This window comes from Hyperolius riggenbachi, chromosome 6, assembly GCF_040937935.1.
Source record: "Hyperolius riggenbachi isolate aHypRig1 chromosome 6, aHypRig1.pri, whole genome shotgun sequence".
Lineage (NCBI taxonomy): Eukaryota > Metazoa > Chordata > Amphibia > Anura > Hyperoliidae > Hyperolius > Hyperolius riggenbachi.
This window is the reverse complement of record NC_090651.1, coordinates 31,907,462-31,979,550: the sequence shown is the minus strand read 5'-3', so window position 1 is coordinate 31,979,550 and position 72,089 is coordinate 31,907,462. Positions and strand designations below refer to the sequence as shown.

At 44.7% G+C, this 72,089-nt stretch overlaps 2 protein-coding genes across 2 annotated transcripts in view; both read left to right on the top strand.

The window, feature by feature from the left end:
• Positions 1–15,876: 15,876 nt before the first annotated feature.
• Positions 15,877–49,019, top strand: TXNDC12 (thioredoxin domain containing 12). The gene is made up of 7 exons (XM_068239075.1): positions 15,877–16,010; positions 20,088–20,148; positions 22,525–22,577; positions 26,077–26,150; positions 31,088–31,157; positions 35,160–35,243; positions 36,796–49,019. Exons 1-7 carry the CDS (start codon positions 15,920–15,922, stop codon positions 36,870–36,872), a joined length of 510 nt encoding a protein of 169 aa, XP_068095176.1. The 5' UTR covers positions 15,877–15,919; the 3' UTR covers positions 36,873–49,019.
• An 18,197-nt stretch (positions 49,020–67,216) lies between these two features.
• RAB3B (RAB3B, member RAS oncogene family) overlaps positions 67,217–72,089 on the top strand; it is a 180,522-nt gene continuing 175,649 nt past the window's right edge. The window contains exon 1 of the mRNA XM_068239074.1: positions 67,217–67,421. The gene's annotated coding sequence lies outside the window, so the exon portion shown is untranslated. The remainder of the gene's footprint in view (positions 67,422–72,089) is intronic.

The following is a 72,089-nucleotide window of genomic DNA, read 5'->3' as shown; positions in this document are numbered from 1 at the left end:
TCGAAATTGCCTTGGCCGCGATTTCGATCGCGAAAATAGCAAAAACTAAAAGGCTTAGGGCGGTGGTTTATATATCGTTGGAAAGAGGAGAAAGAGAGCTTTAAAATGATATGCATCTTTCCATAGTTACTGCACTGCTCAGAGTCCCTTTAACCATTATACCATCCAGCCACCGCTGACAGGATGGCGAGGGCTGGTTTATGTGCTGATGGGGCCCCTTTGACTCTGAATGGGGCCCCAAGTGACTGCTTTTGTTGCCTGGTCGGTAATCCGGCCCTGTCTAGGCGGCATTGTTCTACACTTGTTCTACACTCACAAAAATACCGTCTCGTCGCCCTTAGAGAAAGTGCAGGAGATCAAGCAGAGGGTGACTTGGTTTCTTTATCAGACAACAGTGTGCATCTGATCAGAGGAAAAGCAGTTTGCCTGCGAATGGACAACCGCACAGCAGTGGCGTACATCCAGAAGCAGGGGGGACCAGAAATGTATCGCTAATGAAGGAGTTGTCTCCTATCATGAACTGGGCAGAGGCGAATCTCTTGGAGATAAAAGCAGTTTACATTCCGGGAACTCAGAATGCACAGGCAGATTTTCTGTCAAGGACTCTGGTGTTGAACAACGAATGGAAACTGAAAGAAGAGATCTTTCATTCATTGGTGCAGATCTGGGGCTTCCCACAGTTACATTTGTTTGCGTCAGACCAGAACCATCAACTTCCCAGATTCTTTTCCAGGTTCCCATCAAGGAAATTGGAAGGAATTAAATTAAAAACAATAGTGCACACGCCAGCCTGGGGCCCCGGGAACTCTCACTGCCTGGGGCCCCAGAACCAGCATGTAACACCATATGTGAGCGCAGTCAAGCCCTGGAGCTGCCACCACCAGGAGTTTGTCCCCAACTGCTCTGAAACTTACCAAACACACAAAGGGAAATACTCACTCCCAAACAGTTCTCTGCTGCTTATATAAAGCCTGCAGGCTGCTTGTAAGCCAATAAGAAGTGCACACACACGTTATACCTAGTCTGCAGTAATCAATTAAGCAGAGGCTGAGCAATTCAGCCAGTCGTTGGAGAGGGCTTCAGTTGCATATAGACCAGTCTTTCTCAACCAGGGTTCCCTGGAACCCCAGGGTTCCTTGAGGACTCTGCAGGAGTTCCTTGGCATTTTACCCCATGGCGAAAGAAGTATAATAGAGCACATTATACTAGGGGGTACTGTAAAAAGAAGCACTAAATTGGGGTTAGAATAATAATGAGCACAGTAGAATGAGTGGCAATGTAATAGGAGGTCGTGAAATTAACAGCCTCACATACTTTTAAAGACCATGCCTCCGGAAAAATAAATGCAGGGGTTCCTCAAGATCAAACAATTGTTTGCAGGGGTTCCTTGAGATCCAAATGTTGTTTGCAGGGTTTTTCCAGGGTAAAAAGGTTGAGAAAGGCTGATATAGACAATGGCTATATGGCCAGCAGGGGTCACCAGCGTGCAGGATATTCCCTCTCATCTGCCCCCCCTCCTAACTAAACTGCATGGGAATCTACAATAAAATAAAAAAAAAATAGTGCACACGCCAGCCTGGGGCCCCGGGAACTCTCACTGCCCGGGGCCCCAGAACCTGCATGTAACACTATGGGCCTGATTCACAAAGCGGTGCAAAGTGTTTGCACGCCTGTGAAAAGCCCTTTATCACGCCTAAACTCAGTTTAGGCGTGATAAAATGAAACTCGCGCGAAATTCCCGCGCGCAAGGTTTTGCGCGCGCAATCGCGCGGCGCGCGGTGCAGTGCGCCCATTAAACCCTATGGGCGCTGCGCGCGTAATTACGCGATTGCGCACATAAAACTTTGCGCGCGGGACTTTGCGCGCGATAAAGAGCACAAGTCGGTGCTAACTCAGTGGTGCAAAGGTTATCACGCCTAAAGTCTTTTAGGCGTGATAACTGAGTTATCACCGCTTTGTGAATCAGGCCCTATATGTGAGCGCAGTCAAGCCCTGGAGCTGCCCAGGAGCCTGTCCCCAACTGCTCTGAAACTTACCAAACACACAAAGGGAAATACTCACTCCCAAACAGTTCTCTGCTGCTTATAAAAAGCCTGCAGGCTGCTTATAAGCCAATAAGAAGTGCACACACACGTTACACCTAGTCTGCAGTAATCAATTAAGCAGAGGCTGAGCAATTCAGCCAGTCGTTGGAGAGGGCTTCAGTTGCATATTTTTAATTTTATTGTAGATTCCAATGCAGTTTAGTTAGGAAGGGGGCAGATGAGAGGGAATATCCTGCACGCTGGTGCCCCCTGCTGGCCATATAGCCATTGTCCATATGCAACTGAAGCCCTCTCCAACGACTGGCTGAATTGCTCAGCCTCTGCTTAATTGATTACTGCAGACTAGGTGTAACGTGTGTGTGCACTTCTTATTGGCTTACAAGCAGCCTGCAGGCTGTAACGATCGGTGTCAGCACACAGAGAGAATCTGATTATATATCACCAAGATCACCAAGAATACAGATATATACCTGATTATTGATGATCTGCAGAATCACCAATAATACAAGTATAACTAACCTCTGGACACCCGATAAAGTGTAAGTGTTTGGTGCAACAGTATATGAGCCTGGACCACTTGAGGAGCAGGTGACCCTAGACCGTATAACAAGTATCTCCTAGACAGGATTGGAGATAACCAGAGAGCCAATGATTCCCTTAACTGCTGGGAGTCAGACTCTACTGCAGTCAAAAGGACTCCTATGAGATAGAGTCCCTGACTGGAATGCAGAAGGGTCCCTCTGAGGGACAGGGAGTCCCTGCAGCTACTGGACACCCCACCGGGGGGGGGGGGGGGGGGGTGACACAGGTAGAAGGGTCGGCCAGGCCAGGTCGGCAACACACGAGCAGATAAGGTACAGAGACAGAAGGCTGATTGGGTAACCAGGGACAGGCAGGGTTGGCAACAGGTAATCAGATATGCGTAGGTACCAAATCAGAGAGCAGGAGAAGAGTCAAGAGAGCAATAGGTCATAACAGATATCAAACAGAAGCCTAGTCTAGAGTGTGAGGTCCGTGGTCTCAACACCCAGGAACTGGTCTAAAGAATAACACAGCAATGACACAGTATCCCTAATCTTGGGTGTGAGGTCCGTGGTCTCAACACCCTGGAACTGGTCTAAAGTATAACACAATAATAACACAATAATAACACAGTATCCCTAAGCTTGGGTGTGAGGTCCGTGGTCTCAACACCCTGGAACTGGTCTAAAGTATAACACAGTAATAACACAGTATCCCTAAGCTTGGGTGTGAGGTCCGTGGTCTCAACACCCTGGAACTGGTCTAAAGTATAACACAGTAATCTGGCTAAGTGTGAATTCCCAGGTCCACCTGGTTCTAACACACTATGGGATCTGACTATGGTCTGAGTGCTAACACATAAACTTTCGCAACGGCAGACAACCAGCAACTGACAGGCACTATGTATATATAGCAGAGCGCTCCTCCGCACCGCCCAGTCCCATTCATCCAACCACCTACTGTGCTGGGATCAGCTGATCGTCCTGATCAGCTGATCCCTCTCCTATTGGCATAAAGGGCCTGCCTGTTAGTGCGCGCGTAGCTCTCCATCTGTGTGCACTACTAGGCTCAGACAAACCAGACGCATGCTGCTGCGGAGAAACCGCCGGTCTGAACGCGGAACCAGCCGCCTCGCTGTCAGACCGCGCAGCGGTGTCTCCACAATCCATTACAGTACCCCCCCAAGGAGTGGACTCTGGACACTTCCCACCAGTCTTCCCAGGATGTAAGTAATGAAACTCCTTTTATAATCCCTCCGCATGCATGCGACAATCTGGCACCCAAGATCTTTCCTCTATGCCATATCCTTTCCAGTGGACCAGATACTGCACGGAATTCTGCACTAAGCGGGAGTCCAGGATCTTTTCAATTTCATACTCTGGTTTGTCATCCACCAACACAGGGGGGGGGGGGGGGGGGGGGCGGGGGAGAGGAATACACGTGTACTACTGGCTTCAAAAGAGACACATGGAATGATCTCACACCTCTCATACTGGCTGGGAGATCAATTGTGTAAGTGACATTATTGATTTTCTTGGACACTGGAAATGGTCCTATAAATCTAGGGCCCAGTTTGGGTGACAGTTGCTTCAAGGCCAAATGTCGAGTGGACACCCACACCAAATCTCCTGGAGAAAACTTCCACTCTACAGACCGTCTTTTATCTGCCTGTCTTTTCTGGATTTGGAAAGCCTTCCCCAGATTCCTCTTAACCATTCCCCAAATCTCCTTTAGAGCCCTCTGCCAGTCTTCCAGAGCTGGGAATGGTGTCGATGCGACCGGCAAAGGAGCAAACTTAGGTGATCTTCCTGACACTACTTGGAATGGGGAAAACCCAGAAGAGGAGCTTTTCAGGTTGTTGTGCGCAAACTCCGCAAACAGCAAAAACTTTACCCAATCGGATTGCGCATCTGCAACATAACACCTGAGGAACTGTTCCAGGGATTGGTTAACTCTCTCGGTCTGACCGTTGGTCTGTGGGTGGTAGCCTGATGAAAATGCAAGATCCATGTCTAACTGATGGCAAAAGGCTCTCCAAAACTTTGAAACAAATTGGACTCCCCGATCTGACACTACATTCTCCGAATGCCATGCAGCCGGAAAATGTGCTGGATGAAGAGATCAGCTAATTCCTGGGCCGAGGGGAGTTCTTTCAAAGGAACAAAATGAGCCATCTTACTGAATCTGTCCACTACCACCCAAATGACCGTCTTGCCCTCAGACCGAGGGAGCTCACCCACAAAATCCATGGAGATATGGGTCCATGGTTCACTTGGAACTGGTAAGGGCTGTAAGGTGTCAACAGGGGCCTGACGAGAGGGTTTACTCCTTGCACACACTGCACACTCTCTTACAAACTCCTTACAATCTGTTGCCAATGTAGGCCATCATGCACATCTGGCCAGTAAATCCTGAGTTCTGGTGGCCCCGGGATGACCAGCATTCTTGTGGGAATGAAACAGTTGCAAGAGTTGTAAACGGAAAGGCAGTGGTACAAACATGACCCCATCAGGCTTCCCCTCTGGAACATCCTGTTGGTAAAGACTCAGAGTGACTGTCCAATCCTTCCAGGTCACAGTGGCTGCCAGAACTACCTTCTGAGGTAGAATGGTCTCAGGGGCTGAGGGCTGTACCGTCTCAGGTTCAAAACACCTGGATAAGGCATCGGCTTTGATGTTTTTACTACCAGGGGTATACGTAATTACAAATCTGAATCTTGCAAAGAACAGGGACCACCAGGCCTGGCGGGGACTAAGTCTCTTAGCACCCTATATGTACTCCAGATTCTTATGATCTATATAAACTGTGATAGTGTGTTCTGCACCTTCTAGCCAGTGTCACCATTCCTCAAAAGCTAACTTGATGGCCAAAAGCTCCCGGTTGCCTATGTCGTAGTTTTTCTCTGTGGGTGAAAATCGACAAGAAAAGTAGGCACATGGGTGGAGTTTGCCCTGTAAGCCTGACCTCTGAGACAATACAGCTCCCACCCCCACCTCTGAAGCATCAACCTCCACAATAAAGGGAAAGGTGACATCGACATGTCTCAATATAGGTGCGGAACAGAACAGTTTCTTTAGTGTGGAAAAAGCCGTATGAGCCTCAGTTGACCAGTGATGAGTATCAGCCCCTTTTTTGGTGAGACTGGTGAGGAGCGAGATGATGGTAGAGTACCCCTTTATGAACCTTCTGTAGTAGTTGGCAAAGCCCAGAAATCTCTGGAGCGCCTTCAGTCCAACAGGCTGAGGCCACTCCAGGACAGCGGAAACCTTCCCTGGATCCATTGAGAGGCCAGAGGTGGAGATAATGTACCCCAAGAAGGCAACCGAGGTTACTTCGAAGAGGCATTTCTCCAGTTTGGCATAAAGCAAATTCTGTCTTAACTTTTCTAGCACAAACTTAACATGCCTGCGGTGTTCAGAAAGATTGGACGAAAAGATCAGTATATCGTCCAGATAGACTAGGATGAACTTCCCCAACACCTCCCTGAATACCTCGTTAATTAACTCCTGGAAGACAGCCGGAGCGTTACACAACCCGAAGGGCATCACTAGGTACTCGTAATGTCCGTCGGGCATGTTAAAGGCTGTCTTCCATTCGTCACCATCTCTAATACGCACCAGATTGTATGCACCTCTCAGATCTAGCTTTGAGAAAATCTTGGCGTTGGTCACCTGAGTGAACAAATCGTCAATTAAAGGTAAAGGGTAGCGATTTTTCACCGTGATCTCAATTAGGCCTCTATAATCAATGCAAGGACGAAGGCCTCCATCTTTTTTCTTAACAAAAAAGAATCCTGCCCCCTCTGGTGAACGAGAGGGACGGATGAACCCTTTAGCCAAGTTTTTTCTGATGTATTCCTGCATAGCTAGTTTCTCAGGCCCAGACAGATTATAGAGGTGACCCCTGGGAGGCATACAACCAGATCTCAAATCAATGGGACAATCGAAGGTACGGTGGGGGGGGAAGTTTATCTGCCGACTTGGGACAGAAGACGTCAGCAAATTCTTCGTATTGTTTTGGCACACCTTCAACCTGAATGCTGGTATTACCCATGGTTACTTTCGCTAAACAATGATGATAACAATGGGTCGACCAGCTCGTTAGCTGACCTGAAACCCAGTCTATCTGAGGGGAGTGAAGCTTGTTACCAGGGCATGCCAAGAATGACGGTGGAGGTTGCCATACGCAAGACCAGAAATTGCAGATTCTCCTCATGCAGTACCCCAACACTGAACCTTAAATTCGGAATACGGGACAGAGGATGTCTACTTTGCAGGGGAGAGTCATCTACAGCAGTGACCAAAATCGGTTGGTCCAATGGGAGTATAGGAATTCCCAATTTTTTTGCAAACTCGTAATCTATAAAGTTAGCCGCTGAACCAGAGCCAACGAACGCTTCAGTGGTAACAGTCTGACCCTTCCATGTGACAGAACAGGGAAGGAGCAAACGATTGTTGTCTAGAGGTAAAGACTGTGCGCCTAGGGTATTACCTCTGACTACACCTAGGCGGCAGCGTTTCCCGACTTCTTGGGGCAATTCTGCACTCTATGGCCCTCCTCTGCACAGTACAAACACAGCTGTTCTGTTTTCCTGCAATTCCTCTCCATCCGTGTCAACTTGGACTGACCAATTTGCATTGGTTCTGGCGGAGGTGAGACGGGTGGAGGAGAGGCGTAAGAGACATATCTGACCATGTTCTTACCACGGGTTTGCTTCTGATACCGTAAACGGCGATCAACCCGTACTGCTAAAGAGATTGCCTCATCAATAGTTTTTGGTTCAGGGTGTCACAACATCAACTCTGAAACTGCGTCTGACAACCCTGATAAAAAACAATCTAACAGTGCAAAAGGTCCCCACCTAGCTGACACAGACCACTTTCTGAATTCAGCTGCATAGACTTCTACTGGATCCTTGCCTTGACGCAAGGTCTTAAGCTTCCGTTTAGCAGTAGAGGCAATGTCCGGATCGTCATAAATTATGGCCATGGACTTAAAAAATTCCTCTACTGATGTCAACGCCTCGTGCCCTGTCTGTAGGCTATATGCCCAAGTTTGAGCATCTCCTGACAGCAGGGTCTTAATAAATGTAATTCTCTGTGTCTCTGTTCCTGACAGGTTAGGTCTCAGTTCAAAATACGACATTATACGATTCTTAAAATTCTGAAAGTCAGATCTATGACCAGAAAACCTTTCGGGTACAGACATACGTAAGTCTGTAACTGGAGGAGATCGCACTGAATCTACAGCCGTCTGAAGGACCTGTAAGGACCCAGATAAAGCAGAGATCTGGGCCTGCTGACCGTCCAGCACTCTGATGAAATTTTCCACCGAGGTGGTGAGTGTATCAAGACGGCTGTTAAGTGCGTCCATTTTGTTTTTCAGGTCTGCCGTTCTGTAATGATCGGTGTCAGCACACAGAGAGAATCTGATTATTGGTGATCTGCAGTATCACCAAGAATACAGATATATACCTGATTATTGATGATCTGCAGAATCACCAATAATACAAGTATAACTAACCTCTGGACACCTAATAAAGTGTAAGTGTTTGGTGCAACAGTATATGAGCCTGGACCACCTGAGGAGCAGGTGACCCTAGACCGTATAACAAGTATCTCCTAGACAGGATTGGAGATAACCAAAGAGCCAATGATTCCCTGAACTGCTGGGAGTCAGACTCTACTGCAGTCAAAAGGACTCCTATGAGATAGAGTCCCTGACTGGAATGCAGAAGGGTCCCTCTGAGGGACAGGGAGTCCCTGCAGCTACTGGACACCCCACCGGGGGGGGGGGGGGGGGGTGACACAGGTAGAAGGGTCGGCCAGGCCGGGTCGGCAACACACGAGCAGATAAGGTACAGAGACAGAAGGCTGATTTGGTAACCAGGGACAGGCAGGGTTGGCAACAGGTAATCAGATATGCGTAAGTACCGAATCAGAGAGCAGGAGAAGAGTCAAGAGAGCAATAGGTCATAACAGATATCAAACAGAAGCCTAGTCTAGAGTGTGAGGTCCGTGGTCTCAACACCCAGGAACTGGTCTAAAGAATAACACAGCAATGACACAGTATCCCTAATCTTGGGTGTGAGGTCCGTGGTCTCAACACCCTGGAACTTGTCTAAAGTATAACACAATAATAACACAATATCCCTAAGCTTGGGTGTGAGGTCCGTGGTCTCAACGCCCTGGAACTGGTCTAAAGTATAACACAGTAATAACACAGTATCCCTAAGCTTGGGTGTGAGGTCCGTGGTCTCAACACCCTGGAACTGGTTTAAAGTATAACACAGTAATCTGGCTAAGTGTGAATTCCCAGGTCCACCTGGTTCTAACACACTAGGGGATCTGACTACGGTCTGAGTGCTAACACATAAGCATTCGCAACGGCAGACAACCAGCAACTGACAGGCAAGATGTATATATAGCAGAGCGCTCCTCCGCACCGCCCAGTCCCATTCATCCAATCACCTACTGCGCTGGGATCAGCTGATCGTCCTGATCAGCTGATCCCTCTCCTATTGGCATAAAGGCCCTGCCTGTTAGCGCGCGCGCGCGTAGCTCTCCATCTGTGTGCACTACTAGGCTAAGACAAACCAGACGCATGCTGCTGCGGAGAAACCGCCGGTCTGAACGCAGAACCAGCCGCCTCGCTGTCAGACCGCGTGGCGGTGTCTCCGCAATCCATTACACAGGCTTTATATAAGCAGCAGAGAACTGTTTGGGAGTGAGTATTTCCCTTTGTGTGTTTGGTAAGTAAATTAGAAGGTACGGATGCCTTATCCTTGCCATGGAAGGCATCTCTGGTATATGCCTTTCCTCCAACTCCCTTAATACTGAGGTTTTTAAACAGACTTCAATCGGAGAGTGTGGGGGCAATTGTAATAACACCATATTGGCCAAAGAGGCCATGGTTTTCAATATTTCTCAAACTGGCGGTGTGCCCACCTCTGAAATTACCAATCACACCGGACATTCTATCGCAGGGCAACCTGTTGCACCAGCAGCCGCAGAGACTTTCGTGAACGGCTTGGAGTTTGAGAGGAAATGTCTATAGATTAGTGGCTTTTCAGAAATGGTGGTGGAAACACTATTAAAGGCAAGAAAACCGTCTACTAATAGGACTTATCACAGAATATGGAAAAAGTTTATAGACTTTTCTTTACAAAAAGTGATTGACTATCTAAATCCCTCAATTCCTCATGTGTTATGCTGGGCATACACGGCGTCGAGGGGCTTGACAATATCCGACGTGTCCGATCACCGCGGGTATTGATTCCGCACTCGATCCCCGCAGGTGGACAATAGCGGCGAATCGAGCGGGTGATAAGAAGCGCTGGCAGGGACGAGCGCGCACGCGTGGACGAGCGGGGGTCGATCCGGCGGCTAATCGGTCGCCGGATTGACCTGTGTATGCCCAGCATTAGAGTTTATCCAGACAGGATTAGATCTGGGATTGGCTGTCAGCACTTTGAGGGTCCAGATCTCGGCCATTTCTGCCCTAATTGGATCACAACTGGCCTCTCAGAGATTGGTTCAACAGTATTTTCAAGCAATCATGAAGTTGAGACCTCCAATAAGGAAGATCTTTCTTTCTTGGGACTTACCTTTAGTATTTGAGCCTCTGGGAGATTGTTCAATCTGGAATCTAACGTTGAAAACTGCCTTTCTGCTTGCTGTATCATCCAGAAGGAGGGTCTCGGAAATACAGGCACTAGGCTGTCTTGATCCTTTTCTAACATTTTTTCTGGACAGAGTCGTACTAAGGACAATGTTACACTTTGCTCCTAAAGTGGTCATAGTAAAACACTTGAACCAGGAGTGGACTCTTCCTGCATTTCCTGCGGATGAAACCTTTCCTGATGGTCATCCTTTGGATGTCAGCAGAGTGTTAAAACAATACCGGCAAGCAACAAGTCCTTTCAGATCATCAAAACATCTCTTCATTAATCCATCAGGACCTAGGAAGGGGAAGGAAGTCTCATCCAGAACCATTGCGGCTTGGATATTATGCCTGATCCGAACAACATACAGAGCCAGAGGGCCTGAAGAACCTTCTATAACCTCAGCTCACTCTACAAGAAGTGTGTCGTGTTCGTGGGCAGCATGTTCGGGGGAATTTTTGGTGACCATCTCCAGAGCAGCAAATTGGTCTTCACCCAATACCTTTATTAACCACTACAGGGTGGATCCAGCTCTTTTGACTACTGTTAATTTCGGAAAAAAAGTTTTGAATTCAGCTCATAAATAATGTCGGCATATGACCCGCCCTGGTCCAATGTGTCTGAGTTTCTAGTTACGAGAATGCGTTGGCAGGGTCATGACCTCTCTTATATAATCTTTTAATTGGTCTTATAGGGGTTAGAGGGGCGGAGCTAACCCATAGAGTATGCCAACATGGAGATGCACCAGGAAAGGAAAATTACTGAGGTAAGTATCAATTTTCCTGTTTCTCCATGTCCAAATGGGATCCACCATCTTCCTCAGGAGAGGCGCAACTGTGCTGCATTTTGAAGTTTCTGGGAAAGTTGCACACCCATGGCAAAGCATACCAGGAGATGTAGTCTGAGGATGTGAGTTCATCTCCATACTCGCGTTCACTGACTTCAAGTCCCGACACACATTGGCTATCATTCATAAAAGTGCTGTCGGTAAGGAGAATCAGTGCGGGAAAACACCGCTGTCAGGATTTTAGACTTCTGGGTGGTCATTCATAAAAATGTTGCCAGTTGTGAAAGAAGTGCAGAGATTTCCTGAAAAAGGCTGTCGGTAGCCTGGCGGTAGGCTTGCAGAAACAGAAGCTGGCAGAGTCCCTCCTTACGCTGCTCTGTCTGCTGCTGCTTGGGAGGTCTGTCCCATTTAGTTACATGTATTCCGCATGGTTATCGTTACTGCCGAGGGAGCGGTCATCCCTGTCTGCATACCGCTGTGCTATAATCTATGAATGGACATTTTGTTACTCTTTCTAGATAAATCTAGAAAATCACAGCACAACGCGGAAATGTATCACTCTGCACGGTAATGTCAGCTTTTCATGCGGAAAGAGCCATGGCGATTTTGCTTAGTGGTCGGTAAAGTCAGCGGTTTTCAGCATTTCCGCATGCGGAAATGCTTTATGAATGATACCCAATGTGGTGGTCCTGAGTCTTCACTGGGAACTTCAAAATGCAGCCCAGGTGCGGTTTGCAGTTGGGGCAAAAGAAAAGCAGCCCCCCATAGCTAAGTACCGTAATAATGATACCCTTAACCCTCACGCACCTAAAGGCAGACTCTATTATGAACCTCCCCCACACTATAATGGGGTGATAAAAACCTGCGATACAATACAGGAGGCACTGGGAGGATGGATTACAATACACAGGACCTTAGAGAGGCTGAGACACAATGTAGGGGCCACACTGGGAGGCTGGGATACAATACATGGGGCCACTAAGAGACAGGAATATAATACATTGGCCACTGGGAGGCTAATATAATACAGAGATACAATACAGGGGGCAGATATACAAGACAGGGGCCACTAGGGGCAGAGATACAATACAGAGGCCACTAGGGGGCAGAGATACAATACAGAGGCCACTAGGGGGCAGGTATACAATACAGGGGCCACTAGGAGGCTGGCATACAATACAGGGGCAACTAGGTGGCTGGCATACAATACAGAGGCCACTAGGGGGCAGATCTACAAGACAGCCACTAGGGGGCAGAGATACAATCCGGGGCCACTAGGGGGCAGAGATACAATACAGAGGCCACTAGAAGGCTGGCATACAATACAGGGGCCACTAGGTGGCTGGGATATCATATGGTAGAGATGGGAAGTCCAGATCTTTTCAATGATTCGGATGATTCAAATCGGATCATTAAAAAGATTCGGATCTTTGATCCAAATCTCAAATCATTTTACTAGGGAAACATTCTGGGAGTAAAATGACTAGCAGGACAGGATTTTCCCTGCAGTGGACAGAGAAAGGGAGGGGGTGGACAGACAGAGAAGGGGGGATGGTGGACAGAGAAGGGCCGGGAGTGGACAGAGAAGGGAGGAGGTGGACGAAGAGGGGTGAGCAGAGAGCAAAAATGTTTTTTTTTGCACACATTACAATCATATGCTTTAAAAATATTTCACCTATATGTTCATCTGTATACGTTGAGTGCAAACGTCTCACAGTGAAAGAAAGCATTCCCCAATGTGTCCTTTTCTCACTCCAACACCCATCATAAATTTAGGGAGAAGTTAAGTGCAGCTGTTTAGAGCAGTGCAGGAGGATCATATTGCACTGCAATCACAGTGCCTGCCCTGTCATTCTAGCCCAGCACGCTGTCTGCAAAGTTACTGAGCTGTGCTTCTGAGCCAAAACTTTCCCATTTGTTCACTATGCACAACTACGGAACAGACAGCCTAAAATGAGCAGCACATTGCAGCCAGTAGTGTGCTCTACACATATCTGGCAGTCAAGGCCGGATTTATACTTTTTCTGCCCCTAGACCAACTTTTGTTGCAGCTCCCCTTCCATGTGCAGCACCCCCTCCTATTCCTTTTTCAGCCCCCTCTTCCATGCCTTAACATTCATGTACAGCAGCCTCTTTCAGTTCTAGTGGCAGTGGCAGCCATGTCCCCTCACTCATCTACCTGTCCCTGGAAGGCTGGCTCCCCTCCAACTGAGCGATCCATCTCTGCTAGTGGTGTCCGGATCATGAACGATTAGGATCTATAACCAGTTCGGCCTATCTGGACGAGCTTCCTCGTCCAGATAGGCACTGGTGCTGCCGCCGGCTCGTGCGCGCGATCGGGCGCGCCCCCGCGCGCGCTCCCGCTGCCCGCCGCTAGCCCCCCGATCAGTGAATGGGAATATAATTCCCATTCACCGATCTAACTTCCCCGCAGAAATACCGACGCTTTCTCTCCAGAGAGCGCGGTATTTCTGCCCCCAGGAAACAACTTCTCAGCATTTTAGTTCCTAGATGCGAGCTGGTTCGCATCTAGGAATTTTTTCACTGTGGCCATCTTGTGGCCAAATAGTAAACTGCACCCACATACATTTTTGATAAAAAAAAAACATTATTTTACATTTAAAATTAGCAGTTTCCCTCCCACACCAAAAATTACCCACATACACTTTTTTTATTTAAAAAAAAAAAAAACAACAATTAAAAAAAAAAAAAAAACAACATAAATAGTTACCCAAGGGTCTGAACTTTTTAAATATGCATGTCAAGAGAATATGTTATTATATTATTTAAAATTATAAGCTTATAAATAGTGATGGACGCAAATTGAAAAAATGCACCTTTATTTCTAAATGAAATATCGGCACCATAAATTGTGATAGGGACATCGTTTAAATGGTATAATAAGCGGGACAGATGGGCAAATAAAATACATGCGTTTTAATTACGGTAGCGTATATTAATTTCAAACTATAATGGCCAAAAACTGAGAAATAATGAATTTCTTCCGTTTTTTTCTTATTCTTCCTGTTAAAATGCATTTACAGTAAAGTGGCTCTTAGCAAAATGTATCACCCACAGAAAGCCTAATTGGTGGCGGAAAAAACGAGCTATAGATCAATTCATTGTGATAAGTAGCAATAAAGTTATAGGCGAATGAATGGGAGGTGAACGTTGCTCGGATGCATGAGATTTTCGGACCGCGGCGCTGAACCGGTTAATCCAAATCTCTTTTGTGAGTCAGACAAAAGGGGTGGAGCCAGGAGCGGCGCGCTCCCCTCTCAGCGGGCAGCGGGGACCTGGAAGCAGAGCAGAGATGGATCGCTCTGTTGGAGGGGAGCCAGCCTTGCAGGGACAGGTAGATGAGAGAGAGGGGACATGGGTGCCACTGCCAGATATGTGTAGAGCACACATACTGGCTGAAATGTGCTGCTCATTATAGGCTGTCTGTTCCATAGTTGAGCATAGTGAACAAATGAGAAACTTTTGTCTCAGAAGCACAGCTCAGTAACTTTGCAGGCACTGTGATTGCTGTGCAATATGATCCTCCTGCACTCTGCTCTAAACAGCTGCACTTATCTTCTCCCTAAATTTATGATGAGTGTTGGAGGTGAGAAAAGGGGAATGCTTTCTTTCACTTTCTTTCTGTTTTAAGAAAGCAAACTTTTGTCTTTCTTTCACTGTGAGACGTTTGCATTCAGAGTATACAGATGAACATATAGGTGAAATACATGTAAAGCATATGATTGCAACATGTGGGTATTGTGTGCAAACAAACATTTCTGCTCTCTGCTCGTCCCTCCTCCCTTCTCTGTCCACTCCCTGCCCGTCCCTGTCCACCATCTCCCCTTCTCTGTGTGTCCACCCCCCTCCCCTTCTCTGTCCCCTGCAGGGACAGTCCTGTCCTGCTAGTCATTTCACCCCCAATGCTTCCCTAGTAAAATGATTCGAGAGTCGGATCAAAGATCCAGATCTTTTCAATGATCCGATGCAAATCATCCGAATCATTGAAAAGATCCGGAGTTCCCATCTCTAAGGGCTCTTTCACACTACAGGCAGCAGTAAAAGGCTAAAACGCTGCGTTTTGGCTGCTGGCGCTTTTAAGGCGTTTTCAGGGTGTTTTAACGCCAATACATTAGTATCAATTGTAATGAGAAACGCCGCGGTCAGCCCTAAAAAAGCTCCTGGGAGCTTCAAAACGTAATGCTCAAAACGCAGCGTTAAGTGTGAAAGGTAAAATGAAAGTCTATGGACTTCATTTTACCTAGGAAAACGCCGGCTGCGGCGTTAAAACAACGAAAAATCCCTCTGGTGTGAAAGGGCCCTAATCTCTAAAAGGGGGGGGCGGGTTTGTATGGGGGCGTGCCATTCCTGGCCCCACCCCCTTTGTGAACCGAATCGTTCATTTTGATGATCCGGATGATTCGACTCACAAAAGTGATTTGGATCAAAGATCCGAATCGTTCATGATCCGGACACCACTAGCAGAGATGGATCGCTCAGTTGGAGGGGAGCCAGCCTTGCAGGGACAGGTAGATGAGAGAGGGGACATGGGTGCCACTGCCAGATATGTGTAGAGCACAGGCACTGGCTGCAATGTGCTGCTCATTTTAGGCTGAATCGTGAATGATCATGAATCGTTCATGATCCGGACAACACTATCATATGGTAGAGACAACCTAGAACGCCTCAGCTGAGCTCAGATTATCCTGTGTGTATTCCTCTCCTCCTCCTGCATATTGGGATACGGGAAATAAACAGATCAGAAGAACCTGCTACAGACAAACTCATTTCCCAAGTCCTACAAACTGTAACTTAAGACTCCGCCCCCGTACACTCCCCGCCCGCATCCGGGCTCGTCACTTCCCTCCTGACTCCCGGATCAGAGAACTGTGTGCTGCCAGAATGGAGCGATTGGATGCTCGTCTGCTGGTCTCCGGAGTCCTGCTGCTGCTGTGCGCCGGGGCTGCGCTGGCTGATACTGCACTGGGCCGGGGTAATGATCATAGTGTATAGAGATCTGCACAGAAAGGGGAGGGGGGCATTTCACACTGAATGGGGTCAGTACATTCAGAGGAGGGAGGGCATTGCACACAGAGGGCGGGACGGTGCCCACAGAGGAAAGAGGGCATTGCCCACAGAGGGGGAGACAGTGCCCACTAAGGGAGGACATTGCACAGAGGGGGGACAGTGCCCACAGAGGAAAGAGGGCATTGCCCACAGAGGGGGGACAGTGCCCACAGAGGAGGGGGGACAGTGCCCACAGAGGAGGGAGGGCATTGCACACAGAGAGGGGACAGTGCCCACAGAGTAGGGAGGGCATTGCACACAGAGGGGGGGACAGTGCCCACAGAGGAGGGAGGGCATTGCCCACAGAGGGGGGAGAGTGCCCACAGAGGAGGGAGGGCATTGCACACAGAGAGGGGGACAGTGCTCACAGAGGAGGGAGGGCATTGCACACAGAGGGGGGACAGTGCCCACAGAGGAGGGAGGGCATTGCACACAGAGGGGGGACAGTGCCCACAGAGGAGGGAGGGCATTGCACACAGAGGGAGGGCATTGCACACAGAGGGGGACAGTGCCCACAGAGGAGGGAGGGCATTGCACACAGAGGGGGGACAGTGCCCTCAGAGGAGGGAGGGCATTGCACACAGAGGGGGGACAGTGCCCTCAGAGGAGGGAGGGCATTGCACACAGAGGGGGGACAGTGCCCTCAGAGGAGGGAGGGCATTGCACACAGAGGGGGGACAGTGCCCTCAGAGGAGGGAGGGCATTGCACACGGGGGGGGGGGGGGGGGCAGTGCCCACAGAAGAGGGAGGGCATTGCACACGGGGGGGGGGGGCAGTGCTGACTGAGGAGGGAGGGCATTGCACACAGAGGGGGGACAGTGCCCACAGAGGAGGGAGGGCATTGCACACAGAGGAGGAGGGGGGTGTCTACCGGTGAAATGGCCTACCCGTTGAAATCTGCCTACATGCATTGACAAATGCATAGGGAGGGGATAGTAAAGTCAATGGGATGTAGGTTACGGTAGTTAAGAGATGTAAGCTATGTCGTTGGGGCAGTGTACGCAGAGGGGAGGAAGTGCACATGGGGTGGGGACAATGCACACAGGCATCCATAGCATGCTGAGCTGTAGCCGCAGGTAAAAATGTATGCACTGGCATCCAAAAGTCACAGTATTAATATTAACTCAGGTTTGCAACCCTTCTTCAGTGATTTTGCCACAATTCTCCCAACACTCCCTTAATTAAATGATTAACCTTTTCTTGACATCTTACCTCCCCACTGAAATGTTAACTACTAACTTCTCAACATTAACCCCCTTCTGGATGCTTCGACCCCCATTAATGTTGTCCACCCATTTACACTAGTGGATTTTCCCTGAGGTTTCCTGGCTGGATAGTGTAATAGTTAAAGAGAACCAGAGATGAAGCAACCTCATGTATTTTACCTTATAAATCAGTGGGAACATGACAGTAAACACCTAATCTGCTCTTTGTTACATTGTTCTCTGTTTAATTTGCCTGTTATCACCTCTAAGATAAGAATCCCGACTAAGCAGTCGGTCTGGCTTTGCTACAGAATAATTATAGCTGAGACTGTGGTCTTTGCTGTCTTCAAGTCCAAGCCTGCCCCCTGCTGGCTTTGCTCAGGAATCATTATAGCTGAGTCATTATAGCAAAGCCAGAATCAATGCTCAGTCCGGGATTCTTATCTCAGCTAGATAACAGACACTTTTAGCAGTGAGGATGGAACAGAGAGCATGGTAAATGTTTTCTCTAATGTTCCCACTGATTTCTATGGTAAAATACACAAGGGTGCTTCCTCTCTGGTTCACTTTAAGGGCCCTGCCTCTGACACAGGCGACCAAGGTTCAAATCTCGGCCCTTTCTGTTCAGTAATCCAGCACCTATTCAGTAGGAGACTTTGGGCAATACTCTCTAACACTGCTACTGCCTATAGAGCACGTCCTAGTGGTTTCAGCTCTGGCGCTTTGAGTCCGCCAGGAGAAAAGCGCAATATAAATGTTATGTATCTTTTCTTGTCTGCGAGGTCACCTCAAGTAGAGGTTCACATGTGTATCCTGAGCAAATGCAGTGTGCTTTATAGCAGTGTTTATTTACTTATTAAAGCGGAAGTGTCGCCATAAAAATCAAATTTCAACAGCAACTGGTCTGAGTGTATTAAGTGATAAAGATGCTAATCCTGCACTCAAAACTTTCAAAACTTTTTCTACTGTTATGGTTTGGAGTTATCACATACTTTAGGAGCACTGGCCCTTTAATAGCCATTGTCATTCAGTTGCATGCTGGGGGTTCTTTTTATCTATAATATATTCCCCCTCTTCGCTTTATTTCCCTGCCTAGCTGAAACATGATCCTCTGCTCACTTGTGTTTAAAAGCAAGGCTGAGGTGACTCAGTGATTTGGAGGAGAAAAGAAAAAAAAAAGTTGAGGGAAGAAATTTTAGCCTCAAACTGGGCAAATGACATGGTTCCCACCAGGAACAGAATTCTCTTCATTTACTTTATAAGATTCACTGAAATCAAAATGTGGACAGTACAATACATGTGTTATGTAAGTAGATCAAGTATTTCTTTACTTATATATGTGTTTTTTTCCCCCTGGCATAGTATGGCTAATCCTCCTGCTTTAACATTACATATAGTTGCAGCTGGATCACTGTACAAGACAAACTCTGGTATACAGATTAACCCCCCGCAGAAACATTGAGTGCTCCATTGGATTGCAAGAGACCGATGGAAATCGTCCTTTACAAGGAAAGATTCTCATTGGTCCACCATTCAGTGAACCAATGAGAATCGTCCTCGGGGAGGGAGGATTCCCATTGGTCTGTTGCTTCTACTGGTACTTGTCTTATGCAGGGGAGCAGGCGGGGACCAGTGCCCAATTCATCTTCTGGTAGCTGAGATTCCACATTTTTGGTGCTCACGACAGCACCAATATTAGTCTGCAGATGACCTGGTGCTCAAAGCATACACCACAAAAAAGCCCTGATTCATCATGCACAAGTAAGATTGCCATGTGCTGGGAGAGCACCACTCATTAACCAATTAGCACCTGTGCATGGCTACCTTAAAGGATACCCGAAGTGACGTGTGACATGAGATAGCCATAGGTATGTACAGTGCAAAGCACACTGATAACTATGCTGTGTTCCTTTTTTTTTTCTTTCTCTGCCTGAAAGAGTTAAATACCAGGTATGTAAGTGGCTGACTCAGACAGGAAGTGACTACAGTGTGACCCTCACTGATAAGAAATTCCAACTATAAAACTCTTTCCTAGCAGAAGATGGCTTCTGAGAGCAGGAAAGAGATAAAGAGTCAATAGTTCATAGCTTTTAGCTCTGGCGTACTTCAATGAATGTGTCATTGAGCAAAAACAATAAAACAGTTAAAACTTAAAAAGTAGATTTAAACATAAAATAAAATTGTGGAATATCTTAAAAAGTCATTTTTAGGAGAAGGAAGATAGATACAATAGTTTATTTCATTAGTTTATTTTCGCTTCAGGTGTCCTCGGTGCATGTTGAATCAGGGCTATGTTAATATTTGCAGCGTGCACACGTTTTTCAGAGGGACACATGGGTGATTGGGGCACTATGGTAGATCTGTAGTACATACTAGAGACCCTCAATTCTAGAATAATTTATCTTGAAATATATGCTTTGTTTTGTACGGAGCAGTGCTTATCAGCGCTGCTAGATTTGGGCGCAGCCAGCGCCGCCATAGACTGTAATGGGAATCAGTCTATAGCGGCGCTCAGTGAGTAACGTCGGCTCTGTCAGAAGACAGAGCCGAAGTTGCTTAAAAAACACAATAATTCGGCTTCCAGTAATCGCTGGAAGCCGAATTATTTAATTCCTCCACTATCCATGGCGGCCTGGAGGTGAAATAGTAATTAAAACGGCCCTAACTTGTGCAGAAGCAGGATCAGCCATATACCGCTATATCCTGCGCCCAAGTGTATTGGCGGCTATTTCAAATGTACTCGTTTTGTACGCTTCCTTCTGTAAGTTCTGCTCACACTGGGCTGTTTTGTTTTTCAGGGTTTGGAGATCACATTCATTGGAGGACACTGGAAGATGGGATACAGGAGGCAGAAAGCAGGTAATGTCTCTGCCTGGATCTCACTAGCAGTGCTTTTCTGACCGATTGTGATTTTTTTTTTTTTTAATTCCTCATTAGCATTACATTGGCACCAGCTTTTTAAATCACAAGTGTTTGGAAAAGCGCTGCTAGTGGTCAGGCCTAATGAGAATTCGTTTGTGTAACTAGCAAACTGTATTTCTTTCTGTCCTTACATGTGGGTTTGATATGGCTGTGTAAAATTTAAAGCTATAGGCTTGCTATACACCAGCGGTTCTGGATGCTTGCTTGGCTTACCAAGGGCGAAAAGGGATACTTTGCATATTCAGTAGTAGTGCATTGTGGGTAACCACAAATGTTCACTTATAGCTGAATTATTGCAGATTTCCTTCTGTTTTAAGAAGGCAATTACACCAAGCTTTGTTTTTTTTTTTTTTTTTTTTTTATTAGGAGGGCTTTTTGGTCCCTTTTATCCCCCTATACATTCCTAGTAGTTTGGGTCACCCTAAGCTGCTTGGTTACTCTGTTGTTTCTGTCCTTAGTAAATCCTCTATTGGACTTTTCAGGTCCAGTTTGTTCATAGTGGCAGCAGAAATGATTTTGCATCTTTTTAGTGTCCAATAATATATTTCAGTGGTTTTATTAATTTGTGTGGGCATATTATTACGACAAGCTATCTGAAACCTAGCAGTTCGAGAAAGTGCTGTCCACCCAATCATAGCGGAAAATCCCTATGTACTTTCACTCTGGCTCACCTCTACGATATTACTGCCTACTTCTTAGCTTAGGCACTTAAAGGGAACCTAAACTGAGAATAAGGATTTTTCCTTTTAAAATAATACAAGCTACCTAAGTCCCCTTTTCCATGAACTGTTGAGCTGTGTGCTCAGCAAGCAGTTACCAGGCAGCAGTCAGCAGTTGTGAGAGTTTGAGAGGCATTTCACTGCCTAGAAAAGTTCGGGGAAAAGAGGCCTAACACTCTCCTGCTGATCCTGTGTATCTAATAATTTTAGCCACAGCCCCTCAACAAGCATGCAGATCAGGTGCTCTGACTGTCAGACTGGATGAACTGCATGCTTGTTTCAGGTCTGTGATTCAGCCACTACTGCAGCCAAAGAGATCAGCAGGACTGCCAGGCAACTGGTATTGTTTAAAAGGAAACATCCATATGCCTCTCAGTTTAGGTTCCCTTTTAATTGGTTGATGCACATTTTTTTGTTCTTCTTCATAGCAGTGCATTGTGAAAAAGATTTCAGTTAAAATGCGTTAAGTGTGAACTGTGCCATAGGAAAACATGGGCATTACTTTGAAAATCAGTTGTCCTTTCAGTTATAACTGTGAGTAACTGATTAAGGCCTCTTTTCCACGAATTGTTAGGCAGTGAAATGCCTCTCAAACTCTCACAATTGCTCACTGCTGCCTGGTAACAGCTCGCTTCTGCCTGGTAACAGCTCGCTGCTGCCTGGTAACAGCTCGCTGAGCACACAGTTCAACTGCCCATGGTAGAGAGGCTTTAATCCCTTCTGGGCAGTGATGATTGAAATCTAAACCCTTTTTGTGCGATGTTATCCCTGCCAGGGTGTAGATATCGCTCACCGCCACCTGCTCGCTCTCTTCCCCTCCCCCTCTCGCTACACCACCTTGCTCTGCTGTCACTCTGACAGCAGAGCTTCCGCATATTGGTCAGGAGCCATGTAATTGGCTCCTGACTGCGTGATTACTGTGAGCCAATGGCGGCAATCATATTGCTTAAAAGGGCACAGACAGCTCTGGTCTTAAAGGAGAACTGTAGTGAGAGGTGTATATAGAGGCTGCCATGTTTATTTCCTTTTAAGCAATACCAGTTGCCTGGCTATTCAGCTAATCCTCTGTCTCTAATACTTTCAGCCATAGGCCCTGAACAAGCATGCAGGAGATCAGGTGTTTCTGACAAATTAGACCAATGGTGTAGAACTCCAGGCCTGGAGGGCCAGATCCATGCCAGTGTTTAGGATGGACTGAGAAAGAGAGGAATGTGTTCTACCTGATGGACCACACCTTGCCTGATTCAGACCCATCAATTCATTTGAGCTGTCAAAAATGTGTGAGGATCTCGGCCCTCGTAGGACCGGTTTGACATACCTGCATTAGACAGATATGACAAGATTAGCTGCATGCTTGTTTCTGGTGTGATTCACACTTCTTCAGCCAAATAGACCTTGTATTGCTTAAAAGGAAATAAATATGACAGCCTCCATATACCTCTCACTACAGTTCTCCTTTAAAGCGGCCATCTGGTCCGCAACTAGGCAGCTGATCATGGAGAGACCTGACAATCAACTATCCTCTATAGTAGTAATTATAGCATGGTAAAATATGTTCTATATTCACCTTTTTTTTTTTTTTTTCTTCCTGCAGCGGTCTGCCTATAATGTTGGTCATCCATAAGACGTGGTGCGGAGCCTGCAAAGGTAACACGAAAACATTATTGAAGTCCATCATACAATCGTCACAAGTAAAAACTGCAATTTCATGTAGCAATACGCAAATCCCAGTAAGAGAGAGAGTCATTTGCAAACATTTACATTTTGGAAGTATAGGGTCACATGACACCCCAGTTTCGGGCGGTAAAGACCATCAGATGGCTCTTCCTGTAGATGCCATCAGCGGCGAGAAGTGGCTTGAACAGGTGCACAGACCGGCAGATTTGCTGTAAGGTTCCTCGAGTCCCATTTGCAATGGCAAGTGACATCTGAACAGCCTGCCACCATTTGCCACCATTAGCAGCAGCTCTTGGGCAACCAAACCATGCGCAACAGGCCGCATGATGTACAGGTCTGCGCACCGTGTCCAGCCACTGTGCCAAAAAGTTAGATATTTGTCTCACTTGAGGGAAGCTGTATTAGTATAGGTTAGATAGGTAGGTACCCCCAGTATAGGTTAGATAGGTAGGTGCCCCCAGTATAGGTTAGATAGGTAGGTGCCCCCAGTATAGGTTAGATAGGTAGGTGCCCCCAGTATAGGTTAGATAGGTAGGTGCCCCCAGTATAGGTTAGATAGGTAGGTGCCCCCAGTATAGGTTAGATAGGTAGGTTCCCCCAGTACAGGTTAGATAGGTAGGTTCCCCCAGTACAGGTTAGATAGGTAGGTGCCCCCAGTACAGGTTAGATAGGTAGGTGCCCCCAGTACAGGTTAGATAGGTAGGTGCCCCCAGTACAGGTTAGATAGGTAGGTGCCCACGGTACAGGTTAGATAGGTACGTGCCCCCGGTACAGGTTAGATAGGTACGTGCCCCCGGTACAGGTTAGATGGGTAGGTGCCCCCGGTATAGGTTAGATAGGTAGGTGCCCCCGGTATAGGTTAGATGGGTAGGTGCACCCAGTATAGGTTAGATAGGTAGGTGCCCCGCAGTGACGGGGGGAGCGGGCATAGTAGTTACAACTCGCCTTCAGCCGCCTATCCCCTGCAGCCTCTATCTTGTCTGTTTGTAAACAGGCTGTCTACATGTGGGGTCGATGTGGCTCTGTAAAATTTAGAGCTATAGGCTTGCTAGACACCGTTCTGGATGCTAGCCTGGCTTTTAGGGGCATAAAGAGATAATTTGCATATTCAGTAGCGGCGCATTGTGGGTAACCACAGATGTTCACTTAAAGCTGAATTATTGTAAATTCCTTCTGATTTAAAGGATACCCGAAGTGACATGATGAGATAGACGTGTTTGTACAGTGCCTAGCACACAAATAATCATGCTGTGTTCCTTTTTTTCCTTTCTCTGCCTGAAATACTTAAATAACAGGTATATTAGTGGCTAACTCAGTCCAGACTCAGACAGGAAGTGACTGCAGTGTGACCCTCACTGATAAGAAATCCCCCCCCCTTTTTTTATTTTTTATTTTATTTTTTTTTTAATTTTTTATTTTTATTTTATTTTTTTAGCTTTCTTGCTCTCAGAAGCCATTTTCTGCTAGGAAAGTGTTTTATAGTTAGAATTTCTTATCAGTGAGGGTCACACTATAGTCACTTCCTGTCTGAGTAAGCCACTTACATACCTGATATTTATCTTTTTCAGGCAGAGAAAGAAAAAAAGGAACACAGCATAGTTATTTGTGTGTACATACACATGTCTATCTCATCATGTCACATGTCACTTCAGGTATCCTTTAAGAAGGCAAACCACACTAAGCTTTTCGGTCTCTTTTTTTTTTTAGTCCTCTATACCTTCCTCGTGGGTTTGGGTCAGCCCAAGCTGCTTGGTTACTGTGATAAACAGACAATATTGTGCACAAAAGCAATTATGATAACTATATAGATTAAAAAAAAAAGTAAGAAAACACCTGTTTATTGAATGTTATGTCTATTTAATCTCACTTTAACCATTTCAGCCTGGGTATTTTTCACCTTATGGACCAGAGGAATATTCCCATTTCAGCGCTCCTCTTTTGCATTTCCCAATAACTTTATCACTACTTATCACAAAGAATTGATCTATACGTTGTTTTTTCTGCCACCAATTAGGCTTTCTTTGAGTGGTACATTATATTAAGACTTATTTTATTCTAAATGCATTTTACCAGGATTAAGAAAAAGATGGGGGAAAAAAAATTCTCAGTTTCCAGCCATTATAGTTTTAAAATACCACATGCTACCTTAATTAAAATTGACACATTTTTATTTGCCCATTTGTCCCGGTTATTGCAACATGAAAATGATATCCCTATATTTTTTATTTAGAAATAAAGGTGCATTTTTTTCAGTTTTACATCTATCGCTAATTTTTAGCCCATACATTTATAATAATATTCCCTCTTGACATACATATTACATTTTTTTTTTTATTCCCTAAAATCAGTGGGTGTAATTTTACTATTTGGCCACAAGATGTCCCCGCTGAGCAAATCCTATTAGCTTATACTACATAGGAAACAATGTGTTGCTACATTGTAACTAGGGATGTGACGCAGGCTTCAATGGAAGCCTGCGATCACAGTGGCCTACGGGGAGATTAATGAGTGGGAAGTTAGTTCCCATTCATAAATCTAACGATTGGCAGTAGAAAGCAAGTGCGGCGGCTCTATTTAAGAATAAAGACTGTTTTTGAACAAAAACAGTCTTTATTCTTGGAGGACATGTACGGACTTTGTCCCCTGCAGCCTTTCCCCTCCCCCCCCCCCCCCCTGCTACCAGCAACATCGCAATTGCGCACGATCGCCTGCAAAGCACCCCAAACTGCAGGGACGTGACTAGAGCGTCCCTGCGGCTGTAGCAGTTGCCGCTGTGGACGTGGGGCTCACGTCTGTGCAGCATAAATGGTTAACCACTTAAGTACCAGCACCCTCTGCCCCCTTAAGGACCAGAGGGTGCTGGTACAGTAAAGCGCCACTTCCCGACGCATCGCCGCTAAAATCCGCCGGTCACGTCGTTCTGTCCCTGCCACAGGCTGCTCTCTCTGCCGTCGCTATGACGGCAGAGCGCTGTGCGCCAGTCAGGAGCCGCTTTCATTGGCTCCTGACCCTGTCACTCCATGTAAGCCAATGGGAACGGCTTACATGAATTACAGGGCCAGGAGCCAATGAAAACGGCTCCTGCCCGGCTCACAGTGCTCTGCCGTCATAGAGGCGGCAAGGCAGCACATTGCGACGGGGGCAGAGCGGCGGGGACTGGGCGGCGGCGCGCGGTGAATGGGACGTAGAGTTTACGTCCGGTCAGAACCGCAGCGCCCACTGCCCGCCGTAGATTTATACTCCGGCGGTCCGCAGGTAGTTAATCTAACGCTTTTGGAATTGCCAGCGATTCAACAATTTTTTGCCAAAAACACTCTAGCGGGCCCCAGAAGTTGGGACCTCACCGGCTGTATATTTGTTCTCTTGCCTTATTTTTAGATATGTGTTTTTTTTTTTTTTTTGTTTTTTCTTTCTCTCTGCACATTGCAGGTCTCTAAATCACAACCCTTTTCATATTTATTTCATGCAGCTCTGAAACCAAAGTTTGCCGAGTGCAAAGAGATCTCTGAACTGTCCCACAACTTTGTGATGGTGAACGTGGAGGTGAGGAATGCTGGGGAGCGACCGCTGCCTGTTTATGTCTTGTAAAGATTTCTAACTTCCTTATGGTGGGAGTTTTCCCTTCATTACAGTAAACTGGCTGCTTGTGGGTTAGAATCTGTGTCATGCCTGAACTGTTGTGTTCTATAGCTTAGGTTAAAGTGGACCTGAACTCTTGCATAGGGCAGAGGGAAAACATAAAGAAATGCACCCTGTGTGTATTTAGAGAGTTTAGCCTGTCTAATTCCCCCTCATTTGTGACTAATCACCACTGTCATTTGATCTTTCAGTGCCGTCAGTTTAGGAATCTTCTCTGCCTTGACAGAGCTGCAAATTTGTAAACACAGGATGTTAACAATATGTCTGCTTCCATGAAAGCAGGACGTAGACACACTGCAGATTTATTGCAGGATTTGTATCAGGTATAACAAAAAAAACATTTTCTTTAAAGGTTATTATGCTGTTTCTTATCTTGTATAGCTGAGAGGAAGTTCTGAGTTCAGGTCCACTTAAATAAATAAAGCATGTATAAATACACCAGGATAAGAATGTTTTTGTTAAAGGAAAGCTATCGCAAAAATTAGTAAAATTTAAAATTCATGTCTATGCATACATGTAAGAGGTACAGTAAAATGCGGCATCAATTACTTTTTTCCTTTATTCTTGTCACTTACAGTAGGTAGTAGAAATCTGACAGGTTTTGGACTACTCCATCTCCTCATGGGGCATTCTCAGTATTTCCATTATTCTTTGCAAAAGCACTCCATGGAAAAGTTCTATACAAACATGCCAGCCGGCCTCCCCATTCGTTGCACACTATTTGGCAGTTGGACTGGGCAACTGCTATTCAGTAAGGGCTTGTTTACACTGCAAGAGCTTTTTTTTAGTGCTAGTGATTTGAAAAGTTCTTGCTAATGAAATGCTGTGGGGGATTTTTATAAAAACACATCGCTCAAGTGAGAACAAACTCCTAGGATAACATTACAAATAGCTTTGCAAATCACAAGTGCTTAGAAAAAAGCTCTTGCAGTGTGAACCAGCCCTAAGTGTTCTCAAAAAATAGAGAATAAAACCCTGAGAATGGCCCCTGAGGAGATGGACCAGTCTAAAACCTGTCAGATTTTTACAACCTATTGTGACAGCAATGTAGCAAAAAATAAATTAGCAATGCATTTTACTCTGGGACAAATGTACATTTCATACAAATGCATTTTAAATTTTACATTTTTTTGTGATAGCGGTCAGGGAACACACTAGGCAAAAACGCTAACGTTGCAGAAAACGCACATAATGCAAGTCAATGGGCCGCATGAAAAAATGCATATACTTGCGTTCTGCAGTGTGCGTTTTTTAATGGGCGTGCACACAGCAGCATCGGCACAGGACCGCCTAACGCCGAAAGTCCTGGGGCTGGCTTTTGCAGGAGATCGCACGCTGCATGCGCATCTCTGCTTGGTAGGCGTAGCTCTGCTCCGCCTTCAGTCTCCCATCGGCGATCCCCGCTTGGAGACATTTACTACGTACAGTGCTGCGATCTAAGGCAGCGCTGTACAGGGGACAGCCGTGTCACTCGGCCGTCCCCTTCCAGAGAGATAAAAGCGATCCACTGTGATAGGCTGAAGCCTATCACAGCCGATTGAGCTGATTGGCTGGGGAAGGAAGAGGAAAAAAAGTAGTAAAAAATATTAGAAAAATAGACATAAATATTTATTAAAAAACAAACACCTGGGGTGTGATCAGACCCCACCAACAGAGAGCTCTGTTGGTGGGGAGAAAAGGGGGGGGGGCGGGAAATCACTTGTGTGCAGAGTTGTGCGGCCCTGCAGCAAGCCCTTAACCACTTCAGTCTATCTGGACGGATATATCCGTCCAGATAGACTGTGCTGCTGCCGCTGCCTGGGGAGCGCGCCCCTGATCAGTGAATGGGGATATAATTCCCATTCACCGATCTAAGTCCCCTGCAGAAAAAAACGACGGTATCTTATCAGAGACCGCGATATTTCTGCAAAGGAAAAGTTTCCTGGAAGCGTGATCGTACTTTTTTGACTATGGCCAAATAGTAAACTACACCCACATACATTCTTTTTAATTAAAGTATTACATTATTTTACATTTAAAATCATCTGTTTCCCTCCCACACCAAAAATTACCCAAATAGATTTTTTAATAAAAAATAAATAAACATTACAATAAATAAAAAAAAACCAAATAGTTACCTAAGGGTCTGAACTTTTTAAATATACATGTCAAGAGAGTATCTTATATTTTTTTAAATTATAAGCTTGTAAATAGTGATGGACGCAAATTGAAAAAATGCACCTTTATTTCTAAATAAAATATCGGCGCTAGAAATTGTGATAAGGACATAATTTAAACGGTATAATAACCTGGACAAATGGGCAAATAAAAGACATGTTTTAATTACGGTAACATGTATTAATATTAAACTATAATGGCCAAAAACTGAGAAGAAATGATTTTTTTCTATTTCTTTCTTAATCTTCCTGTTAAAATGGATTTAGAAAAAAATAGTTCTTAGCAAAATGTACCACCCAATGAAAGCTTAATTAGTGGTGGAAAAAACAAGATATAGATCAATTCATTGTGATAAGTAGCGATAATGTTATTGGCGAATGAATGGGAGGTGAACGTTGCTCGGATGCATACGATTTTCGACACCGAAGGCTGAAGTGGTTAGAGCTGCAGTGGCCATTTTTGTGAAAAATGGCCTGGTCTTTAGGGTGGGTAAAGCCTGTGGTCCTGGAGTGGTTTAAACGCTGGTTTTGATGCATGTTTTTAAAAACGTGCATTATGAAAGTCAATGGTGATGCATAGGTTTTGCGTTTTAGTGGTTTTTTTTATATGCGTTTAAAATAAACAAAAAAAAAACAAGTTTGCTGACGTATTTCCGCTTCTGTTGACTTACTAGTGATTTGCATAAAAGGCATAAAAAAAAGCATACAGAACGCATAATAAAATATATATTTATATTTGTGTGTGTATATATCTCACAAATGCATTAAAATGCAAGAAAGACGCATGTGCGATGAAAAAACGCAAATGCGCAGAAATCGCATGTAAAACACACAAAAACTGCACAAACGCATAAGCAGCAAAACTACATTTCCTGCACTGAAAAAGTGGGATCAGCGCATCACCAGGCCGCCTCTGAATGGCCTCAGCTCAGAGATGCGCTGAGCCCCCCCAGAGACTACAAACGCACCTTGAACCCAAACAGAGGCTCTGCATATACACCAAAGAAAAACTAACAAGTGGGAGCAGCTGACCAGAATTAAATCAAACATAGCAAAGAAATGAACAGCGCTACTTAAAAACAGATGAATGCTTACCTGCAAAAAAGTGCAGACCCCACTCATGGGATACAAATACACAATGAGCACACATACAACCTGTCTACCACTTGGAGGATGTTAGTTTCCACTAACACCTTGCATGCAATTTGTTAGGTACTCGTCCCTCCCACTGTCGAAGAAGTCTTTCCTCCATGGGAGGGGACCTAACACTAACTAAATCCTACCTATGCATATGCATAGCCTGGGCGCGCTACCAGTAAAATTAAGAATTGCGCAGAAAAAATGGGATCAGCGCATCACCAGGCCGCCTCTGAATGGCCTCAGCTCAGAGATGCGCTGAGCCCCCCCAGAGACTACAAACGCACCTTGAACCCAAACAGAGGCTCTGCATATACACCAAAGAAAAACTAACAAGTGGGAGCAGCTGTCCAGAATTAAATCCTGCACTGCCCAGTGTGTTCCGAGCCTAAAGGTGTATTTGGAAAGCATTTCTACACAATTATGAAGCGTTCCCAACATCTATACATATCAAAGGGTACTGAGGATGATGTCGTCCTCAACAGAGGGGGTACTTGGTGAACTCTGCCTCCAGTAAAGATGTGCGGCATGTAATGATGCTGACAAACACTATTCCATAGGACAGCTGGATAGGAATGGTAGTTACCCTGCAACCATGGCAAGGTTTCAGGCAAGGCCACAAAGGCCATGGCTTTGGGCACCAGGAAAGGGGAGGGCTGTGGGCAGCAGTTAGCCTGCCGAACATTTGTCCTGCTACACAGTGTTTGCATAAAGCGGTGGACCAACAGCCGGATCTGGCACTCGGTAGATGAAGGGGCAGAGAACAGGCACTTAAGTGATCTCTGAGCTGCCTGTCATTCACCAAATGTGCCACTCACCAAGGAGCTTACACTCTAATCTCTGCCATCATGTCACTAAAGGTGGCCATACATCAAGCGACTTGGCCGATCGACCATCCAAATCGATTATTATAATCAAATTGGATGAAAAACTGAGCCGCCAAGTGCATGCTCGACCAACAAAGCGACTAATTTTGGGATGGAAATTGGTTGCATTGTCGATCGCGCATGCTGCAAGATGTCGGGTGTGCGGTGGTACGGCGGCCAATTTCAGCGACGAAATGACAAAACCCCCGCCGCTGCCCCCCAATGTATAAATGTGACCTTGTATAGGAAGGAGGGATGAGGTGAAGCCTGCACTGAAATTTAGGTAGTTTATTGGAAAAGTGCAAAGCGGGTGGAGTGGACACCAGGTCTATGTCCCCCTGCGGACGTCCGTTTCGCGCTGCATAGTTAAACCAAGGTCATTTCTGTGAGCTGAACTTTCCTTTTCCCACTTGTACAGTGCATTCTATATGCTTTTATGTTAAGAAGTCTTGTAAACGTGAATACGAGGAGGTTGTTCTAGTGGAGGGACAATAGAAGGTCATGTGCAGATCTGAGACTGCGGATGGGTTGTTATGAGGTGATGTACAAAGGAAGAAGGATTATTTTATTTCCATGTATTTGCTCTGAGGTGCAGCATTGTAATTGAGTGGCCCTTCTGTTGGGTACACAGCAGCAGCACATGCTGAGCAGCCCGTTTCAAGTCCATTATTTTATTTGACAGGATGAGGAAGAGCCAAAGGATGAAGCGTATAGCCCCGATGGCGGATACATTCCCAGAATCGTCTTCATGGGTAAGTGAGCGTGGTCGCGGCTTATAGAGAAATGAAGGCTGATTTTCTGGTGTGGAGAAATGAGCCTGATTAGCGTTCTTTTGGGGAATTTAGTTCTTCGCATTGCCAGTTTAGTTGTGAGGCCAGTGTGGAGAGTGAATATATGATATTGCAGATCAGGGATGGGTAGTGAGATGCTATTAATTAATATTTATATAGCGCTGACAGTTCCCACAGCTTGGATACATCTGACTGATTTCGGCCGAGTCGAATTGTCGATCAGACATACTTGTTGCAGCAAACTATTTTTATCCAATTTTATAATAATGAAATTAGATGTTCGATCGGCCTCAGGATCGCTAGATGTATGGCCACCTTAAAGAGACGCTGAAGTCTCGTAAAAATCATGTTTTTATTTAAAAAATGTGCTTAGCATGCTAGCCCTACCTAAACCGCCGCATCCCCGCCGCAGAAGTCTAACTAAATTTCCCCCCACCCCCGCAAAATCAACGACTTTCTTGGTCATGGATTTTGCTGCTGTAGGAGGCAGAGCTTTCAGCCGCAGCTCTGCCTCCTTACTCCTCTATCTGCCGCGTATCCCCGCCTCTCCCAGTGAAGGAAGACTGAGAGGGGCGGGGGAGAGGTGGCGATCCGGGCTGACAGACGCGCTGAGAGGCAGAGCTGCGGTTCATAGCTCTGCCTCTCACGGAAGCGCTGCCCAGATTGCCTTCTGGGGAGTTAAGGGGGATTTAGTTAGATTACAGCGGCGGGGATGCAGCGGTTTAGGTAGGACAATAATGTTAAACACATTTTTTAAATAAAAACATGATTTTTACCAGGGCTGTGGAGTCGGAGTCGGGGCAATTTTGGGTGGCTGGAGTCGGGAAAAAATGCTCCGACTCCTAATGAATTTAGACTGTAATTAAAATAGAAAATATGATAAAATGTTCTATTTCTCAGGTAATAGTCACCATAAATAATTTATACATACAGTAATAGCTGTGCTTAGTCCACAAAAATCAAAATTAGTTACTTGTGCTGCTTCAATAAAGCAGTCCCCGTATTTTTAAAGTCAGATATACATACAGGTATCGGATTGTGACTGTATATATGATGTGTACACAGGAATCTCTTATATATACTAAATAACATCTATGCTGTAAGAATAAAGCCTGATGTGTAGCCGTGTCACTAATAGAGATGGTCAATGAGATTGAAATAATTCTGCGTTGATTCTGATTTATGCAAATGTATGCACTCTCTTTGCTGATGAAATCAAATAATTTGATATGTTGTTAAAATTTTGGTTTGGTGACTACAAGTTAAATGGTACCTGAGAAGGATGAAAACAAGTGTTTATACATACCTGGGGCTTCCTCCAGCCCCTTCAGGCTAATCAGTCCCTCGCTGTCCACCTCCACCACCTGGATCTTCTGCTATGAGTCCTGGTAATTCAGCCAGTCAGCGCTGTCCAGCCACGTGCCGCTTCCACAGCCAGGAGCATTCTGCACCTGCACAATAGTGCTGTGCAGGTGTAGTATGCTCCCGGGTGGCGGAGTGTGTGCATGCGCACTACGCCAGATTGGCTCAAGTACCTGGACTCATAGCAGAAGATCCAGGTGGTGGAGGAGGGCAACGAGGGACTGATTAGCCTGAAGGGGGCTGGAGGAAGCCCCAGGTATGTTTAAAACTTTAATTTCATCTGTCTCAGGTTTACTTTGTTACACAGTAGTACTATACTCTACATATGCACTCCCCACAGAGCTGCAGGGAATCCACTGAGAATGTTGTGCACATTGAACACTTAGGTGTTGTCTCTCACCCCTAAATAACCTGGTTCAGATTGTGCATGAAGAATGTGTAATAATTCCTTATTCCCCTGCAGAGTACCTGCACATCACTCTTACATGTACCCACACTTACATTGCCTAGGGCCTGATAGATGTTCTTTGTTCCGGCCTGCACCTTTTACAAGTACTCTTACCAAGGACTAGTTTTAGTCTATGACTAAAGGGAATAAATATAGTAGTCTACATATCCTTCTCACTTCAGTTGTCTTTTAAAATTCCTAAGCGTTGGCAGTTAAGAGACGAATTTCATGTTACATACTTTCAATCAACTAGATTGTAATATGCAAATTAGAGGAGTCGGAGTCGGTGGAATCCTAAACTGAGGAGTTGGAGTCGGAGTCTGAGTCGGTGGATTTTTGTACCGACTCCACAGCCCTGATTTTTACGAGACTTCAGAGTCTCTTTAACTGTCCCTCAGAAAAGCTCACAATCTAATCCCTACCATACTTGTATGTCCATTGTAGTTTAGGGCCAATTTAGGAGGAAACCAATAAACTTACCTATATGTTTTTTGGAATGCTAGAGGAAACCGGAGACATATAGTATTAGAAGCAGAGCACAGAAGTCAGGCAAGTGGCATAATGGCAGTATTTATTTATCACTGACATCTTCTGCAGCACTGTACAGAGTACATAGTCATGTCACTGTCTGTCCTCAGAGGAGCTCACAATCTAATCCTTCCATAGTCATAATCTAATGACCTACCACATTATTATTATTATTATTATTATTATTATTATTAATAATAATAATAATAATAATAATAATATTATTATTATGTATTTATAAAGCGGTGACATCTTCTGCAGCACAATACAGAGTACATAGTCATGTCACTAGCTGTCCCTTTTGTACAGATTCACCCAATTGAAACAATGATTAGAGATGGTCATGAAAAATGCTAGTAATTCTAAAGCCACTCCCCTTTGCAGGTATGGTATTTTCACACTCATGTCACTTTATTGCCCTCTCTCCTTAAAGAATAATAACAGCTGGAGAATCAATAGCAAAAATCTGGGAGAGAGTGAGAGTTTTTTTTTGTGTTTTTTTTTTTTACAGAATTCGATGTATGATCACTGCAAATTCCATATGAACACCGATCAGTCAGTGGAATGAGTCCTTTTATTTGATTTTGTTTTCCACCTATTGATCTGCGCACAGAGGGGTTTACTCTCCCCAGAAAATGATTCACATTTTTTAATGATTGATGGCTGTGATGTCAGATCAGCAGGACAGTTGTGACACACAGGAGCTGATGCATTTCCTAATGCCAGGGGAGCACGACAGTTACTCTATTTGCACTGTTGCTATGGTAATGCACAGTACACTGTTCGAAAAGCAATGTGCTAAAAGGCCCTGGAGAAATTACTGTGCACCGCCTGCCTACTGCAAAATGACTGGCCTTTTGTGCATCAAATCCACTGACTGCTACCATGTCTCCCTGAAAATAAGCCCTAGCTGAGATTTTGAACATGCTTGAAATATAAGCCCTACCCCCGAAAGTAAGTCCTAGCGGCAGTTATTATAAGGAAAAAGTATGGCAACTTGTATTATTACCATACTGTATTCTGTCCTCTGTCTTCCCTGTCCCCGTGTCCATCCTTTTTACCGTGATGTCCCCGTATCCTCCAATGTCCCCCAGCTCCATGTCACCAGCGCAGATTCAACTTCAGGCAACTTGTGTTTCTGTTGGAGCCGATGGTCTCACGGGTAGGAGCATGGCTTCGCCATTGGGCTACTCAGCCGGTGCAGTGATTGGCCTAATAATAAAGCAATGGTCCCGCCCGCAAGACCATTGGCTCCAATACAGTACAAGCAAAAGTACAGTGCAATGCACAGGAGGGAGAGGCGGCCACCAGACATTGGTGCAGTGCAGCTCGGGCATCAGTCCTGTCATCCTAGAGCACAGCAAAGTTATCGGCTGTGTGCAGGGATAGCAGGTGCCTGATCAGTACACGGTGTTCATACAAATATCTCTGAAATTTAGCCCTAGCTCATCTTTTGGAGCAAAACATTTTTTCGGGGAAACACTGTAGTAGTTCTTTTTTAATGTCCCTGCAAATGTGGTTGTTGGGTGGGCGACTTGCACCTGTTTCAAGAGGTATCTCTGTAGAGTTGGAGACATCGGTAGACTACAAAACCACCAAATTGCTACAAACCTTTTGTCTTGCAGATCCCAGTGGGAACGTTCGTCCAGAGATTATAAACGCTAAAGGGAACCCAAGTTATAAGTATTTCTACAGCACCTCGGAGCAAGGTAGGTCTATCTGACATTGGCTTGGTTGTTTAGAGACTCTGTATAAAAAAAAAAAATGCCCCTGGGGGTACTCGCCTCAGAAGGGGGAAGCCTCTGGATCCCAATCAGGCTTCCCCCGTCCTCCTCCGTCCCGCGGTGGTCTCTGTCTGCCCCTCGGAAGACACAGCCGACAATTTGTCAGACTGTACAATATTTAACTTTCCTGGCTCCAGCAGGTGGCGCTGTTGCTGCTCTCCACTCGGAAATAGCCGATCCCCATCAGGTCTGCTCTACTGCGCAGGTGCAGGAGACTTGCGTCCGTACATTAGAGCGGACCCGACTGGGATCAGCTATTTCCACCTATTTCGGAACAGAGAGCCACTCCTGGGCATGCGCTTGAGCCAGTAATGTAAATATTTACATTCCCGCCGTTTGGGGAGCTGTATCGCTGCCGCCGTGGGATGGAGGAGGGCGGGGGAGGCATCGATAGGATCCAGAGGTGAGTACCACCCAGGGGCGTTTTTACTTAATACAGATCCGCTTTAAAGAGGAACAGTAGAGAAAATAAGAATGAATAAAATTGCTTATTTTTTTTCAATATTCATTTAGGCCCAATTCACACTTAAGTTAAAGAGGAACTCCAGTGAAAATAACGTAATAATACAATAATTATGTGTAAATGATTTAGTCAGCGTTTGCCCATTGTAAAATCTTTCCTCTCCCTGATTTACATTCTGACATTTATCACATGGTGACATTTTTACTGCTGGCAGGTGATGTCACTGGAAGGAGATACTGCTTGCTTTTTTGGCAGTTGTAAACAGCTGTTATTTCCCACAATGCAACAAGGCTTCCACAGTGTGATGTCAGAACTATGGTCCTGACATCACACTTTGGGAGGGGTTTCACCACAATATCAGCCATACAAACCCCCTGATGATCCGTTTGAGAAAAGGAAAAGATTTATCATGGGAAAGTGGGTATCAGCTACTGATTGGGATGAAGTTTAATTCTTGGTTACGGTTTCTTTTTTTTAAAAAAAGGTCAGTTCCCGGATGGGAACGGATCCAATGTTTAACCTATGGATCCGTTCACATTTGTCCGTTTTGAACAGATCCGTTCCGCACGATCCGCTGAACACCCAGAACGGTGATGGATCCTGAAGGGGGGCAATGAGAAAACAAAACGTTTCTTCACAATAGTGAAGAAACAACCATTCTAAATAGCAAAATCCACTTTGGGGGGATGTGTGGAAACGGAACGGAAAGCAGCCTTTGCTAATTGCCACTGTGATTGACCTGGGGAAGCGGGCTGAGACCCGCGAAACGCTCCACAGCCTATCTTAGATGACACCATGCTTCCTCCTTCCAAAGCTGAAAGGAGGCACTATCGAAGTCACGTGACACGCAGGGAAGCGGAAGTGAACACCCCCTGACCCTGTCCACAGGCTCAGTGCTAAACAGTGCTCTCTCTTCTTTGCCAATCAAAGAGGTCTATTAAAACAAAAAAATCGACTGTACTGTAATATAATATATTCTACTGTACTGTAATATCATATATTTCTCTTCCCCAGTGGTTGAATCAATGAAGGAAGCTCAGGAAAAACTCACTGGAAACTTTGCCAAGAAACTGATAGAAGACGAGTTATAACCTCTAAATTCCCTGTGTGGGATCTGTTCCCTGATCACCCGCCAGGCTGAGGGTTTCTTCACATCACTGGGCCTGGAATACAAAGCTGCTACTGCCCCCTACTGTCCAACTCACTGAAAGGTCCACTGTCTCCACAGTGAACTGTACCTTCAGATGTACCTCAGGGTACAATGGTCTCTTATTTTTTCGTACTCTGCTCCATATTCCTTTTACAAGGTATTTTGACAGTTCTCTTCCAATTTAAATATTATTAATACACTTTAAATGTGCTTATTTAGAAATAACAGCAGCCAATTCCGGGTCTGCTGCCTGCATCTTAGCACGGATAGAGGAGGACTTCTGATTGCTGTTAAAGGGCAGCAGATTTGGTGCCTTCACTGATGAAATCTAGGACTGACTTGCTGTAGCAGCTATCTGGCTTACTGATGGCGATCCTGTTCCTCACAATCTTTTCAATTCTCATTTTCAAATCATAGATTCCATCTCCCTTGTCTCACCAGTGGCCTCTAGTGGTCGGAGGGGGAACATAAGCAGACTGTTATCTACATGACGGCCAAATGCACTACCGGCTTAAAGCGGACCTGAACTCACAACTTCCTCTCTGCTCTAAAAGATAGACAGCAGCGTAATAACATTTCACGAAAAACATTTCTTCGTTACAGCTGATAGAAATCCTGCAGTGTGTCTACTTCCTGTTTTCATGGAAGCAGAAATAGGGTTTACATTCTGTGTTTACAAATTAGCTGCTCTGCTGAGACAGCCACAGCTGAGATCAAATTACCCTTGTGATCAGTTACAGTTGAGGGTGAATTAGGCTAAACTCTCGAAAAACACACGGCGGATTTATCTTTGTTTTCCTTCTGTCCTGTGCAAGAGTTCAGGTCCACTTTAAAATTAATCTAAACTAATGAGATAAACTGTTGTACCCTAAATTAATCCTAAATATGACTTTCCTGGAGTTGCATGTTTATAGTTTGGCTTAAAAGTTTACAGATCTTATGCTGGATACACACCATGAGTTTCCGCGTCGCACGCGGCCGTCGATACGCGTCGATTCGATTATTTCCGAACCTTTCCGAACGAACTTCGATGATTTTTAGGTCGAATGCCATGTAAAGTATGGCAAATCGACCTAACGATCCATCGAAGCTTCAATCGGACAGGTCAGAAAAATAATCAAATCGACACGTATCGATGGCCGCATCGAACGCAAAAACGCATGGTGTGTATCCAGCATTAGAATGAAGGCTGTCTCACCGACACACTTTGTTTATTCAAGTCACATGCAGAGTAAGACTGGTTTGCTGAACTGCTTATCCCTTCCCGTTTGGCAGGCATACATCAAATAAGGGAGCCAGGAAAAAAATGCCTAAAAATTTTCAGATATCGTCTACAACAATTTTTTATATATCGTTTCTTCATCTTTATCTGAGATAGAATAATAAATACATTAAAATAACGGTATTAAAAAGGGCAAAATATTGTCTAACAATGAAAACCAAAATATATTTACAGTTATGAGCATAGTAAAACATTGGTAAATATTACTGATCTTTTACAACAACTAAACCTAATCCTACTCTTACACAGAACCCTCCCTTAGTGGTGCCTTACCCTAAGACCCCACTGGTGGTGCCTAATCTTAAGACCTCCCTCCTGACGCCTAACCTTAAAATTCCCTTTCTCCGCTGCAAATTACATTAATTCAAAAAGCGATACATTTCTAAAATAGTACATTTCAGAGCAATCATTTACAAAATTACAATTGTCAGAATGGATTTCAAAATTATATTTTTCAAAACACTAACTCTCAAAATAAATTTTTTTTGATAGGACGCCCTTGGCGCCCGCTATTTGAGCGCCCAGATTTCCTTTTTGGTGACTAATAGGTGATATTTTGCATTCGCGTTTATGGGGCGTCCAAATAGTCTATTAGCCCCAGGAGCCCAAATCTCCTGATTCTGTTTGGCAGAGTCATACACAAATATGACCTTTAGTTTGTTACCAGGCAGATTTACACTGCAGCCTGGCTTCTCCCAACTGCACACAACTGTGATGTAGAGTCCTGGATTATTTACCCTTACAAACAGGCAGGTTCTGAGTAGGATTAGTTGTGTACATACACATTTACCTCATCATGTCACATAATTTCAGGTACATTTTACTATTCAGAATTCCAGCTTTTACAGCTGCCCAAGAGTCGTCGGTAGTTAGAATTAGAGAGAGACTATACATTGGTGGTGGAGGTATTTCCCTTTAAAAAAAAAATTGTATCTGAGGCAAACCTCAGGTCAAAGGCCAAATAGTTACCTGAAAGGAGGGAACCCTCTGAGCCTTGTAGAGGCTCTTCCCGCCATCCTTCAGTCAGCCATCGCTGAACATGGACCTCCCCCAGGAATCCTGATTCGAAGCTCGCGACCGCGCTCATCTTCAAGCATGTGACTGGGCGCACTGCACCTGTGTGAGCAGGGCCTGCTCATGTATGAGTTGGTCCATGCTAGTGCACAGTCACAGCTGCAAAGCTCGCATGGATGCATGAACAGAAGCGCAGTCGCCATATGTAGGAGTGTCCCCGGCAGTGGCGGCGGTCAGGAGGATGGCGTTCCAGAGGTTTCCCTTCTTCCCTCTTTATATATTTGATTTTTGACAATAAGTTCCACTCTGGATCACTTTAAGATAACTAATATTTTTACAAAACATCTGCATAATAAATACAATATAATGTTCTATTAATTGCATAAAAATTAACTTGGGGTTTTAAAATGCACATTACGGCACACTTTTGCGCTTTATATTTTTAGCTTCGTCTTATCGTCAAAGTATTTGGATCATCACATGCCACCTTTTGTGGTAATTTAGCCTTTTTGTTGGTTGCTGTATTGCTCAGCTCGCTGCAAGTGACGTATCCTGAACCAGTGAGCGATCTGTTAAATGAAATACTGGTGTGGGCGGGGTTGCCATATTACTCATCTCATGTGAAGCCGGAAGTGACGTATCCTTCACCAGTGACCAATGTGTCATCTGAAATACTGGTGTGGGCAGTGTTGCCGTATTACTCAGGTCACCGGAAGTGACATATTCCATACCGTTGACCGATGTGGCATCTGAAATACTGTTGCAGCCAGGGTTGCCATATTACTCAGCTCACGTGAAGCAGGGAGGGACATATCCTGGACCAGTGACCAATGCGTTTTCTAAAATGCTAGTGCAGTCAGGGTTGCCGTATTACTCAGCTTTCAAGAAGAGACGTATCCTGTACCAGTGACCAATGTGTTATCTGATATACTGGTGTGGGCAGCGTTACCGTATTACTCAGCTCACCGGAAGTGATGTATTCCATACCGGTGAACGATGTGTCATCTAAAATACTGGTGCAGTCAAGGTTGCTATATTACTCCTCTCACGTGAACCCGGAAGTGATGTATCCTGTACCAGTGACCGATGTGGTATCTGAAACATTGGTGTGGTCAGGGTTGCCATATTAGCTCACCGGAAGTGACCTATTGCATACCGGTGACCGATGTGTCATCTGAAATATCAGTGTGGTCAGGGTTGCTGTATTTTTTCAGCTCACGAGAAGCCGGAAGTGTATCCTGTACTAGTGACTGATGCGTTTTCTAAAATACCGGTGCAGTCAGGATTGCTGTATTGCTTGGCTCACATGAAGCCAGAAGTGGCATATCCTGTACCAGTGACCAATGTGTTAACTGAAATGCTGGTGCAGTCCATACATTGGATGGCTTCATTTTTTCTTTTCCTCTTAACATTTCTGCTTTCCCTGGTCTCAGCATAGCTTAGATTTTTTCTGATTGGTCACCAGTTTCACCCGTCAAAATACTGAGATTTTGCTGGCATTGAGTCATTCAGTTCAGTGGGGTTTTTTTGCTCTGAAGATGACCATTTTCTACGTGGCCTGCAAGCATAATAAACAGGTTAATGTAGTGCATATGTAAGGATTGCATATTACTCAGCAGTGTACATGAAATGTCAAGGTGTAATGTCCTCTCTGCTCTAAAAGATTATTTGCAGTATAAAATCTACCACAAATAAAAATTGTAGCAAAACACAGCACTTTGTTCTTCAGTGGAAAGCTCCTTGCTTCAGTGGAAAGCTTCTGGCAGAATTCGAAGAGGTGCTAACATTATCTTTTGTTTACATTTTGTTGTCACGTTTAGTAAACTCTGTACTGGGCTGGGAAGCAGAAAGAGATGAGTTAGATTTTAATATATAAATACAGCAGCTATGCAATAAAATGCCATGGCAGCTTTCAGAGCAGATAAACTGTACTTTGGGAATTTGTAATTTGTAGACCAGCAATACTGTATCACTTGTCCACAAAAGCAAATATGATAACTGTACGGGTAATAAAAAGTAGGAAAACACATTTTTATTGAATGTTATGTCAATTTTATCCTACTAATATCTACTGGTGCAAGATGGTGTTCAGGGTAAACGGGAAGATATTAATAGTTTCATCTACCACAAAGGGTGCATTGTATACCTAATTTCATAGAGGTTTGGAGTAAAAATAGTTTATGGGCAGTGGACAGTAGCTTAAAGTGGATCCGAGGTGAACTTTTACTCATTGCATACTTGTGTTCCTTTCCTATTGTTTATAGGGCATTCCTCAAGCCAAATCCTTTTTTGTTTTAATACTCTAATTTCCTATAAATGAAACAAGCCACGCCCACATCTTCTCCAGAGAGCCTTGGCAGTAGCAAGGGCTCATGGGTGCTCAGTCTGGGCAGGAGGAGGGGGAGGTGTTACTAGCCATTGATTTCAGAGGCGGAGGGGGGATTAAGTTTTTTTTTTTTTTTTTTTTTTAACTAAACTTTAGATAAGATATATAGACAAGTTACTTGTTATAGTTAGTTTTTCATCTCGGATCCACTTTAAATTACACTGGACTGTATGGTCTTCTGGATATCAGTACTCTTTACGTTCCTGTAGGTGGCACTGTTAGGCTTTTGTATCTTTGATGCTTAGCATCTTCTAGAAAGCAGTGTCTGTAGTCCAGAGCTAAGCACTTCTGTTCATTCTAAGGCTTGCCATACACTATGCAGCTTTCTTTCCATAGATGTTAGGCTAGATAAACACATTGAAACACATTGAATCTAATGAAAATCTATTCTAAGTTTATATCTGGCTGTTTTACTTAGACCTAGGAAACCACAGATCTGATAAATGTTCACAGGTTAAGGGCTGGTTCATACGGACGCTTGGCCGCGTTTACCACCAAGCGTTCGGGACTAGTCTGCTAAACGCTCCCATTCAAGTGAATGGAAGAGTTTAGCATAGTGTGATTACCGTCAATTGCGCAAAAGTGCTGTTCCGATCCCGATTTAACACGTCGTTTCGGCCGGCCCTAGAAGCCGCATGCGACGTCCAGGGTCGGCTAGACGGGAAGCCGACGATGGCCGTACCGCCGCCCCCGAATGAGAAGTCACAGGACAATGCGGCTTCCGGCCGCCCCGACCGCCGCCAAGCGTCCGTGTGAATCAGCCCTTAAGGTAGCCATAAATCTAGCGATGATGGGCAGATTTGACCAAGAGACAAATCTCTCTCTAATGGAATAAGATTAGGCCCAGTTCACATTATCGTTATATGCGGAACCAGACGTACGGATCGTTGCGTCCGTTCCGCTGAATGGACAAAAAAAATGCTGCAGCACTTATTTTTCCGGACACCGGAGGGCAGCGGACCTGAAACGGAAGGTTATGCAGAGCAATAGGGACCAATGTAAAATGGAAGTTTACAACACACTGGCTATAAAAACGGAACGGATCCGTTTGGCAGGTTACTGTTTCTAACGTTAATGTGAACCGGGCCTAAGAGAGAGATCTGTCGGCCTTCCCGTTCACCGCAGGCCGATTCCCGATTGAGTTTATGCTGAAACCGATCGGAAATCGGCCTTGTGACACCGCCTCGCCAGCCCAACCCTGCCCCTCAATCTGCATATGTCACACACGCACCCCTGTTACGCTGGCAACCACGTGGGCCACGTGTATGCGAAGTTTACTGAGCCAGCGGTGGACATGGACAGGTAAGGTATACTGCACTGAAGGGGGGAGTGGTGTAACGTTGTTGCTCGTCCCAATATCGCACGCCGCGTACCCGATCGCCCACTATGGCCCGACATCTTGCAGCATGTTCGATCGATACGTGCTCAAAATTGATCGCATCGTCGATTGGGCATGCTCTTGACTGCACCGATTTTTATCCAGTTCGACAATTATCGAGTCAGATGGTCGATCGGCCGCCAAGTTGAGAGATTTATGGCCACCTTTACTGAGCATAATCTATGGCCAACTTTAGGTATTCTTGATAGATTAGATATTCAACTCTAACGGTGGCCATACATCAGCCGACCAACCAACCAATCGACCATCCAATTCAATTATAGAATTGGATGGAAATTGGTGCTGCCAAGTGCACACCCGACAAAGCGACCAATTTCAGGACAAAAATTGGCAGCCGGTCGACCACGCATGCTGCAAGATGTCGGGCCGAAGTTGGTTGGTCGGGTGCGCGGCGGTACTGGAGCCGATTTGCGAACAAGCGACAAAACCCCCGCCGCAATGCATAAATGTATGCAGCGTGTGCATTTATACATTACCTGTCCGGTGTCGGTCTCCACGCGGTTTCCGTCCATCTCGCCGGGTTCCGCATACACACCGGCAGCGCATAGCGCCTGACGTCACGGCGGCGCATAGCGTCTGACGCCAGACGCTATGCGCCGCTAGCGTGTATGCTGCTGTTACCCGCCAAGATGGACGGGCACTGTGCGAAAACTGCTACAGGACAGGTAATGTGTAAATGCACACACTACATATATTTATACATTTTGGGGACAGCGGCGGCTCAGACAATTCCCTGATGATTTCATGCTATAATCTGACGGGAATCGGCCTGTAGTGTATGGGCAGAGTCGACCAAGACACAAATTTATCTCTAATCAGATTCAATTAGAGATAAATTTGTCTCTTGGTCAAATCTGCCCATAATCTTCTGATGTATGTCCACCTTTAAAAAAAAACACTTTATTAATCCTAAATGTGTTGAACACTGAAATAATGCATGATACCCAATTGAATAAGCCGGTTCTTTTATCAATCAAGCTCAGGCGTGGGCTGTCTAGTCATTACTTTGAGAGGAACAGAACTAGCAGCTGATTGACCAAAAATCTATTCTCGTGTTTTATCAATAGATTTACTTATGAGTACATATGTTCTCTGCCTGGATTTGGCAATAATGAGATAAACTAACTGGCCTGGGAACGTTTTCAGCAATAATCCTAACATAAATATTTCAGTCCTTTGGCCAGTTTAACGTTGAGCCCCACATTTCTTATAGTTGCATGTGGCAGAGCCACTGCAGGTAGCTTCGTGCTGCAATTTGTGAGCATTAAAGACTTTATAATGCTCAATTTGTGAGCATTATTGCCTTCATAATAATTTCAAAATGTAATGTATTTTTTTACCTTTATAATCTGCTTATTAACCAAAAATGCCAAGAATAATAAAATTGCAAAAAGTAAACTTTTTTTATACTCGCGTATAAGCCTAATTTTTCACCACAAAAAATGTGCTGAAAAGTTACCTCTATGGCTTATATGCGAGTCAGTAAGCAGAATGCATGGTAAAACAGGTTTTGTTACTGGCAGAGGAGCGTAAGGATTGTGCACTAGTAATTCTGCTCTTACCAGCTTGCGCTCTGCTGTGTCAGTGCCCTCCCATCCCCTGCAACATGGTCTGCAGAGTGTGCTGCTCAACACTACCTGTGTCCCCTGGCTTGTGGAGCGCAGCATGCAAGCAATGTGTCAGCGATGATCAGGGATTCTTCCGGTGTGGCAGTTGCTGTGTCTCATATCTATGATGCCATCTAGTGGCGTCTTGAGACACTGTTTCATCCTTGGGGCACATCTGGATATGGGGAGGGGGGCTGACTTGTACTGGGGGAACATCTGGCTACTGAGGAGAGGTCTATACTGGGGAGGGGCATATACACGAGTCAATCACTTTTTCCTGGTTTCTGAGGGGAAAGTGGGTACCTTGGCTTATACACAGGTTGGCTTATATGCAAGTATATACGGTAGTTAGCAATGCAGAGGACATAATGGCCTACAGAATCTGATGAAGCGTTACATAGTTTGACACTGCTTTTTAACTGATGGAAGTTAATACCCGATTGGTAGCTTCATGTAGTTTACACCTAGCATGTTTCCTTGTCCTTTATTAAACATACCTTGTTTCCAGCAGGCCATTAGGGTTCTGTCGCCTGAGCCATAAGTCTGCAGAGGCGTAACTACAATTTATGGCCCCACCACTTCCCTTGTCTTCCCTTGGTGGCCCTCACAGCCTTGGGGCCCATCTCGCAAGGGTCATAAAGCAAGTGTGGCCATTGTGATCTTCACACCCATAACAAGTGTAGCCACAAAAACACCTTATTTGAAGTATAGTCCCCTGTATTGTAAGAAGGGAAGGTTAGTAGTTGGGGGCCCCACGGGTCTCGGCCCCCCTTCGATCGCAGGTGCTGCTCCCCTCTAGTTACGCCACTACTTGTCTGGCATCTACTTGGCGTATGGACGGCCATTTTGTTATGTAAACAGATACACCTCCTTCCTGCAGATGTGCTGTGTTGCCGTGAATATGGTTTCACCAACTGAAATGACTCTGCTCGTAGAGGACTTTTAAACAGGCTGTTCTTGTGTGTAGAGAGTTTCACAAAATGGCTGCCCTTGTTTGCAGGAGGCACACAACATGGCTGCACTGTTGCGCATAAGGTGCATTCACACACTACTATACTGAGACAATTGTGGATTATCAATCTATAGTAGATCTTATCCTTCCAGTATTTCAAAGCCTCAGGTTCCTTTTCATTTAATTTAGAGTAGCTGTTTGAGGGTTGTAATTTCCACTATTATTGTTATGTAAAGGTCCAACCAGGGCTGGATTTACCATATTCACTGTAGGCACGTGCCTATAGGCGCTTAATGATGGAAAGGATTGAAAGGAGGCTCATTCCCCTCCCTGAGCACCTCCCTCCCTCCTTCCCTATGCAGAGTCCTGATGAGTGTGAATGAGTGGCTACTCACCCAGCTTTCCGTATTCTACTGACGAGATCTCCCTTCAGTCGGGAGCACCTCTAGCTACTTAACTTCCTTGGCGGTGTGGACGAGCTCAGCTCGTCCATGACCGCCGACATGCACCGCTCCGGCCCTAGTGGGCTGATTTTGCAAATTTTTTTTTTTAAACACGCAGCTAGCACTTCGCTAGCTGCGTGTTGTACACGATCGCTGCCGATACGCCGCTTCCCGACGCGTAACAGGCCCCACCCACCCTCCACCCGGGACCCCTGCGCAGCCTGGCCAGGCAGTGCTGAGGGGTGGATCGGGACTCCCTGTGACGTCACGATGTCGCAATCGTCGCCATGGCGACGGGGGAAGCCCTAGAGGAAATCCCGTTCAGAACTGGATTTCCTGGTGGGTTTGATTGGCGGCGATCGGAAGGGTGGGAGGGATGCAGCAGGGAGGGGGGAATCCTCTAGCTAGCGCTAGGCTAGCTACATGATTTAAAAAAAAAATAATTAAAAAAAATACGATCTTAATAGAACGCCAGGGTGGTTAATACTAAGGGTACCTCTGGCTACTTATTATTGAGGGTACTTCTGGCTACCTAATACTAAGGGGCACCTGTAACTCAAGGGAAGTAAGTGAGAAGTGACAGCTGGGCCAGCCAGCACACTTGCAGTGCAGTTTAGGTGGGGGATTGTAGGTTCATGAAGGGGACATCTGTGCCTATAGGCTCCTGTGAGGCAAATACAGGCCTGACACCATCATATTCAGTTTATATATTTAGAAATCTATGTCGAATATATATTGCAAGAAAACGATTTATTAATATGTACCGTATGTTTGATTTTTTTTCATTTTTTTTTTTTTTTTTTTTTACTGCATGTCGGCTCTTCCAACTTGATTTTAAACGGACAATACCGGTCTAGTGCAAATTCCCCAAATACGGAAGCCAGCAGCATTCCATACTGAAATTGGGAACTTTGCATATATTGACATAATTTTGCAGTCACCTATATGTAAATAAGACTAAAATACGTTTATATTGCACTCTATCTGGTAAACATGGAGACCTTGTATGAACAGATAACCGTGAAGTCTATATCTTGTGCTAAAACTATGTTAAGTGGGTCGTTAGGCCCCTGTATGAGGAATACGTTTGGCCAATGAGATGCAAATCATTATGCTGATGCAAGATTATGCAAATGTATGCAGCTTGAAAATGGACCAATCAAATCCTTACCTGTGGCTTCCCCCTGCCAGCCTTCCTGTGCCCTCGCTGCAGCTCCGCTCCCCGCCGGTGGCTCTCAGAACCGCACTGACATCATCCGGACTGTACTGCGCAGGCACAGTAGTTCTGCACCTGCGTAGTACTGCCCGTATGACGTCGGTGAGCCGCACAGGGGAGCTCACAAATATGCGGACCTGGCGAGGTTGGCATCTGCACTGAAGGGGACCGGGAGCCACCGGAACTGGCGCGAGGGCACAGGATGGCTGCCAGGGGCTGGAGGAAGCCCGAGGTAAGTGTATTTTTTATTTTTAGGTTGCTCGGACCTTCCCTTTAAAGAGACTCTGTATTTTGAAAAAAAAACCCTCTGGTGGATACTTCGGGAGGGGGAAGCCTCAGGGTCCCAATGAGGCATCTCCGTCCTTGGGGAATCCAGCGCTGGCTCCCCCGCAACTGCCTCAACAAGCTGTGATATATTTACCTTCCGCGATCCTTCACAGGCGCACTAGTGACTCTTTCTTCGAGTTAAAGGAGTTATCAAGCAAAGTTTTTTCAATATAAATGGCCTACCTGCCGCTGTTCAGTCGCCCAATTTGAGCTGGATCGCATGCTTTTTTCCCCCCACGGGGCTTCACCGGCTCTGCAATTCGGGCCATTTGTATTTCGTGCCCCGGAAGTAATACTGTTACTGGCCTAACAACTTCCCTGTTCCTGTACTTGGAACGCAGAGGGAAGTTATTGTGCATTGCGTGCTTCCGTACGTCCACGTATGGCTGCACACGCGTAGTGGAGCACCGGAGGAGGGTTTGAGCTTGCCTACGTCACTCGCAAGCCAAACCCTCCACTTCTGCCGCCACCCATCAGACACGCCCACTCCTCCCAGCACACTCCAATCCAAATGTACTCCAATCAAGTCTAGGCGGCGGCTGTGGGAGTGTGCTGGGAGGAGGTGAGCGTACGGCTGCACACATTAGATCACTGCGCCAGCGTCCCACTGTTACTAAAGTTATACTGCGCCTGCATTGCCACAGTAGTTCTGGGGAGCCCGACCTCGAGGTAGGGGCTTACCGCACGAAAATTATACATTTGGACGGGGAATGGAGGGCACGATCAGGCTACAAAAAAGGTTAGTTACACGCAGGCATGCGTGTTTTACATTTGTTCGATTTCCTGATGACTCCTTTAAGGCAGAAATGGCTGAGCCCGATCGAATCCACTCTACTGCGCCGCCGCGAGTTCTTTGCGCCTGCGCAGTAGAGCGTATCAGGGCGGCCTCAGCTATTTTCGCCTTAGCCCGAAGGAAGAACCATTAGTGCACCAGCGGAGGATCGCGGTGGGTATATATTTATCTTGCCGCAGTCCGGGGGGGGGGGGGAGAGGGGGTTTCCCGGCGGGGTCCCGGCACTCGAACGGAGGAGGATGGGGGAAGAAGCCTTGTTGGGATCCAGAGGCCTCCCCCTCCTGAGGTAAGTATCCCCCAGAGGGTTTTTTTCATTACAGATTCTTTTTAACATTTACTTTGAAAGCAGGGAATCTTGTCAGACCTGTATATATCCCATTCATAACCCTCCATTGTGGTTTGCATTAATCCATGTAGCTATGCGGTGGCCCCAGGTTCTCTGTGCACAGAAGCTTGTAACCTTATACCTGTGTATGGAGATTAGAATAATGTGTGGAGTGCGAGTTTCCTGCCTTGGGAATATGCAGCAGAACGGTTGTGTTTCTGCGGATGAGTGCGATCCTGCATGGGCGACTTCACCGCATCGCCCTTCTCCCAGCCAAGAGCTTGATGTGCGTTTTTGTAACACTTGATTATAAAAAAAATAAAAATACGATTTTGGAAAATAAAGTAATTGTGTCTTGTGATCATTCAATGTGTATGGGAGGCGGTCTGGGAATTTTATGGACAACTGAAGTGAGAGGGATATGGAGGTTGCCAATTTTTTCTCCTTTTAAGCAATACCAGTTGCCTGCTGATCCTTTGCCTCTAATACTTTTAGCCATAGCCCCTGAACAAACATGCAGCAGATCAGGTGTTTCTGACATTATTGTCATATCCGGAGCAGTGCTCTTCAGCGCTGCTAGATTTGGACGCAGCCGGCGCCTCCATAGACTACAATAGGAATCATTCCTATTGCATCGCTCAGTGAGTAACGTCGGCTCCGTCAGAAGACGAAGCTGAAGTTGCTTAAACATAATAATTCGGCCTCCAGCAATCGCTGAAAGCCGAATTATATCATTCCCCCACTATCCATGGCGGCCTGGCGGGGGAATAGTAATTAAAACGGCCCCGACTTGTGTAGAAGCAGGATCAGCCATATACCAGCTGTGTCCTGCGCCCAAGTCTACCGGCGCTGATTTCAAATGTACTCGTCATATCTGACAAGATTAGCTGCATGCTAGTTTTGGTGTTGTTCAAACACTTCTGCAGCCAAATAAATCAGCAGGACAGCCAGGCAACTTGTGTAATTTAAAAGGAAATACATATGACAGCCTCCATACTCATCTCACGCTCAGCGGATCGTTCAGAAACAGCCTTATCAGTCTGCAGACCGACTGTACACACGCCCAGCGGGAAGATCTGACGGACCCGTCGTTCCCTGTAGTACAGCATGTGTACGAGGCTTTAACTTTAGGTTTTCCTGAGGTAAAGGCCTCAATTCACTAAGATCATGCTGGAGATAAGGCAGGAGAAAACTTACCTCCACACCGGTCTTGCCTTATTAAGGTGTAGAGATATGTTTTCACAGTGAGAGAGTTATCTTATCTCTTCAGTCGTTAAGTTACCTCCTCTGTAGTTTTTTTCACATGCAGTCAATTAACAGCCTGTCTTTAACTTTAGAATTCTGGAGTTATTTTAAAGATTGAAGCGTTAACTTTAGGTTTGCCTGAGGTAAAATGTTTCCTGAATACTACGGCCTCAATTCACTAAGATCATGCTGGAGATAAGGCAAGAGAAAACTTACCTCCACATAGTAAGAGTCTTAGCTCTTTATTCCTTACGTTACCTCCTCTGTAGTTAATTTACCTCCTCTGTAGTTAATTTACCTCCTCTGTAGTTAAGTTACCTCCTCTGTAGTTATTTTTACACACAGTTAATGAACAGCCGGTCTTTAAAGAGGAGCTGTTAGGTATAAGGTCTCAGAGAAAATAAACACATATATCAGTAGCTAAAGATTGGCTGTACTTACATTACATATGCATTTCACTGTCCACGTTTGTACTTCACAGAATTGGTATATAGTATATGCAGAGATTGATGCTCCTGACAGCTATGGCAGGTTCCATGTTTGTCTGTCTCCTATGAAGCCAAATGTGTTGTCATGTCCTGCCTGCTTCCTGATCACAGAAAAGCTTGTACTGAATAACACTAGTGTGCAGTTAATATTAGCCATGTGGCTAGGAACAATAGCGGACTCCTGCAGTGTACTCTGCCCGAGATTTATTAGTGCTGTGAGCTAGACTGAGTTACAAGCTGCTGAAACTTGAACCTGTAACTTCTCCTTAGCAGCCGAGGGGAGGGCCCCATAATGCTTTGCAGTATGGTATGCGGCTTGCGTCCTCTTGGGTCTAACAGCTTTGCTGATAAGCACACATCAAATGTAAGAGAGATTTTTATCTTCACTATTGCCTTTTTGGCTTCCGTCTAAACTGTTTAACACAGGAGAATAGAGGTTTAAATTAGCTGCTGCAGCCTGACAGTTACTCTTTAACTCTGGAGTTATTTTAAGTATTAAAGAGTTAACTTAGACAGAAGAGTTAACTTTAGATTTGCCTGAGGTCAAATGTTTCCTGAATACTACATGCCTTATCACCATGGTAACAACTCTAGAGTTATTAAAGACAGGAGATAAGCTTAGTGAATTGAGGCCTACATGCCTTATCACCATGGTGATAACTCTAGAAATGTTATTAAAGACAGGAGAGAAGCTGAATTGAGGCCAAAGTCAGAACTGGAAGGGATCACTGTAAGAAGAAAATGGTGAGCTTCTGAGAGGAACTGACGGCGAGGTTAGTATGTAATATTCATTTGTAGCTACGTCATGTGTTTATTTTAAATAATTTAACTCGCTTCAGGTTCCCTTTAAGACAAAATAGTAAGATATTAGCCAGCCTCCCCACTCTCTTGCACATTTATTTTGGCAGTTAGGCCTAGCAACTGCTGTTCAAGGAATGCTTTTGAAAGCAAAGAAACCCCTGGGAATCCCCCATGAGCAGAGATGGGCTTTCGAGTAGAAAGCCACTCGAGTTTGACAATTGTAATGAAGGTTGATTAAGGCAGGTGTGAGCATGGGAGACGAGGGGTTAATTACCTAGAAGTCCATCTGGCTCCTATGCGTAGCACTCCACTCGCACGCAACCTATGGGACGCGTTCCTCGACTCACTACCGCACTTCCTCCTTTTGGCTTGAAGGAGGAAGTGCGTCCCATAGGTCGCGTGCGAGTGGAGTGATACGCATAGGAGCCCGACGGACTTCTGAGTAAGTAACCCCTTGTCTCCCATGCTCACACCTGCCTTAATCAACCCTCATTACAATTTTGAATTTGAGTGGCTTTCTACTTGGAAGCCCATCTCTGCCCATGAGGAGAAGGACTAGTCCAAAACCTGTTGGTTCTGTCTGATTTTAACTGCTTACAAGTGGTGAGTAATACAGGTATCTATGAGTATGTAACTACTCATAATCGAAATTAAATGGTGATGCCCTCGATTGGGGGGGGGGGGGGGGGGTTGTGTTAACTTGCCTACCCCCTACAGCTGATGCATTCCACTCAAGGCTCATGTAACTCTACTCTACTTCCTCCTCCAAACCCAGAGGTGGGGTTATATGGAACTCGTCAGCTGTTGGTGGCAACGTAGGTAAGTTAACCCCCCCCCCCCCCCCCCAAGCGCTAGCTAGTTTACATTTTAAATAGCAACTTACTTGTAGTGCTTACCACTACTGTTTACCTTTTTTTTTTTTTTTTTTTTTTTGTTGTTGTTGTTGCTGTAATGGTCCTTTAAACTGGACTTTTTTCTATTTCTGTTAAACAGCTGAGTGAAAAGGTTCATTCATAAGTTGATCTCATTCATCGGCTGCTACCTCCTTGTGAGATGATGAGTTCCTTCCCATCCTTACCTTGCAGCGAACGTACACTAGAATACAGGAGTCATTCAGTTGCCTGGAAACCTGCACTAAATCCGCACAGCTTGTGTACAAAAGGTCACAAGTAAGAGGCTTTTCCAGGAAGCACTATTTATAATCTTGTTTATCAGTCGGACTCGGTGCACCCTGGCATCCACTATACGGAGATCACCATGTTAATAACATCTGGGTAGAATGGAGCAAGCTGGCCCACCAAGCTTCAGCAATGGTTGACTTTATTCTTTTATAAATGCTATGGCTGATGTGTTGATCCCAATTTCTGAATCCATACCTCCCAACCATTTGAGATCATAAAGAGACACTTAAGCCACACCCCCAACCATGCCTCCGGCACACCCCTAGTCACACATACTATAAACATTTCTTAAAGAGGAGCTGTCAGCTACACTATCTCAGAAAAAAAACGCATATGTAAGTAGATAAATACTTGCTCTACTTACATAACACATGTATTGCACTGTCCACGTTTTGATTTTAGTGATTTTTCTATAGTTCTAAAGAGAAAATTCTTCGCGTTTCCCATTTTAACTGTGGCTATTTTGAAGCCCATCTAGTCCATTGACTAGGATGTGGGTGTGGTCACGGGTAGAGCCAAATTGACATGAACTTAGCAATGGTGGGACATTAGACTAGGACTATGGTAGGAATTAGATTGTGAGTGCCTCCAACACAGGTGCCCCCCAGTTTAGGTAGTGACAGGGACCCCCCTAGTTTAGGTGGTGACAGGTGCCCCACAGTGTATGTAGTGACAGGGACCCCCCACTCACCATCATCCCAGCAGCCAGCCCAGCGTCAGACCTCAGAATCAGCCGTCGACCAGTGAGAGCGGGTGCATGGTACCCCGTAACCACTGCTCTACATATGCAGAAGGGATATAACTTCCGCATATCAGTGCGGTGTCCGCGAGGTCCTACAGGTGATCATTGGAGGTCTGAGGCTGGGCTGGCTAATGGGACTTAGGCCGCAGTTTGTTTTTCCACCCCTATCAGATTCATGTTAATAAATAAACAGGGTGGTACGTAAGACACTGCAGAAGACAGAACACTCCTATTCTCTCCGATCCATACATAGATTTCTGTTTTCTCAACAGATGAAGCTCGTCTCCTGGAAAAACCTCATGTTTGGTTTCCAATTATTATCACAAACTTCATTAATTGCTCTTCTTCTGTTGCAGAGCCACAACTGGAAGACAAACCGGGCTTATTTCATTGTGTTTGGTTGTGTGTCCTTGCTGGATAAATGTATACAATAAATAAAGTAATAAAGTACATCACTGATCCTGTAGCAGTATTTGAAGTATAAAATTCCTAAAGATACACTTGTGTGTTATGCAACAATTCATAATCTTCACTTAATTATATGGTAAAAGTCAAGTATGGAATAAAAGGCAAAAAATGAATATTTGGAATGTTTGGTCAGGGCTAAAAGGAAACCTTAAAGGACGGACCACTATCACGGAAAAAGTAGGCAGTTAATATCTGACAGAACTGACGGGCTTTGGGCCAGTCCATCTCCTCATGGGGGATTCTTAGGGTTTTCTTTGCTTTCAACAGCATTTCCTGAACAGCAGTTGCAAAGTCTAACTTACAAAATAGCGTGAAAGTGAGTAGGGAGGCTAGCTGGTATCTTACTTTGTTGGCAGTTAAACTGCTGTTCAGGAAATGCTGTTGAAAACAAAGAAAACACTGAGGTTCCCCCATTTGGAGATGGACTGGCCCAAAACCTGTCGGTTCTGTCAGAACTGTAATTTCCTACTTTTATTTCGCGATAGTAAAATTTAAGTCCTTTAAGTAGGCACTGTTGTGACATATTCAGTACAATCTTGTTATAGTAAACTCTGATATACTGAAACTCTGTCTTTAGTAAACTCAGTCCTTAGGTCCCAGCAAATACATCTGTTTAAATATACTATGTATGATTAATTCTAATATACAGACTACCCAGCAAGCTCATGGTGACCCAGAACTCCAATGAGTTCTGGGTCACCATGAGCTTGCTGGGTACTCTGTTCCTCTGGGTGTTTCACGTCCTACCCCAAAGAGCCACATTAATCCATGCCATGCACTGATGAGGATCAATCAATCCGAAACAGTCTGTATGCATGATGGATTAGTGTGGCCCTGTAATATTAAAAAGCTGACACATCATTGCATTCCAGCGGATCTGGAGGTGTGTTTAGCTCACAGCAGGCCATATGCAATCCACTTACGTGAAAAAGTACTAGCAACATTATTTTAAGCATTTGGACAACAATGGATCATTTGCATATATTCAGCAGTGGAGCACTGGGAGACATCTCAAGCTCACTCCAACCTGAATTATTGCAAATACTTTCTGTTTAAACATTTCCTGGTCCCTTGGGGTTTACTATAAAAGGATTCTAATGTAGTAGAATGCAACACATTATTCAGGATGGCCACTTTTACAGCAATTTTTCTGGTTTCAGCATCAAAATCACTTCCCATAACTCCCAACTGTCCCTCTTTCCTCCTCACTTGTCCCTCTTTCAGGACTTTACCCTCTTTCTACGTAAATATATATTTACTGAAAAATGCGTTTGACTCTAACCTTTATTCCCATCCCTTAAATTGATATATTTCTTAATTTCAAATGTTAATATGAAGGAAAATGAACCAGGGTAGAAAGGACCAGTGTGGCTTGAGTTATAAAACATTTTTCTCATGAAATCTTTATGGTATGCGTGACTTGGGGTGTGACGGGGCGTGATCAGGGGTGTGGCCTAAGCGTCCCTCTTTCTCATCTCAACAGGTTGGGAGGTATGAAACTTCCTACCGTATATATTCAAATACAAGTCGACATCGTGTATAAGTCGACTCCAATATTCAACCCTCTTAACCTTCCTGGCGGTAACCCCAAACGTAGTTCGGGGTAAGCCGCGCAGGAGGTTTTCTCAGGCCCTGCTGGGCTGATTTGCTTACTTTTTCTTTTTTTTGCTGCACGCAGCTAGCACTTTGCTAGCTGCGTCAGCACACCGATTGCTGCCACCCCGCGCTCGATCGCCACTATCCGTTGCGCCGCCCCCCAGACCTCGTGCGCTGCCTGGCCACGCTGAGGGGTGGATCAGGACTCCCAATGACGTAACGGGGATGCCACTGAGCAGCGGCTATCACGTAGCGAGCCCTGGGCTCGCTACATGATTTAAGAAAAAAAAAAAAACTGCTGCGCTCCCTCCTGGCGAAATTAATTAGACCGCCAGGAGGGTTAAGCAGGAATTTGTATTGACTCAAGTATAAGTCTACCCAGCAAAGTTAATGGCTGCACTTGGGGCTCAGGAGGGGTTAATGACTGCACTGCATACAGTATTGCAGCCATTAACTTCTCCGGTCCCTTAAGTGCAGCCAATAACTCCTCCAGAGCCCCAAGTGCTGCAATTATTCACTCCCTTTTATGCAGACCAGTATTTTCCCCCACTGCCCCTTTCCTTGTTAATTGTTGTGGCCAGGACATTCAGACCTGTGTTTTCTTGGCATTTCCTTTCCTCAAAGTATCACCACTGGGTAAATTGCTGCAATTGGGAAAGTTACTATCAGTACACACATTACTTAGTGTGCTCAGTGTTGTCCGTGACTCGTGTATAAGCCGACCCCTATACTTTTATAAAGTGAATCAGACATAAATTTCTAGACTTATACTCGAGTATATACAGTATATCTTCAGGGGCATAGCTAAGAGGATTTGGGCCCCAGTGCAAGATGTCCAAAATTACATTTCTGTTCCTGAAACGAATTCAAAGACAGACATGTTAGTTTGCAAAACAACTTTTAAAAATGAATGGATTACAACTAATGGACTAGTGGCATCATCAATATGGGATCTTTGTTGTGGAAAGTTTGTTTTGTTGGCAGAGGTACAGGCACACCTGGTCCAGCAGAATCAACAACTGCTGATATAGGTAAAGGCTGCCATACACTGGTCGATTGCCACCAGATCGACCAGCAGATAGATCCCTCTGTGATCGAATCTGATCAAAGAGGGATCTATTGGCTGCCTACACTGCAAACAGGTTTTGAATCGATTTCACTATGAAACCAGCCTGATGCTGCTCTCTAACCTTTTTTTCTGAGTTACAGCAGATCTCTGACAGAGGATAAAGTGGACACAGACTCCATGCTTTGGTCTCTCAGGAACGCAACAATTATCTTCTCTCTCTCTCTCTCTCCCTCTCTCTCCCTCTCTTTACTTTAGAATGCTGCAATTCAACATTCTAAGCAGGAAGGAGACATCTAGTGGCCATATTTAACACAAAAAAATAAAATAAAAAGCTCATTAACCCTTTTGGCCCATTCCCTTGCCCCCCAAAGTTACTAAAATAATAGACTTGTTAAAAAGAGAGGGAAAAAAAAGCCAAAGTTAGGGACTATATATATATATATAATGTATATGTATGCTATGAGGATGCAATGAGGGTATATTATTGTTATTTTTGCAAATTAGGGCTTGTAATTATTCATAGAGTACAATGAAAAAAAATAAAAAAACCTTTTATTTCCAAGTAAAATATTGTCCCCATACATTGTACTAGGGACATAATTGTTAATGTTGTGATAACCAGGACAAATAGATAAATAAAATGTTTGTGTTTTACTTACAGTAGCATTGTTTATTTTAAAACTAAAGGGGTTGAAATTGGAGAAATAATATATATTTTTTAATTTTTTCCTTATATTTTTCCTTTAAACTGCATAGGTAATAAAGTAATTACTAAAAAAAAAAAGACATGTATAAAGCCTAATTTGTGGAGAGCAAAACAAGATATACTGTAGATCATTTAGGCGTGACAAGTAGTGATAAAGTTATTGGCAAATGAATGGGAGGAGCGCTAAAATGTGAGAATTGCTCTGGTTCATAAGGGGAACACAACCTCAGGTCGAGTGGTTAAGGGAACGATCGATAATGCAATTGTTTTTGATTGATTGGGCCCATCAGGTTTTCCTGCAATATGATCTGAGCAATCTGATTGAAAACACGATAATTAACTAAAACTAGTACCGTTAATAAGCTCCTTTACATGTAAAGCACTCAATTCAGTTTCTGTTCCTAAAACTAATACAAAGTTTTTAGTTTACATAAACATGCCTCTCTTAAAGGAAACTTATTAAAAAGCCATTTATTATATTTTTTTTATAAGTGTTTGCATTTAATAAAAAGTCAAGTTTAACAAGTATGCCTTTTTTCTATTTAGCTACTAATAGATTACCTTTCTGATTTGCTCAGTGTGTTTCCTACGCCAACCACATTATGCTTCTATGTAAGTGAAGCTTAAATGCCTTTTTTTAAATTAAGACATTTATTATGCTTTTACAAGACAGGCATAAAACAACTTTGCATCCAAAAAGATACGTCATCAGACAAAAACAGGCACAGTATAATGAAATCCTATTATCACAACTACTTAGCTTTATTGCATATATAAAACATCACAGTGCTAAAATCTACCAAAGAGCCATTTCAGTGCAGGTCCTCCTCCAGGGTCAGAACAACCAGGGCCAAAGCCCCCGCTGCCAAACAGAGACTCCAGCCTAGAGCGTACCTTCCAGGGCTGGAACTTCCTAACCCTCATTTTTTGCTAAATGCAGTTTTAAAGGACCACTATCGCGAAAAAAGTAGGCAGTTAAAATCTGATAGAACCGACAGGTTTTGGGCCAGTCCATCTTCTCATGGGGGATTCTCAGGGTTTTCTTTGTTTTCAACAGCATTTCTTGAACAGCAGCTTAATTGCCAAAATAGTAAGATACCAGCCAGGCTCCCTAATCACTTGCACACTATTTTGTCAGTTAGACTTTGCAACTGTTGTTCAGGAATTGCTGTTGAAAACAAAGAAAAGCCTGAGAATCCCTGATGAGGTCCTTTAAGCCACCAGCAAGCAAGCAAATACTCAGAATAATTTTGACAGTACTTTTTCACCTACTTTTTAGGTCTTTTATTAATTGCAGAGTGCTAAAAAGTTATTTAACCACCCTGGCGTTCTATTAAGATCGCCAGGGCGGCTGCGGGAGGGTTTTTTTTAAATAAAAAAAAAAACTATTTCATGCAGCCAACTGAAAGTTGGCTGCATGAAAGCCCACTAGAGGGCGCTCCGGAGGCGTTCTTCCGATCGCCTCCGGCGCCCAGAATAAACAAGGAAGGCCGCAATGAGCGGCCTTCCTTGTTTTGCTTACATCGTCGCCATAGCGACGAGCGGAGTGACGTCATGGACGTCAGCCGACGTCCTGACGTCAGCCGCCTCCGATCCAGCCCTTAGCGCTGGCCGGAACCTTTTGTTCCGGCTACGTTGGGCTCAGGCGGCTGGGGGGACCCTCTTTCGCCGCTGCTCGCGGCGGATCGCCGCAGAGCGGCGGCGATCGGGCAGCACACGCGGCTGGCAAAGTGCCGGCTGCGTGTGCTGCTCTTTATTTGATGAAAATCGGCCCAGCAGGGCCTGAGCGGCAGCCTCCGGCGGTGATGGACGAGCTGAGCTCGTCCATACCGCCCGGCTGGTTAAAACAGAGGATGAAAAATTATCTCCTAGGAGGAAAAGGTATTTGCAGTGGAAGGGCATTTGGAAAAAAAAAACCTTGAATAGACAAAACACAACAACAAATAACATTTATATTGTGCCTTTTGCCTGGAGGACTCAAAGCAGCAGAGCTGCAGCCACTAGGGTGCACTGCAGGCAGTAGCAGTGTTAGGTAATCTAGACCAATGTCTCCTTACTGAATGGGTGCTGGTGTACTGAACAAGAAGAGCCCAGATTTGAACCCTGGTTGACCTGTGTCAGAGGCTGAGTCCAGAACCAGTTCACTATTCAGCCACTAGCTAGAAAACGGTGTTGCTTTTACAAACCAATTCAGTACAGAATCATACGTAGGATTAATTTAACTTCAGCTCGGATGACCATAATTGATGAATCAATGAAAGGCAAATGTTGGTGATGTACTTCAGCACCTGCTAACTTCATTCATAAGCTATGGTCATGTTCTAAACTTGCTCCACTTTGGAACCAAATTTGTGATTGTGATTAGGGATGCTTATTCGGATTTCCCAGAATTGAAATTTCCGAATTTTCGATCGGAAAACGGAACTTGGAAATCAGATTTCTGCAGAAAAACTTCATGACTGCAATTCAGTAATTGTCGGCCAATCACAGAACTCGGAAGCATTGGACCGATCAGAGACTGCAGAGTCAACTCAGTATTTGGCCAATCAGAGAATGCAAAAAATTTCCCCCAAAAAAACACTACTCAGAATGAAATCCGAACTCAGAAATTGGAAACCAATTGGAAATCCGCAGAATCGGTAAATCGGCATTGGTGGAAACTGGAATTTCTGCAGAATCGGAAATCGACATTTCCAACCATCCCTAATTGTGACTAAGGGCCTGATACAGGAAAGGTCGGTAAGTTTGATAAACGACAACCTCTTGCAATAATAACACCACATGTAGCGCTAATACATGCTCCCATTGGGTAAGATGGTCCAGAGCTATAGCCCAGGATACCATTGCTACTCAAAACAGAAGTTTGCCTTCTTAAAACAGAAGGTATTTGCAATAATTCAGGTTGGAGTGGGCATATGATGCCTCCCACAATGCATCACTGCTGAATATGCAAATCATCCTTTGGTGTCCCTAAAAGCTAACCACACCTCCAGAACCGCTGGAAGGCAGTGATGTGTCAGCTTGTTAATTGTACAGAGCTACAATAAGCCAACATGCATACAGACAGTTTCGGATTGGTTGATCCTCAACAGTGCATGGCATGGATTAATGTGGCTCTATGGAGTAGAACTTGAAACAATCATACTACCCAGCAAGCTCATGGTGAACCAGAACTCATTGGAGTGTAAAAGGCTACAAAGGACCAAAAAGCCCACTTACTAATATGTTAAGCAAAACAAAAGTTTGTTTGCTTAAAGGAGGCAAACTTTTGTTTTGCTTAACATTTTAGTAAGAGGGCTTTTTGGTCCTTTGTAGCCCCTTACACATTTCTAGGAGTTTTGGTTCCCCATGAGCTTGCTGGGTAGTCTGCATTGCTACACAATGACTCGGCTTATCACCCAAGCCCGGAACAAAAAACCCATTAGCTTAGCATCCATCAATGCCTATCTAGTGGAATTATTACCAGTTTGTGACCAAAAGTTCTACAGGCACTTGTATTAACCTGAGGAAGCAGACCAAGACCCGTGAAATGCATTGTTTACCGTGCATGAATAAACATTACTTTTGCCATTAAATAATGTTTTGTCCTGAGAAGGTAAGAAATTACACTTCTCATATATACATCTAGTAGTACAATATCATCAAGGGTTCATACCCCATAGGGGTCTTTTAGTCACCAGGACCTTTGGTCCTCACATCACAACTCATCCAGGAGAGCGACCAACCAGCTTCTGCACCAGCAGACCTGGGACACCGAGCAGGGACGGTTATATTACCGCAGGTTCAGATGGTAGTTGCAAGGTTTGCATCCACCCTTGTGAGTATAATACTTATACATGTGTGCACACATCCCTTTGTCTGACGGTACTGCACCATTGGGCTCCTGGTCTCTCTCATTAACAGAGACTTGGAGGCTACAGGTAATCAAGGATCAAAATGTATCTCCTTCAGACACTTCTTCTTCCCCCTATTTCAGCACGTTTTCCTTGATTTAGCAAAAACGTTATACTGTATGTACTTGAGTATAAGCCTAATTTTTGGGCCAAAAAAGCGGCCCAAAAGTGGGGGTCTCGGCTTATACTCGAGTCACTACTCTTTGAGTAACCCCCACAGTGCCCCCACTATAGGCACAGTGGTGCATCATCTGAGGGAGACCACACAATTGACATTTCCATGGGAGGTCCCAGCTAACCTCCTCTCGTGTTGTAGCCTTGGAAGGCTACAGGGACAGTTTCTACTGAGTAGTGAGAATCCTCGCATTCCTATACCAAGTTTTAGATACATGACCATGTGGCTCTGCAGTCCTTGCTTTATCTTTATGCCAGCTTAAACTTTGCAACAGGAGTTCTTTGCATATCCATCTCCATTGTAGGCCTATGTTCTGGCTTATTATTGCAATCTGCTGAATTTATGCTGCTTTTCTAATATATGGGTGTGGCCGGCCATGGCTGTGGGTGGTGTTGTGGTTGTGGCTTTTGCCATCCTTGGCTTATACTCGGGTCAAACATTTTTTTTTTTAAGGTAAATTTGGGGCGTCGGCTTATAATCAGGTCGGCTTACACTTGAGTACTGTATACACAGTATTTAAAAAAAAAGTGCATAATTGATTTCAATGCTCTATTAAATGCATAAAAAATTGTGCCTAAATACATTATTAATGTAATGTATTAGATTGTATGATACAAGGAATTACATCTGCATTACTCTTTACAGACTGATCAAATCTGCATACAGAGGACAGGGGAGATCATTGTTATTTGTAGTAAAAGAGGCCCTGTAGTGACATATACAGTAGTAGTAATTTATTCAGGATACCCACTTTTATGTTAATTTTCCTGGTTTCAGCATCAGATACACTTCCTATATCTATATACTAGCTGATTGCCCGGCATTGCCCAGGTATGTATTTGGCTGGTTTTGGCTCCGCCCACTTTTTCTACCCCTAACACACAATTACTCATTGACCAAGTTTGTGAGCTTTGCAATCTTTGGCATCAATAATTTGCATTAAAATGAAAAAATCTGATTGGCTGTTTGTGGCTCCACCCCCTTTTCTGAATTTGAACACCAGTCACCCAATGACCAACTGTAGCAGGTTTGAGGCTTTTGCCTTTAACAGTGCAAGAATGGTTGCAATGAAATATTTCCCTTGAAAAGCAATAGGTGAAGTTTGATTCACTTTTGCAGGCTTCACCCACTTTTCTAAATAATAATCCCAGTCACCCAGTGACCAACTGTGCAAAGTTTAAGAACCCTGCCATTAACAGTGTAAGAATGGCTGCAGTTTACAATCCCCCCCCCCCCCCCCCAAAATATAAATAAATAAATAAATCTGTTTTTAACTCCACCCACTTTTTGTAACCTTGACACACAGTCACTACTCAATGACCAAGTTTGTGAGCTTTCGGGTTCCTGGCATCAAAATTGTGCTAATGGAAGCAGCTTATCCAGTTAAGAAATCTGGCTGTTTGTGGTTCCGCCCCTTTACTGAATTTGAACCCCAGACACTTAACAACTGACTGTAGCAGGTTTGAGGCCTCTGCCATTAACAGTGTAAGAATGGCAGCAGTTTCAATATTCCCCTTGAAAATCAATAAGTGAATTTTGATTGGCTCTTGTAGGCTCCATCTACTTTTCCGAATATTAATCCCAGTCACCCAGTGACCAACTGTGTCAAGTTTGAGAACCCTGCCATTAACAGTGTAAGAATACGGTAGCTACAGTTTATATTTTCCCATGTAAAAAGTTAGTTGTTTTTGGCTCCACCCACTTTTTCTAACCTTGACATACAGTCACTCAATGACCAAGTTTATGAGCTGTGGGGTCTTTGGCATTAATAAGTTGCATTTTACCATTGAAATTAAACAAATCTGATTGTCTGTTTTTGGCCCGCTCCCTTTTCAGAATTTAAAACCCAGTCTTCCAGTGACTGACTGTACCAGATTTAAGGCCTCTGCCATTAAGAGTGCATGAATGGCAGCAATGTAAATATTCCCCTTGAAAAACAAAAGGTGAATTTTGATTGGCTGCTGTAGGCTTCACCCACTTTCCTGAATATTAGTCCCAGTCACCCAGTGGCCAACTGTGTCAAGTTTGAGAACCCTGCCAATAACAGAATGGCTGAAATCAATCTAACAAATCTGACTGGCTGTTTGTGGCTCCACCCCCTTTAGTGAATTTGGACCCCAGTCACCCAATGACTGACTGTATTAGGTTTGAGGCCTCTGCCATTAACAGTGTAAGAATGGTAGCAATGTAAATATTCCCCTTGAAAATCAATTGGTGAATTTTGAGTGGCTGTTGTAGGCTCCACCTACATTTCTGAATATTAATCCCAGTCACCCAGTGGCCAATTGTGTCAAGTTTGGGAACCCTGCCATGTAAAAAATTAAGTTGTTGGCGCTGCCCACTTTTTCTAACCTTGACATACAGTCAGGCCTAGTGCACACCGGAGCGTTTCCGCTGCTGTTTGCGATCCGCTTGCGGGTGGGGATCCGCTAGGGTAATGTATTTCAATGGGCTGGTGCACACCAGAGCGGGAGGCGTTTTGCAGAAACGCATACTCCCGGGCAGCTGCAGATTTTGGATTGCGGATGCGTTTCTGCCTCAATGTTAAGTATAGGAAAAACGCAAACCGCTCTGAAAAACGGCACTTCAGAGCGGTTTGCCAGGCGTTTTTTGTTACAGTAGCTGTTCAGTAACAGCTTTACTGTAACAATACATGAAATCTACTACACCAAAACCGCTACACAAAACCGCAAAACGCTAGCTGAAACGCTGCAGAAAAATAAGAAAAAGCGTTTCAAAATCTGCTAGCATTTTGCGGATCTGCTAGCGGTTTTTGGTGTGCACTAGGCCTCACTTAGGCCTGGTGCACACCAAAAGCCGCTAGCAGATCCGCAAAATGCTAGCAGATTTTGAAACGCTTTTTCTTCTTTTTCTGTAGCGTTTCAGCTAGCGTTTTGCGGTTTTGTGAAGCGTTTTTGGTGTAGTAGATTTCATGTATTGTTACAGTAAAGCTGTTACTGAACAGCTACTGTAACAAAAAACGCCTGGCAAACTGCTCTGAAGTGCCGTTTTTCAGAGCGGTTTGCGTTTTTCCTATACTTAACATTGAGGCAGAAACGCATCCGCAATCCAAAATCTGCTGCAGCCCGGGAGTATGCGTTTCTGCAAAACGCCTCCCGCTCTGGTGTGCACCAGCCCATTGAAATACATTACCCTAGCGGATCCGCACCCGCAGGCGGATCGTAAACCGCAGCGGAAACGCTCTGGTGTGCACTAGGCCTTAGTTATCAAGTTTATCAGCTTTGGGGTCCTTGGTATCAATACTTTGTATATTCCTATTGAAAAATAAACAAATCTGATTGGCTGTTTGTGGCTCCGCCCCTTTCTGAATTTGAACCCTAGTCACCCAGTGACCAACTGTACCAGGTTTAAAGAGAAACTCCAACCAAGAATTGAACTTTTTCCCAATCAGTAGCTGATACCCCATTTTACATGAGAAAGACAATGATTTTCACAAACAGACCATCAGGGGGCGCTGTGTGACTGATTTTGTGCTGAAACCCCTCCCACAAGAGGCTCTGAATACCGCGGTACTGCTGGCAAACTGCCACAATGTAACAATGTTCAGAGACAGGAAATAGCTGTTATTAGCTGTCTGTAACAGACAGAGCAGCTAGAAACAGCTAAATAACCTGCCCACAGTAACAATGTCACCATGTAATAAATGTCAGAATGTTAATCTGGGAGAGGAAAGATTTTACAATGAGCAAACACTGACTAAATCATTTATACATAATTATGGTAAAAAATGAAGCACTTTTTTACTACATTATTTTCACTGGAGTTCCTCTTTGAGGCATCTGCTATTAACAGTATAAGAATGGTAGCAGCTTAAATTTTCCCTTTGAAAATCAAAAGGTGAATTTTGATTGGCTGTTGTAGGCTCCACCCACCTTCCAAAATCTTAATCTCATTCACCCAGTGACCAACTGTGCAAAGTTTGAGATCCCTGCCATTAACGGCGTAAGAATGGCTGCAGTTTATATTTTCCCAGTAAAATTTGTTTTTGGCTCCACCCACTTATTGTAAACTGAACACACAGTCACTCAAAGACCAAGTTTGTGAGCTTTCAGGTTCCTGGCATCAAAAATGTGTGATTGGAAGCAGTTTATCCACCAAGGAAATCTGATTGGCTGTATGTGGCCCCGCCCCTTTAGTGAATTCAGACCCCACCCAATGACTGACTGTAGCAAGTTTGAAGCCTCTGCCATGAACAGTGTAAGAATAGCAGCAGTTTAAATATTCCCCTTGAAAATCACCAGGTGAATTTTGATTGGCAGTTGTAGGCTCCACCCACTTTCTTGAATCTTAATTTCATTCACCCAGTGACCAAGTGTGGCAAGTTTGAAAACTCTGCGATTAACAGTATAAGAATGGCTGCAGTTTACATTTTCTCATTTAAAATGAATGGCTGAAATTTGATTGGCTGTTTTATGCACCACCCACTTTTCCTGGATTTGTAACCTCGGTCACCAACTGACCAACTGTGCCAAGTGTGGGGACTCTGGCTTGATTACTGTGAGGCAGACTTTTACATTTTTTTCCATTGACAGGAATGGGTGGAATCTGATATGCTGTTTGTAGCTCCGCCCAGGTGTGCAGGGGGGACGCGAGACCCCCAGAACATATCATCCCAGGTAGTAAGGGGTCTGTATACCAAGTTTCGTGCAAATCGGTTAAGCCGTTTTCGAGTGATCGCGGCACACACACACACACACACACACACACACACACATCCGATTTTATATATATAGATTGGTGTATGTAGTACCACCCCCCAGTGATGCTTAGCTTAGGCTTTTTACCTAGGTGGAATTCTCCTCCCAGAGCATTCTGGGTGACCAGGTATTATTTCTACTGGCTTCGGAACACGGAGTAAACAAACATTCTACAGAGATCACCTGACAGCATTAAACATGTTGCTACTTAGGATACATTTCAGAAGGTAAATCAGAGAGAGGAAAGATTTTACAATGGGCAACACTGACTAAATAATTTATTAATGAATATTGTAAAAAAATAAGCGATTTTATTCATTATTTTCAATACGATTGTAAAAATAACATAATTAAATTGCTTATTCTTTTACAATATTCACTTATAAATTATTTAGTCAGTGTTTGCCCATTGTAAAATCTTTCCTCTCCCCGATTTACATTCTGAAATGTATCACTGGTGGGTGACATCTTTAGTTCCGCCAGGTGATCTGTACGGAGTATTCGTTACTGAGAGTTCTATGCACAAAGGGAGATACTGCTTGCTTGGCAGTTGGAAAAAGCCGTTCTTTCCCACAAGGCAACAAGTTTCACAGACAGCAAACTGTCAGGACCATGGTCATGACATCACACTGTGGGAGGAGTTTCACCCCAATATCAGCCATACAGCCCCCCTGATGATCTGTCTGAGAAAATGTAAAGATTTCTTGTGAGACGAGTTATCAGCTACTGATTGGGATGAAGTTCATTCCTGGGTTACAGTTCCTCTTTAAAGGGGAACTGAAGAGAGGGGTATATGGAGGCTGCCATGTTTATTTCCTTTTAAGCAATACCAGTTGCCTGGCAGCCCTGCTGATCCTCTGCCTCTAATACTAATACTATTAGCCATAGCCCCTGAACAAGCATGCAGCAGATCAGGTGTTTCAGACTTTAAAGTCAGATCTGACAAGATTAGCTGCATGCTTGTGTCTGGTGTTATTCACATACTACTGCAGAGAAATAGACCAGCAGGGCTGCCAGGCAACTGGTATTGATTAAAAGGAAATAAATATGGCAGCCTCCGTATACCTCTTACTTCAGTTCCCCTTTAACATAACTCATCCAGTCTTCCCTTTGCTGATTTCTTGTTGCTATGGGTTACCACGTTTCGCACGTGCCCAGCGCCAAACAACATGCCCGAAGGGAGATCTCCCTGGAGACCCCTCTGAACCGTTCATTCATGGCCACTTCAAGCTGCAGCTAAATGCCGCTGATTTCTGAAATGAATGGATGTCTGATTTCTATATATAAACATCCATGGCAACTGCGCCCAGCGAAGCAGAGGGTTAACTTCTGCTCCCCCCCTGGGATACTGTAGGGTGCTTTATACACACCCTTCTGATGTCATGACAGCTGGCCACGCCTGCCAGCACTTGCTGCTGCATTTAAACCTGAGCTGATTATTCCAAAGGGGGATTTAAACACAGAGTGGAAAGTTGCGCACACAAGGCATGGCTGATAGCTGAGGCTGGGAATTGGCAGCAGAAATAATAGTTAGAAGCTGCAAGCCGCAAGGTACAGCAAGATAAGGAACAGAGAGAGATTATCGTTTATAAATAAAGGAAGAAGAGGAGAGCTGGGTGTCTGAAGAACGCGGAATCAACAGGGAGGGCTCCCAGCGGACTAAGGTAAGATCAATCTTCATCTCCTCGCAGACGAAGTCGGAAATGTAGAGGTAAATCCTGCGTTTTACCGACTAACTGAGTAGATTACGGACGCAAGCTTTCAGCCAGCTCCGTCTCCTCGTCAGCAGAGATGTTGGCTTAAAAAGGGAATCCGAGGTGAGAGACATATGGAAGCTGACATTTATTTCCTGAACTCATGCACAGGACACAAGGAAAACACAGATGAATCCACCCTGTTTGTGTTTAGAGTGAAGAACCTAATTCCCCCTCAGCTGCAAGTAATTGTAATTGGATCTTCCAGCTGTGTTTGTAATTTGACCTATCAGGACAAGAATCTGGGCAGCCTCTGCTAATTTGCAAACACAGGATGTTAACCTTTTGTCTGCTTTCATGAAAGCAGAAAGTAGACACAAAGCAGATGTATTACAGGAGTTCTGTACACTGTAAGGCTAGGCTTCCACTTGTGCATTTTGTATTAGATTTTTCACATAGAAAATTTGCATTAGTTTAGAAACAAGTGGTAGTGGATGGGGCCGTTTCCATATTAAAGGACAACTGTAATGAGAGGGATATGGAGGCTGCCATATTTATTTCCTTTTAAACAATACCAGCTGCCTGAATAGCCTGATGATCCTCTGCCTCTAATCCTTTTAGCCATAGCCCCTGAACAGGCATTCAGCAGATCAGGTGTTTCTGACATTATTGTTAGAACTGACAAAATTAGCTGCATGCTTGTTTCTGGTGTTATTCAGACACTACTGCAGCCAAATTGGTCAGCAGGTCTGCCAGGCAACTGGTATTGTTTAAAAGGAAATAAATATGACAGGCTCCATATTCTTCTCACTACTACAGTTGTCCTTTAATGCAAATTTTCGTATGCAGAAAAATCAGAGGTCCTGCTTCATTCTTTCGGACACTTTACGTGTATCGGCTGCGATTTGCGTATAAGGCCTTGCAATGGCATCACATAGTAATACAGATATCGCATTATTTGCACGAAAATTCGCATTAAATGCAGGGTTACAGGAAATTGTCAGCAGTCTTAACTAAGCTGATACTAGGTGGATTATGTTAAATTTGAATAATGCAAATTTGCATAAAAACGCGTACATATTTACATGTGATTTTTCTCCAATCAGAAGAATTGCATGCAATTTTTTTGGACGTAAAAATTTGACACTACAGTGGAAACGTGGCCTAACAAAAAAAATGTTGTTTCTTATTTAGGCCTCTTTCATAGTGTCGCTAAAGTCGCACGTTATAAAAATGTATAACTCAGCCTAACGCACAGCAATACAAAGTCTGTGCGACATTCACAGTGCACACGTTGCGTTGTGTGTAACGTGTAGCAATATTTAGAAAGTGCTGCATGCTGTGCGTTTAGCAATACATTTGCTGCGTTATGTGTGTTGCACATGCTCAGTAATGTTTAGTTTTGGTTTTTTTTAAATGTAACGCATGCGCCGTTTTCGTTGCATCAGTATGCGACAAAAACAGCACACCAAGAGACACAACACAGTGCAAAGTAACGTCCAATTTCATAACCTACATGCGCTGCGTTAGGGGCAAGTTGTGCGACTTTAACATCGCATCAAACGCAACGTCCCACTGGGAAAGAGGCCTTAAAGGTTATTATGCTGTTGCTTATTTTTTAGAGCAGAGAGGAAGTTGTGAGCCTGCATATCAGAGGTTTATGACAAAAATCTGACAAGATTACCTGCATGCTTGTTTCGGTTGTGTGATTCAGACACTACTGACCAGAGAGATGAGGAGGACAGACATGGCGACTGGTATTGATAGAAGGAAATAAAGATGTCCGCCTCCATATGTCTTTCTCTGGGTTAGATACCCATGTAGAGGGGAGGCTCTGGATACCATAGAGCCTTCCCAGTCCTCAGTTCATTTGCAAGCCCAAATATTGTCCTAGAAATACAGAAGTATTGCATCAATGTAGACGATCTAAACGTATTATATTGCTTTAATAGTACCTGCTATATTATTGTTATGCTATTCAAGGCTCTATTTTTATGTTAATTCCGGCTACAAGCGTTCACTTCCTGACTTCAGGAAGTGAAAAAATCAATGCTGAGCAAAAGCGCTTAGAAAAGTGCTCTTCTAAGCACAAAGCGCAGGGAAAAGCGCTTTAAGAAAAGCTCAATAAATCGTTCATCGCTTGCAATAGTGCTGGCGATTTATAATGTGAATAAAGCCTAAAGGTGGGTACACACATCAGATAAAAGTCTTTGGAAAGTGAAAGATCACAGACAAACTTTACCCCCTTCCATGTAGTATGAGAGTCATAACTTCACAGTCTATTCTATGGAGCTGAACTCCACATCAGATAAAAATATTTGCAAGATGCTGCACACACAGATGCTGCACACATTCAACAGATCAGTATCTGCAAAAGATCCGTTCCTGCAAAAGATCCGTTCCTGCAAAATGCATTTATAGTCTATGATATCTGCAGATCTCATACACACCTTGTTTAAAGCCCCATCTACACGGAGGGACATTGTAGCGATCCGGCGGCTCGATTAGCCGCCGGATCGCCTCTTCCGCGTGCCCGCCGCGTCCCCGCGCGCCGCATTCGATTCCCCGCCGGCGCCGCTTATCTCCCGCACGATTCCCTGCCATTGTCCCCTCGCGGGGATCGAGCAGGGAATCGGCGGTACGGAGATCCGTCCTGTCGGATCTTATCAATCGAGCCGCATCAGCGGCTCGATTGATAAGCAGCATCGCGGCCGCATCTACTCGTGTAGATGCGGCTTAATGGACAATCATCTGCAGATCAGATCCACCAGGATGGATCTTCAGATAATTGTCTAATCTGCAGATGAATGTCTGTTAAACAAGGTGTGTATGAGATCTGCAGATATGGTGTGTATGAGATCAAACGGATCTTTTGCAGGAACAGATCTTTTGCAGATACTGATCTTTTGAATGTTTACAGCATCTTACAAAGATTTTATCTTATGGGGAGTTCAGCTTAATAGAATAGACTGTGCAGGTGTGGCTCTCATACTACATGGAAGGGGGTAAAATTGGTCTGTGATCTTTCACTTTCCAAAGACTTTTTTTTATCTGATGTGTGTACCCACCTTAAAGGGCCCATACACACGTTGGATTTTTGCGAACGACAGGTCGTTTGACAGGTCGTTTGAACGTCCCGTCGTTCAGTCGTCCGCAGTCCGTCCGCAATCAGTCTTATCACCCGAACGACGGACTGTACACACGCCCGATTTGGCGTGCGGACGACTGAACGACGGGACGTTCAAACGACCCGTCGTTCGGAAAAATCCGACATTTGTATGGGCCTTAAGAGTCCTATAAAACACTGCATGAAAAATAGCTCTGTGGAGCTCCTTGCTTTTGGTATCACCCCAAGCATTTGCCTGGTTTGCCTATGCTAAAAAACAAGCCTGCTTATTGCCCGTCTATCTTTAGAAAAGAGGCCAGGCAGCCAGCAGAAGGAAAAACATTTGATAACTTGCCTAGGGCCCCATTTCAAGTTAATCCTTTCTGTCTCTGGAACTCAAAGTGCCATCATAACAATGCACAGGGCTTTGCAGCAACTTTTCCAGTCTTGTCTGAAACTTTGCTGTCTTATTTAGTGGTTATTTACAGTAATATCACCATGTGCTCTTGCAAACCTTATGTTTATTCTGCTCATTAGAAGGGTAGTAGAGCAATTACATTAAAGTGGACCTGAACTCTTGCACAGGACAGAAGGAAAACATGGAGAAATGCACCCTGTATATATTTAGAGTGTTTAGCCTGTCTAAGGGCCGGTGCACACCAAAAACCGCTAGCAGATCCGCAAAACGCTAGCAGATTTTGAAACGCTTTTTCTTATTTTTCTATGGCGTTTTGCGGATTGCTGCAGCGGATTTCAGTATAGTACATTTCATATATTGTTACAGTAAAGCTGTTACTGAACAGCTTCTGTAACAAAAACGCTGGCAAAACCGCTCTGAACAGGCGTTTTTCAGAGCGGTTTGCGTTTTTCCTATACTTAACATTGAGGCAGAAACGCATCCGCAATCCAAAAAATGCCTCACCTCAGCATTTTTCGTTTCTGCAAAACGCCCCCCGCTCTGGTGTGCACCACCACATTGAGATACATTGACCAAGCGGATCCGCAGCCGCAAGCGGCTGCAGAAACGCTGAAAAAGCCGCTCGGTGTGCACCAGCCCTTATGGAGTGTACACACTTGAAATATCTTAGACCAATTTTACCCCCTTCCATGTAGTATGAGAGCCATACTCTACACAGGCTATTCTATGGAGCTGAACTCCCCATCAGACAGAAATCTTTGCAAGATGCTGCACACATTCAAAAGATCAGTATCTGCAAAATGCATTCATAGGCCCGGTGCACACCAAAACCCGCTAGCAGATCCGCAAAATGCTAGCAGATTTTGAAACGCTTTTTCTTATTTTTCTATGGCGTTTTGCGGATTGCTGCAGCGGATTTCAGTATAGTACATTTCATATATTGTTACAGTAAAGCTGTTACTGAACAGCTTCTGTAACAAAAACGCCAGCAAAACCGCTCTGAACAGAGCGGTTTGCGTTTTTCCTATACTTAACATTGAGGCAGAAACGCATCCGAAATCCAAAAAATGCCTCACCCCGGGAGTATGCGTTTCTGCAAAACGCCTCCCGCTCT

Excerpts from the sequence above, each read along its gene's own strand:
- TXNDC12 (XM_068239075.1), top strand. The coding sequence starts at position 15,920 with ATGGAGCGATTGGATGCTCGTCTGCTGGTCTCCGGAGTCCTGCTGCTG. Across the intron at positions 20,149-22,524 it reads ATACAGGAGGCAGAAAGCAG|CGGTCTGCCTATAATGTTGG; the intron begins GTAATGTCTCTG and ends TTCTTCCTGCAG. Across the intron at positions 31,158-35,159 it reads TCCCAGAATCGTCTTCATGG|ATCCCAGTGGGAACGTTCGT; the intron begins GTAAGTGAGCGT and ends TTTGTCTTGCAG.